Source organism: Somniosus microcephalus, chromosome 9 (genome assembly GCF_052327205.1).
Source record: "Somniosus microcephalus isolate GS21.2 chromosome 9, FLI_Smic_1.0, whole genome shotgun sequence".
In the NCBI taxonomy this organism is placed as follows: domain Eukaryota; kingdom Metazoa; phylum Chordata; class Chondrichthyes; order Squaliformes; family Somniosidae; genus Somniosus; species Somniosus microcephalus.
The window spans coordinates 214,915,104-214,987,192 of NC_140995.1; positions in this window are offsets into that span (position 1 = coordinate 214,915,104).

Consider the following 72,089-nt stretch of genomic DNA (forward strand, 5'->3'; position numbering starts at 1 on the left):
TTGTAGCCCCGTGAGTCTCGGGGCTCACTCTTTGGGAGGCATACTTGTGTGCAGACACAAAGGGTTTCTCAGAGTGAAGTCCAGGTACCTTAATAAAACTTTACTTATTTTACAGTTTCTGACTTTGTGTATTACAGCGAACCCTGACCCCCCAAGTTAGGGGTAGATCCTCCTCACAGAAGCGAGGGGGTAACAAGACCAAGGTGTGATTTGGTGATGAGAGCCACACCGACACCACAGCGGTCTGGGCGGGGCAAGCGGTGGAAGGTATAGCCAGGTGGGGTGGCTTCATTTAAGGGTAAGGCATCATCACCCCTCAACCAAGTTTCTGTCAGGGCCATGATGTTGATGCAGTCATCCACGATAAGCTCATGGATGGCAAGGGTCTTGTTCACAAGTGAACGGACATTCTGGAGGGAGATGCGGAGAGGGTCGGTGAAGGCTGACCCACTGCCAGTGTCCACAGGGTCAGTGCTGGGAGGGGTGTGTTGGATGGGCAAGATTAGCCCCCAGTGGGCGCGCTGGGCGGTAAGGTCGGCGAGAGAGTAGGATGGGACAGTTGGGGTTGCAACTCATAAGGAGGCAGCGACGAGTGCTTCAATGGGCCCTTCGTAGGATGTCAAGATAGGCACAGAGGGAAGCTGTAGGCTTATCTAAGAGGGAGTCAATCCTGGGACAGCGGCAGAAGAGTAGGAAGGTTGAAGAGTAATGAAGGGTTGGGGTAGGGATTTGGGAGGGCAGTGTATCTGAGAGGAGAGATGAAAGGAGGCATGACAACAGAAGAGCGCGGTCAGGGAGGGATAGAGAGAAAAGGAAAAGAGGGAGAAAAAGTGGAAAAAGAAATGAACGGCTCGGGTCTGGAGTGACAGCGAAAGTGCGCACGCGAATGGACGCAGAAAAGCTCAGGTTACACAGTCCTGGTTATGTAGTAATTAATGGGATACATATTTCCTGGTAGTAGGGAGTAGTTTGGAGACAATAGTAGGGAGACCAGGGTCAAAGTCAGAGGTCCCACGGAGGGGCAAAGCCGACGTAGGCAGGATGGGGCCGACACGGAGCATTGACAAACCACTGTCCAAAGCAGGCGAGTGAAGTCCAGAAGCTCTTTGAAGGGTCGAGAATTTGAATTCGAAGCAGTTCAGAAAATACCCAATCTATTTAATAGTCTGAGAAATTTGCATTCCCAGCTAGCAGACATTTTCCCAATGTCTTGTGGCTCCAAAGTGACCTTGAGACCAGTCTGAAGTTGCACCCTCCACTTGTTTACTATGGAATGAAGCAAGGATTCTCTTCATCAGTGACATCGCAGGAGCCTCCTGGCAATGAGAGGGACCTGGCATGAGCACCTTCATGATGGTGTTAAAATTGACCCGTTTATTAAATGTCAAGTAGAGTTAACCATTATTTTTCTATATGGAATGAAGGAGTACTATAAACAAAAGTACTGCTGTGGACTGTCTTCCCCTTATAAGCTTTCCTACTTGTTGGTTCATATTTCTGATTGACCCAAAGCACATATCTTTGTTCATTTTCAACTCTTCGGATGAGACGTTTAACCGAGGCCCCGTCTGCTCTCTCAGCTGTATGTAAAAGATCCCATGGCACTATTTTGAAGAAGAGCGGGGGAGTTCTCCCTGGTGTCCTGGCCAATATTTAAACCTCAATCAATATCACTGAAAGAACAAGATTATCTGGTCATTATCACATTGCTGCTTGTGGGAACTTGCTGTGCTCAAATCAGCTGCCGGGTTGACTACACTTCAAAAGCACTTCATTGGCTGTAAACCGCTTTGGGATGTCTTGAGGTCGTATAAATACAAATCTTTCTTTTCTTTGCCTCTGTGTCTTTACCCTTCAAATGTTGTAGTTGAATTTTATTGGTTGATATATTAGTATGATGTGTCATGAGAGAGTGCAGGCTCGTGCTTTCAGTTCTACCTATGATAAGCTCCCAGTATCGCCAAGAACATGGGCGAAGTTGCAGGGCAGCAGTTAGGCTCCAACCACAGCAAATTTGGAGAAAATTGGCAGGTGTGTTTTCCAGAACCACTTTTGTGTACCCAGAGCACAATTGATAAATATTTGGGAACAGAAGTCCTGACTGCTGCCTTTTCGGGGAGAAGGGGGGAATATATGCTGGGGTAGGGGGGATATGTACTGGGGTAGGGGGAATATGTGCTGGGGTAGGGGGAATATATGCTGGGGTAGGGGGAATATGTGCTGGGGTAGGGGGGAGTATGTGCTGGGGTAGGGGGGAGTATGTGCTGGGGTAGGGGTGAATATGTGCTGGGGTAGTGGGGAATATGTGCTGGGGTAGGGGGAATATGTGCTGGGGTAGTGGGGAATATGTGCTGGGGTAGTGGGAATATGTGCTGGGGTAGGGGGAATATGTGCTGGGGTAGGGGGGAATATGTGCTGGGGTAGGGGGGATATGTGCTGGGGTAGGGGGGATATGTGCTGGGGTAGGGGGAATATGTGCTGGGGTAGGGGCTGAATATGTGCTGGGGTAGGGGGAATATGCGCTGGGGTAGGGGGAACATGTGCTGGGGTAGGGGGAATATGTGCTGGGGTAGGGGGAATATGTGCTGGGGTAGGGGGAACATGTGCTGGGGTAGGGGGAACATGTGCTGGGGTAGGGGGGATGTGTGCTGGGGTAGGGGGAATATGTGCTGGGGTAGGGTGGATATGTGCTGGGATAGGGGGAATATGTGCTGGGATAGGGGGAATATGTGCTGGGGTAGGAGGGATATGTGCTGGGGTAGGGGGGATATGTGCTGGGGTAGGAGGGATATGTGCTGGGATAGGGGTACTATGTGCTGGGGTAGGAGGGATATGTGCTGGGGTAGGAGGGATATGTGCTGGGGTAGGGTGGATATGTGCTGGGATAGGGGGAATATGTGCTGGGGTAGGGGGAATATGTGCTGGGGTAGGGGGGAGAATGTGCTGGGGTAGGGGGAATATGTGCTGGGGTAGTGGGAATATGTGCTGGGGTAGCGGGAATATGTGCTGGGGTAGTGGGGAATATGTACTGGGGTAGGGGGAATATGTGCTGGGGTAGGGGGAATATATGCTGGGGTAGGGGGAATATGTGCTGGGGTAGGGGGAATATGTGCTGGGGTAGGGGGAGTATGTGCTGGGGTAGGGGGACTATGTGTAGGGGTAGGGGGGAGTATGTGCTGGGGTAGGGGTGAATATGTGCTGGGGTAGTGGGGAATATGTGCTGGGGTAGGGGGAATATGTGCTGGGTTTGGGGGAATATGTGCTGGGGTAGGGGGGAATATGTGCTGGGGTAGGGGGTAATAGAAACATAGAAACATAGGAGATAGGAGCAGGAGTAGGCCATTCGGCCCCTCGAGCCTGCTCCGCCATTCAATGAGATCATGGCTGATCATCCAAATTCAGTACCCTGTCCCTGCTTTCTCCCCATATCCCTTGATCTCTTTAGCCTTAAGAAATATATCCAACTCCTTCTTGAATATCTTTAATGAATTGGCCTCTACTGCCTTCTGTGGTAGAGAATTCCACAGTTTCACCACTCTCTGGGTGAAGAAATTCCTCCTCATCTCTGTCCTAGATGGCCTACCCTTATCCTTAGACTGTGAACCCTGGTCCTGGACTCCCCGACCATCGGGAACATCCTTCCTGCATCTAGTCCGTCCAGTCCTGTCAGAATTTTATAAGTTTCAATGAGATCCCCTCTCATTCTTCTAAACTCCAACGAGTATAAGCTCAATCGACCCAATCTCTCCTCATGCGTCATTCCTGCCATCCCAGGTATCAGTCTGGTGAATCTTCGCTGCACTCCTTCCATGGCAAGAACATCCTTCCTCAGATAAGGCGACCAAAACTGCACACAATACTCAAGATGTGGTCTCACCAAGGCCCTGTGCAACTGCAGAAAGACATCCTTGTTCCTGTACTCAAACCTCTCGCTACGAAGGCCAACATACCATTTGCCTTCTTAACCGCCTGCTGCACCTGCATGCTTACCTTCAGCGACTGGTGCACAAGGACACCCAGGTCTCGTTGCACATCCCCTTCACCCAATCTATTGCCATTCAGATAATAATCTACCTTCCTGTTTTTGACACCAAAGTGGATAACCTCGCATTTATCCACGTTATATTGCATCTGCCATGCTTCTGCCCAATCACCCAACCTGTCCAATCATACTGGAGTTTCTCGGCATCCTCCTCACAGCACACACACCCACCCAGCTTTGTGTCGTTTGCAAACTTGGAGATATTACATCTAGTTCCCTCGTCTAGATCATTAATATATATTGTGAATAGCTGGGGCCCAAGGACCGATCCCTGCGGTACCCCACTAGTCACTGCCTGCCACTCGGAAAAAGACCCGTTTATTCCAACTCTTTGCTTTCTGTCTGCCAACCAGTTCTCTATCCAAGTCAATACTTTGCCCCCAATCCCATGTGCCTTAACTTTACACGCTAATCTCTTATGCGGGACCTTATCGAAAGCCTTCTGAAAGTCCAAATACACCACATCCACTGGTTCTCCCTTATCTATTTTACCAGTTACATCCTCAAAAAATTCCAGTAGACTAGTCAAGCATGATTTACCTTTTGTAAATCCATGTTGACTTTTTCCGATCCTGTCACTGTTTTCCAAGTGCTCTGCTATTACATCTTTTATAATGGACTGTAGCATTTTCCCCACTACCGATGTCAGGCTTACCGGTCTGTAATTCCCCGTTTTCTCTCCACCACCTTTTTTGAATAGTGGGGTAACATTAGCTACCCTCCAATCCATGGGTACTGTTCCAGATTCCATCGAATGTTGGAAGATGATCAGCAATGCATCTACTATTTCTAGGGCCACTTCCTTAAGTACCCTAGGATGTAGATTATCAGGCCCTGGGGATTTATCGGCCTTCCATCCCGTCAATTTCCCTAACACCATTTCCCTACAAATACTGATTTCTTTCAGTTCCTCCCTTTCATCAGACCCTATGTTCCCCGACATCTCTGGGAGGTTATTTGTGCCGTCCTTTGTGAAGACAGAACCAAAATATGTATTTAATTGGTCTGCCATTTCTTTGTTCCCCATTATAAATTCCCCTGATTCTGACTGCAAGGGACCTACGCTTGACTTCGCCAATCTTTTTCTCTTCACATATCTATAAAAGCTTTTACAGTCAGTTTTTATGTTCCCTGCAAGCTTACTCTCATACTCTATTTTCCCCTTCTTAATTAATCCCTTTGTCCTCCTTTGTTGAATCCTAAACTGCTCCCAATCCTCAGGTTTACTGCTTTTTATGGCCAATTTATATGTCCTCTCCTTGGATCTTATGCTATCCCTAATTTCCCTTGTTAGCCACAGTTGAGTCACCTTTTTTGTTTTATTTTTTTGCCAAACTGGGATGAACAAATTCTGTAGTTCATCCATGCAGTCTTTGAATGTTTGCCATTGCCTATCCACCGTCAACCCTTTGAGTGACATTCCCCAATCAATCCTACCCAACTCGCGCCTCATATCATCGTAGTTTCCTTTATTTATATTCCGGATCCTAGTCTCTGAGTCAACTACTTCACTCTCCATCTTAATGAAGAATTCTATCATATTATGATCGCTCCGACCCAAGGGACCTTGTACAACAAGATTGCTAATTAATCCTTTCTCATTACATAATACCGAGTCTAAGATGGCTTGATCTCTAGTTGGTTCCTCGACATATTGGTCCAGGAAACCATCCTGTATACACTCCAGGAATTCCTCCTCCACAGTATTGTTACTAATTTGGTTAGCCCAATCTATATGTAGATTAAAGTCACCCATGATAACTGCTGTGCCCTTATTGCACACCTCTCTAATTTCCCGTGTAATGCCATCCCCAACCTCCGCATTACTGTTTGGAGGTCTATATACCACTCCCACTAACGTTTTCTGCCCCTTGGTATTTCTCAGTTCTACCTATACAGATTCCACATCATCAGAGCTAATAGCCTTCCTTAATATTGTGTTAATCTCCTCTTTAACCAGCAATGCTACCCCACCTCCTTTTCATTTTTGCCTATCTTTCCTGAATATCGAATACCCCTGGATGTTGAGTTCCCAGCCTTGGCCACCCTGGAGCCATGTTTCCGTAATCCCAATCAAATCATATTCGTTTACCTCTATTTGCGCAGCTAATTCATCCACCTTATTACAAATGCTGCTCGCATTAAGACACAAAGCCTTGAGGCTTGTTTATTTAACGCTCTTAGAATATGTGCTGGGGTAGGGGGGGATATGTGCTGGGGTAGGGGGAATATGTGCTGGGGCAGGGGGAATATGTGCTGGGGTAGGGGGAATATGTGCTGGGGTAGGGGGAATATGTGCTGGGGTAGGGGAGAATATGTGCTGGGGTAGGGGGAATATGTGCTGGGGTAGGGGGAATATGTGCTGGGGTAGGGGGAATATGTGCTGGGGTAGGGGGCTTATGTGCTGGGGTAGTGGGAATATGTGCTGGGGTACGAGGAATATATGCTGGGGTAGGGGGAATATGTGCTGGGGTAGTGGGAATATGTGATGGGGTAGGGGGAATATGTGCTGGGGTAGGGGGGAATATGTGCTGGGGTAGGGGGAATATATGCTGGGGTAGGGGGGAATATGTGCTGGGATAGGGGGAATATGTGCTGGGGTAGGGGAATATGTGCTGGGGTAGGGGGAATATGTGCTGGGGTATGGGGGAATATGTGCTGGGGTATGGGGGAATATGTGCTGGTGTAGGGGGAATATGTGCTGGGGTAGTGGGAATATGTGCTGGGGTAGGGGGAATATGTGCTGGGGTAGGGGGAATATGTGCTGGGGTAGGGGGAATATGTGCTGGGGTAGGGGAATATGTGCTGGGGTAGGGGGAATATGTGCTGGGGTAGGGGGGAATATGTGCTGGGGCAGGGGAATATGTGCTGGGGTAGGGGGAGTATGTGCTGGGGTAGGGGAATATGTGCTGGGGTAGGGGAATATGTGCTGGGGTAGTGGGAATATGTGCTGGGGTAGGGGGGAATATGTGCTGGGGTAGGGGGGAATATGTGCTGGGGTAGGGGAATATGTGCTGGGGTAGGGGGAATATGTGCTGGGGTAGTGCGGAATATGTGCTGGGGTAGGGGAATATGTGCTGGGGTAGGGGAATATGTGCTGGGGTAGGGGAATATGTGCTGGGGTAGGGAAATATGCTGGGGTAGGGGAATATGTGCTGGGTAGGGGGAATATGTGCTGGGTAGGGGGAATATGTGCTGGGGTAGGGGAGAATATGTGCTGGGGTAGGGGGAATATGTGCTGGGGTAGGGGGAATATGTGCTGGGGTAGGGGGAATATGTGCTGGGGTAGGGGGAATATGTGCTGGGGTAGTGGGAATATGTGCTGGGGTAGGGGGATTATGTGCTGGGGTAGTGGGAATATGTGCTGGGGTACGAGGAATATGTGCTGGGGTAGGGGGAATATGTGCTGGTGTAGTGGGAATATGTGCTGGGGTAGGGGGAATATATGCTGGGGTAGGGGGGAATATGTGCTGGGGTAGGGGGAATATATGCTGGGGTAGGGGGGAATATGTGCTGGGATAGGGGGAATATGTGCTGGGGTAGTGGGAATATGTGCTGGGGTAGGGGGGAATATGTGCTGGGGTAGGGGAATATGTGCTGGGGTAGGGCGAATATGTGCTGGGGTAGGGCGAATATGTGCTGGGGTAGGGGGGAATATGTGCTGGGGTAGGGGAATATGTGCTGGGGTAGGGGGAATATGTGCTGGGGTAGGGGAATATGTGCTGGGGTAGGGGAATATGTGCTGGGGTAGGGGAATATGTGCTGGGGTAGTGGGAATATGTGCTGGGGTAGGGGGGAATATGTGCTGGGGTAGGGGGGAATATGTGCTGGGGTAGGGGAATATGTGCTGGGGTAGGGGGAATATGTGCTGGGGTAGTGGGGAATATGTGCTGGGGTAGGGGAATATGTGCTGAGGTAGGGGAATATGTGCTGGGGTAGGGGAATATGTGCTGGGGTAGGGGGGAATATGTGCTGGGGTAGGGGAATATGTGCTGGGGTAGGGGGGAATATGTGCTGGGGTAGGGGAATATGTGCTGGGGTAGGGGGATTTCTGCTGGGGTGGTTGGAATATGTGCTGGGATAGGGGGAATATGTGCTGGGGTAGGGTTAATATGTGCTGGGGTAGGGGAATATGTGCTGGGGTAGGGGGAATATGTGCTGGGGTAGAGGGGAATATGTGCTGGGGTAGGGGGAATATGTGCTGGGGTAGGGGGAAATGATCCACAACAACAACAACTTTTATTTATATATAGCGCCGTTAATGAAGAAAAATTTCCCAAGGCATTTCACAGAGGCATAATCAAAAACAAATGGTCACCAAGCTAAAGAAAGCGATGTTAAGCGGAACGACCTAAAGCTTGGAGAAGGAGAAGTGAAGGAGAAGTAGAAGTGAAGAAGTAGAAGTGAAAGAGAAGTAAGGAGGGTCTTAAAAGAGGGAAGGGAGGTGGTGAGGCACAGAGGTTTAGGGAATGCCTTCCTGAGCGTGAGGCCTTGCCCTTACCCTCTGGAATGCAGAGATACCTGTTGTTGTGTATGTACCTTTAAGAGAGAACTGCTTTTATGCTGTAGTACTGGCAGTGACCACACCTGTATATAAAGCAGTAGCAGGCTTCTGTACTTTCAGTTCAGCATACTCTCTGTGCAGTAAACATCTATTATTATCGTTCTCCTGCAGTCCGTGTGTTATTAAGGCGCAGACACTACAGTGGCGATGAGCAGGTTCGAACTCACCTGCAGTACTGCATCATCTCACGGGGATCCATCCGTGGGAAGAAGCTTCTTGGAGGTCAAAGCCAGAGCAATGGGCGTCGACCGGGGGCAACCGCCCAGTGATCCATCGGAGCCCAGAGAGTTGCAGGGGAAGCTGTGGAGAGCTGGGCCTGGTTCTCCAATCAAGGTGTCCCAGCAAATCGGGCTGGTAGCAGGTAGTGCGCTGACCCTCCCCGGACTGCGGCGGGCTAGAGCTCGGGCGAGCGGCTCTGTAAGGGGGCTGAGCAGCATCGTCGGGAAGACAGAGAGAGAGAGGGTGGAGCGCACAGGGCGCAGCCGGTGCTCAAGAGTCGGGCAGCGTTGGAAAAGAGACGTGCGGAAAGCCTCGGGGCGCCGCCATTACCTGTTAGAACACGAGGAGCAGCATTGGCAGCGAGGGGAAGAAGGAAAAGCGCGGGAGGCGCCATTTTAATCCGTTGGGGAAGAAGGAAAAGCGCGGGAGGCGCCATTTTAAACCACCCAAGATGCCGAAGAGTGGCAGCATCACTGTTTTCGATAACGAAATAGAAGACTGGACCACGTATGTGGAAAGAGTTGAAGTGTACTGCAGGGCAAATGAGGTGGCCGCTGAAAAGAAGGCGTCGATATTATTAAATTTGATGGGCGCAAGAACGTACGGCCTATTGCGAAATTTAATTACCCCAGCTAAACCAATGGAGAAAAATTTTGAAGAGATTGTCAATATCTTACAGGAACATCTAAACCCTACACCGCTGCTGATAGCAGAAAGATTCAAGTTCCATAAACGAAACCAGCACAAAGACGAGAGTAATGCTGACTATCTTATGGAACTACGCAAGTTATCGACACACTGCCAGTTCGGAACAGGACTGGCAGATACCTTAAGGGATAAGTTTGTCTGCGGGCTCCAGAGTGAAGGAACCCAGAAACGACTGCTTTCGGAAAAGGACCTTACGCTAGAAAAGGCTTTCAGCGTTGCAGTATCCTACGAAGCAGCAGCACGGGGAGCTGTGGAAATACAACAGAAACCGCAAGAATATAGCACTAATGAAATGGCATATGGAGCAGAAAAGTGCTATCGCTGCGGCAGAACAACCCATGACCAGAAGGATTGCCGGGCTAAGGACAAAGTATGCAAGCAATGTGGAAAAATGGGACACATAGCACGAGTCTGCAGGTCGGGAAAGAAAACCAACACTAAAAGAACTACTAAGGAAAAGTACAAGAAAGTACAAAAGATGACGGACAGTAGTTGAGAAGGCCAGAGTAGTGACAATGACTCCGGGAGCAGGGGACTAAGTTGTCTAAAGCTACACAACGTGATCGCAAAGGAGGATCACCGAACCATTTGAGTCACCCTCGTGATAGCAGGGTCCCAAGTAAAGATGGAATTGGACACAGGATCAGCCCTAACAGTCATGAGTTGACAAGACTACGAGCGGCTATTCTCACACATTCCTTTGAAGGATACGTCCATTATCTTGAAGACATATACGGGGCAAAAAGTCTACCCCAGAGGAAAAATAAGGGTGCCCGTTAAATACAACGGCAAGGATACACAGGAACTGTATCTATATATACTGCAAGATGGAGGACCACCATTATTGGGACGTGAATGGATCTGAAAAATACAATTGGATTGGCATTCCATTCAGGCACTAACTGTGGCTGACAAAAAAGTTGATGACGCCACACCTGGACGACTGTCAAAAATTCTAACTGACGCGAAAGAGGTGTTCCAGCAAGGACTTGGGACTCTAAAAGGCGTAACAGCAATGATAAAAATTGAAGATAATGCAAACCCAAATTTTTTTAAGGCCAGACCGGTACCGTATGCGATCCGCCCAGCTGTTGAAGCAGAGCTGGAGAGTCTGGAGCATTCGGGTGTGCTGTCCAAGGTGGACTGGAGCGAGTGGGCCACGCCCATCGTCCCTGTAATGAAGAAATCATTGAGCAGCACGCCTGGGGAACTGAAGAAGGTTCGCATCTGTGGAGACTTTAAGGTTACTGTGAACCCAGTCCTTCACATGGTACAATATCCACTTCCGCGGATAGAGGATATTTTCGCCTCACTATCTGGGGGGAAACGCTTAACGAAGATTGATCTGGCCCAAGCGTATCTACAAATGGAGGTAGATGAATCATCTAGAAAATACCTCACGATAAACACTCACAAAGGTCTTTACCAGTACAATCGACTGGTATTCGGGGTAGCATCAGCTCCGGCTATTTGGCAGAGGGTGATGAAACAAGTCCTGCAAGGGATCTCGGGGACCCAGTGTTATTTGGACGACATCCTGGTTACGGGCGGAAATGACAGTGAACACCTTGCCAACCTGGAGCAGCTGCTCACTAGATTACAAGAATATGGACTACGAGCCAACCGCCCCAAATGCGAGTTTTTCAGGAAACAAATCTCGTATTGTGGCCACGTGATTGATGAAGAGGGGTTGCATAAGTCCCCAGACAAGGTTGAGGCAGTAGTCAAGGCTCCAGCACCGGAAAATGTGTCACAACTGAGGTCGTTCCTCGGGTTGGTGAACTACTACCATAAGTTCTTGCCAAATTTGTCTACAATTCTGCACCCGCTGAATGCCCTGCTGCAAACTGGAGTAGCATGGAAGTGGAGTGATGAGTGTAAGTGTGCCTTTCAGAAATGTAAATGCCTAATTACTTCAAAAGAAGTATTGGCTCACTACAATCCATCACTACCGATTTGGTTGGCATGTGATGCATCTCCCTACGGCATTGGAGCGGTGCTGTCGCACAAATTCCTTGACGGTTCAGAGAGGCCAATAGCCTTTGCGTCACGCTCGTTAACATCAGCCGAGCGTAACTACGCCCAGATTGACAGGGAGACCCTCAGCCTGGTGTGGGGGGTGAAGAAGTTCCATCACTACCTGCACGGGCAGAAATTCACCTTACTGACTGATCACCAGCCTCTTGTCTCCATTTTTAACCCAAAGAAGGGCGTTCCAGTGATGACGGCGCAACGGCTGCAAAGATGGTCCCTTTTTCTAGGAGCACATCAATACGACATAGAGTATAAGGGCACGAAACAGCATGGAAATGCTGATGGGCTGTCGCGCCTGCCGCTGCCTACGGTGGAGGAAGCACCTGCAGTGGACCCTGTTGAGATATTCCATTCGACCATAGTCGAATGTCTACCTGTTACAAACTCAAGTATAGAGAAGGAAACCTGAAATGACCCGACACTCTCTCGGGTCTATGATTTGACGGTGAAGGGATGGCCAGCACATGGCGACTCACTGTTGCCAGCATTCTCGCCAAGGAGAGAACAGCTGTCAGTGTGCTGTGGGACCTTGATGTGCGGATCCCGAGTGGTAATTCCACCCAAGTTGAGAGATAGAGTGCTCAATGAGCTTCATGAGGGTCATCTGGGAGGGGTAAAAATGAAGAGCCTAGCCAGGGCGTTTGTGTGGTGGCCGGGAATCGATAAAGAAATCGAAGAAATGACCAAGAGATGCACAGGATGCCAGAAAGTCCAAAACGCTCCACCACAGGCCCCGCTACACCCATGGGAGTGGTCCTCATCTCCATGGCAACGGGTACACATTGATTTTGCTGGTCCATTTATGGACTCAATGTTTTTAATCGCCGTGGATGCACATTCGAAATGGCCAGAGGTCATCAAAATGTCCTCCACCACCACGGAGAAAACTATTGCAGTCCTACGGACCATAATCGCCAGGAATGGCTTGCCAGAACAGATTTGCTCCGACAATGGACCACAGTTTGTGTCCGAGGATTTCCAGAGGTTTTTGAGGAATAATGGGGTAAAGCATTACACATCCGCCCCATATCATCCAGCCACAAATGGATTGGCCGAGAGGTTTGTTCAAACCTTTAAAAAAGCAATAAAGGCGATGTATAACGACAACATACCACTGCAACACAAGATGGATAATTTCTTGTTTGCTTACCGAAATGCGACACATGCAGTCACCAACCAATCTCCAGCCATGATGTTCTTTAACCGCGGGTTACGATGTCGCCTGGACTTGCTCAAACAAAACATAAGACGAGATGTTGAGAATAAGCAATTCCAGCACATCAATGAAAACCAGGAGCTTCAAGATAGGGCAACCAGTCTTGGCCCGTGACTACCGAACAGAAAAATGGCAGCCAGGAACGATATGCACACGGCAGGGACCACTAATGTACACAGTGGACGTTGGAGAGAGCATCGTGAGACGCCATGCTGACCAGATTCTAGAGTCACAGGAACAAGTCAAACCCATACCACGAGCATGCGCACCTGGTGATGAACCCGAAGCACAGATTGCGTCTACCTCAGAATCAGTGGCATTGGAAGCTGACGAACCAACCAATGACAATGAGCCAGAATCGACTCCGCTGCAAGAACAGTATACTCGAGAAAGGCGCTATCCAGACAGGATCAGGAAGCCTCCTCAAAGACTGAATTTATAAATGTTTACTTTCAGCTGATGTATATAGTACAAAGAAAATTGTAATTGTAATTAGTTATTATTCAATTGTTAAATGAATGTTATGTACTGGTTATCTAAAAGGGGAGGAATTGTTGTGTATGTACCTTTAAGAGAGAACTGCTTTTATGTTGTAGTACCGGCAGTGACCACACCTGTATATAAAGCAGTAGCAGGCTACTGTACTTTCAGTTCAGCATACTCTCTGTGCAGTAAACATCTATTATTATCGTTCTCCTGCAGTCCGTGTGTTATTAAGGCGCGGACACTACACCTGTGAGACCTGCCTGTCAGCGGCTGGTAAGGGAAAAAAATTAAAATGGGAGGGGCTGGAATAATGAGGGGTAAAGGCCGATGTAAAGTGATTATAATGCAGTGTGTTTTTGTTTTGTTTTCATCGCATAGTTTCATTTCCGATAAAGTTATATTGGACAATTAAGTATATATCCGCTTTAAAAATATTTCCAACTATACAAACAGAAGTAGTGAGCAACATGAATTCCTTAACATAGTATTGCCTTACATTGTGCCTCTACTATAGTACAACTTAGTAAAATTAGGTCATTTTTAAATGATTTTTTCTCCCCACTGTAAATTCAGACATCAGTGGGCATAATTATTCAGAGGGGTCCATGAGACAAGCCTTTTAAAGGAGATAGGATTGAGCCCATGGGAAAACAGCATTTCCGGTAATTCTTCCAAGTCTTTAATGGATGGTTGACATCTGAATTAGATGTCTTTTACGAGTTGTTCAAATTGAACTGATATGATTAAAAATGAACGCAGGGGCAGTATTTATGTTATGCCACTAGATGTCAGTACATTTAGTTCCATTTTGGAGTAAGATTCATTTTACAGTCCCAAAGTATCCCATAATTTTAGAAACTTACTCCAGATATTAGGGATAAATATCAGAGGGTCGAGTTGCTTTTGTGTTGAGCTAGTGCAGCCAGGTCTCAGAGTTGTGGCAACACAAAAGATAAAACTTTCCAGATTCACTAAGACTGGCGACTGAGAAGATCCGTTTTTTTTCTGGCCTTAGCAAATTTGGAAAATGTATCTTTAGTGTGAGATCCATGCATCAGGGCCATGGTGCTAGCACAATACAAAAGCAGCTTCAATCACATATAGCAGCACATAGACTATGTAAAATAAGATGTGATGGTCCACACCTTGAACACAACACGCCAGATTTTTTTTAAACATGTATTTATTCTCGGGATGGGCGTTGCTGGCAAAGCTAGAATTTATTGTTCATCTCCTGGTTGCCCTACTGAGTGACTTGCTAGGCCACTTCTGGGCAGTAAGAGTCACCGTGCTGATGTGGGAGTGGAGTCACGTAAATACCAGACTGGGTAAGGATGGCAGGTTTCCTTCCCTAAAGGACATTAGTGAACCATAGGATTACACAGGATATACGGCACAGCAACAGGCCATTCGGCCCAACCAGCCCATGCTGGCGTTTAGGCTCCACCCGAGCCTCCTCCCGTCTTTCCTCATTTTAATCGACCAGCTACAGTTTAAATTTAAAATGGAGCTTACATCTGAGATCACTATAATATTTAAATGGGCGACCTGCCTCCAGGGAGCGGGCTGGCTGCCCGCTCCCCGTCCCCCCTCCACTAAAACCAGAGGTGGACGGATTGGGGTCGGGTTTCAGACTTTTAACACTTTAACTTCCCACCTGACCCCAACCCACCCATTTTTTTTGGGGGGGGGGGGTTAAAATTCCCCCCTACATGACTGAAGGTGTTTTATTTGTGTTTATCCAGATTGTTGTGTGACTAAAATTCAATCATCTTCCTACATTATTGATGGTTTGATGTTCTTTTTTAAAAAAAAAACAAGCCCTTGTACGTAATTGTAGATAAATGATCTTACAAGTTGAGTGTGAGAATTTTTAACTTCTCACTTAATTTTTTTTGGTAAAGCGAATGGCTTACATGAACAGCAACTAACCTTTCTTTTAAAAGGAGAAATGATATTCCTAACCCAGTTACGGGGAGCAAGTTGGTTGAGTGCTGTAATCAGCAGGGAAACAAGCTACAGCAAGAATAGTTATAAAATTCTGATGAAGCCATCTGGCCCAGGTGTTTTATCTAGTTGCATACTTGTACTACGTTTCCTCTATTAGATACCTTGTTCCACAGCTATTTTGTCTACGTTGGAAATGTGGGCAATTAAATGTTTGCCAAAAAACACTCCTTATCCTGGGCTCAATTCCAGGACTCCAAGGTATAAAATTCACTGTATACTCAGACACCTTGTATTCCGAATGATTCAAGGTCACAATACAGAAAGAGCAGAGGAGAACTGAAAATAGAAATAAAGAGGGGCAAAGAAAGTGTATGAGGAAACATAAAAGGGAACGTTAAATTATTTTATATACATGTAAATAGTAAAACGTTAGACAAAGGAAGGGTGGGCCCGGTTAGGACCCTAAAAGGAGATCTTCTTGTGGAGGCAGAGGGCATGGCTGAGGTACTAAATGAGTACTTTACATCTGTTTTATCAAAACCAAGAGGATACTGCCAATCTCACAGTAAAAGAGGAGGTAGTAGAGAAATTGGATGGGATAGAAATTAGGTAAAGAGGTACTTAAAAGGCTGGCAGCGCTCAAAGTAGAAAAGTCACTTGATGGGATGCACCCTGGGTTCTAGGCAAAGTAAGGGTGGAAATAGCGGAGGCTGTAGCCACATCTTTCAATCCTCCTTGGATATAGGGGTGGTGTCAGAGGATACACTCCTGGTCAAAAAAAGGGGTGAGGGATAAACCCGGTAACTACAGGCCAGTCAGCCCAACGTCGGTGTTGGGGAAACCTTTACAGACAATAATCCGGGACAAAATTAATTGTCACTTGGAAAAACATGGGTTAATTAATGACAGCTAGCATGGATTTGTTAAAGGCAAATTGTGTCTGACAAACTTGATTGAGTTCTTTGATGAAGTAATGGAGAGGATTGATGAGGGTAGTGTGGTTGATGTGTATATGGACTTTCAAAAGGCGTTTGGTAATGTACCACATGCAGTAATAGACTTATTTGCAAATTGAAGCCCATGGGATGAAACGGGCAGTGGCAGCATGGATACAAATTAGCTAAGGGACAGAAAGCAGAGAGCAGTAGCGAACACTTGTTTTTCAGACTGGGGGGAAGTATACAGTGGTGTCTCCAGAGTTCGGTATTAGGACCGCTGCTCTTTTTGATATATATTAATGACCTAGACTTGGGTATGCATGGGAATCATTTCAAAGTTTGCAGATGACCCAAAACTCAGAAATGTAGCAAACAGTGAAGACGATAGCTGCACACTTTAGGAGGACATAGACAGAATGGTGAAATGTGCAGACACATGGCAGATGACATTTAACGCAGAGAAGTATGAAGTGATGCATTGTGGAAGGAAGAATGAGGAGAGGTAATATAAACTAAATGGTACAATTTTAAAGGGGGTGCAGGAACAGAGAGACCTGGGGGTTTACTTTCACAAATATTTGAAGGTGGCAGGACAATTTGATAAGGCTGTTTAAAAAAGCACGTGATCCTTGTTTTTATATATTGAGACATGGGGTAGATTTTGCCGAACCTGTCGGGAAGAAGGCGGGACTTCCCCTTTCGGATTTCTGACCCGCCTACTTCGACGTCCGGCCAATCCGCGCGATTTTCCCTTGATTGATCTTGTTGAGCCCGCCCAGCGGGCTCAGCAGGCCAATTAAGGGCCACCCGGCAACAGGTGACGTCACAGACTGAAATTTCATCTGTCAAGAGTTCTTTGACAGATGAAATATCAGTGTCTCACAGCTGTTTGAAGCTGTGAGACACTGACACTCTGAGTTCTAAGCTGAGTCATTCTGCACAGACTCAGTTAGAACTGTCATCGGTACTCAAAGCTGAAGGCTGTCACTTTTGACAGATCGCAGCCGTTCAGCTTTCAGTTCCGGCTGAGTGATGCGCTCCCAACGGCTACAGGAAGAAAGGCTGTTAAGGTAAGTACAGGTAAGTAAAAGTTCTTTACACACTTTAGACACACCAAACACACTTACCTTTGCACTCATGCACCCATCACTCACCTGAGCGCCGACATCGCGACCCCTCCAACTCCTTCAACCCGACGGCCCGCCTGCTCTACCTAGCGTGGTTTGGAGCCGTCGGGAAACCCACACGAAACCCCTCAAAATAGGGATTAGGCTAAAAACTGCCTGTTAACTACCTGTTAACAGGCAGTTAATTGGCACTAATCCCTTCCCGCCTGGTTTCGGTGGGTCCCAGTGCGGGGCGGGTACCCGCCGCCCCTGAAACTTACATGGGGCGGGGTTTTGGGCGGGGTGGTGGCGGGACCCCCAAATTAGGGATTCCCCCCCCCCCCACATGCCTGAAACCCTGCCTGACGGCTCCCCGAAAATCTAGCCCATAGAGTACAAAAGCAATGAAGTTATGCTAAACCTTTATAAATCACTGGTTAGCCCTCAGCTGGAATATTGAGTCAAATTCTGGGCACCGCACTTTAGGAAGGATGTCAAGGCCTTGGAGAGAGTGCAGCTGAGATTTACTAGAATGGTACCAGGAATTAGGGACTTCAATTATGTGGAGAGACTAGAGAAGCTGGGATTGTTCTCTTTAGAGCAGAGATGGTTAATGGGAGATTTAATAAAGGTGTTTAAAATGTTGAAAAGTTTGATAGAGCATTTGGGGAGAAACTGTTTCCACTGGCAGAAGGGTTGGTAACCAGTGGACTCCAATTTAAGATAATTGGCAAAAGGGCCAGAGGGGAGATGAGGAGAATTTTTTTTATAGGGAGTTGTTATAATCTGGAATGCACTGCCTGAAAGAATGGTGGAAGCAGATTCAGTAGTAACTTTCAAAAGGGAATTGGATAAATACTTGAAAAGCAAACAATTGCAGGGCTTCTGTGCTCTATGATTCTAAGTTGTTAGTATGCATTATTTGGGTGATTACTCTGCTTTATTGCTGTTGCCTCAATATGTGGGCTGACAGTGCACTCTCATTACTGTGCACTCTCATTACTGTGCTAGTAAAGGAGAATTGTAGTAGGTTAATCTCTATATTTTAGAAACTAGCAGGTTAGTAATCTATAGATGATTCATGGACCATCACTCACTTAGGCTGCGGTTATACTAGAAATACCAGCCTCCGATTGCTATCTGTACAGTGTGAATCCCAGCTGGCAGATCCAAGCTATACTGCCAGCTGTGTTTTGCATTGAGCTCAGCAATGCTCTATGCATGCATGCTTGGATATGTGCACGTCTGTGCTCCCATCTGCCTAATTTAATGTCATGAGAGTGGGCAGGAGCAGTACTTGGCTTATAATATTAAAAACAGTTAAAGATACATATAAACTTCCAAGGAAGTTGCATAGACACCAGGGCAATATAAAAATGTGGCTTCACCCCTGGATGGAAGTCATACTTCACCTGGTCCAAAGTCAGATGATGTAGGACTACCTATTGGAGATGGGTTCACAGCTGTTGCTTTAGTGAGCTTGGGAGTCAACTTGACTCTTGTATTATACAGCTACTTTTCTTTCAATGCGCACCAGCTCACAGCAAGATGGAAATGATGTCTTATAGTAGGATCCCAACCACAACAGAAGCAAGAACAAAACCGAGAAGTCAAACTTGAACAAATTACAAGAATATAGAAAGAACAGTTATCAATGTAACATTTTGGAGAACCTACAGAGGAAAAACCTGATCAAAGTGACTTCAGCACACTTCAGCATAGAAAAACTCCCAAATGCTGATGAAGACAAAAATTCAGTATTTTTGTCAATATTTCAATTTAAAAAGTCTAAAAAATTCTAATTTCAATTATCCCCCTTTTGTTAAATTGAATTATTTAAAATGCTGGTACGGGTTGAACTAGGGTGAGTGCTGAAGGCTTGGCTTATCAGTCTCCGTAATCTAATGGGGACGATAACACCTCCTATGTGAACAGTGATACACTACATTGTGTGACACTCTTGAGAGCCTCATTACGCTGCTAGCTTTGTAGAATTACTCCAAAAAATGTAGTAAAGCTGTCCTGAGCCAATGCAGTAGAGTGTCATTTTGGTTCAGTTGGTAGCACTCTCCTCTGAGCCATAGGCCTAAAAATTCAGTGGTGCCCTGTTTGGGGCGCCAGCTTCGCCAGGGCGCCGGAAGTACCGCCCCGGAAGTAGTCGCGGCCGCCCGCCACAAATTCACTTTCAGCGCCCCAGAGGGAAGCGCGGCGCTACTCGAGGTGCCCCGCATCCCTCTTGGGGCACTGCAACTGAAGTTCGCAGTGCAATGTGCCGCAGCGCCACACGCTGCGGCACGGCGCACTGTGGTACTGCAGGCCTTCCTCCCCTTCTTAAAGGGGAGGGGCCTCCTGCAGCGTGCTCAAGGAGCATGAGTGCCGGCAAAAGAGCCCGGCACCGAGGAGAAGTGCCGGGCTCTTGGGACACAGCCGGCACTCCGCGGGGGGGGGTGCTCAGGAGGCCGGGGACGGCGGCACAGAGAGGTGCTGGCAGGTGGCCAGCAAAAAAAAATGGCCGCCCCGCACCTCAGCGCCTCTACCGCCGCGGGTAGGCCCCCCTGAACCGGTCGCAAATTGCGACCGGCGTAAAAGCAGGGGGCGCTAATAAATTTCGTGATCTGGGCGGTAGAGGGGCACTGCGCACACCGATGACGTCATCGGTAGCGGCACAGCGCTAACGGCTAGCGCTGCCATTAGCGTCCTGCTAAATTTAGCGGGAGGCATGGCCAGTGGCTTCCCACCCACTTAGCGCCCTCGCTAACGGGTGGCGCAGCCCACTGAATTTCTAGGCCATAAGGTTTTGAGTTCAATCCTCACTCCAAGGCTTGTGCACATAATCTAGAGTGACATTCCAGTGCAGTAGTGAGGGTGTGCCGCATTTTCACGCTCACATGCTGGAATTATAGATACAATTTCCACCCAAGGGGAAATGCAAAGATTATTCTTATTTAGAAAATTCCATTTTTAATAGCAACCACAGGACGCAATCTAGTTATCTTTGTATTTTCAACCAGGCTATCTGACAGAAGGAGTGAAACAAACAGCTGTGAAAGAATCACATTTTGCACTGTTTAAATATATGTGTCTGTGGAACATTATTAATGGCATCAGAATAGTATAAAGGCAAATGAAATGTAAAATGATTGTGAGGTGATACACAGTTAGTCCGAGTTTACATATTTTGGTGTGTGCCAGTCCCAAAGCGTTTTACAGTCAATTAAGTACTTTTTGAAGTGTTGTCATGTCGGAAATGCAGCAGCCACTTTGCGCACAGCAAGCTCCCACATCAAGGTATATAAAATGGTACAGAGGGTGTGTAGAGAGGGCATTAAATTAGCGAAAAGCAAATTTAAAACAGATATTTGGAAGCACTTCTTTACTGAGAATGATAAATATCTACTAATCTGCGAGGGTAGAAAATAGAAATAAATGCATTAAGGATGTACAAAAAGTATTTGGATGCTAAGATGGGAAAGTTTTAGTGGGCTGTGGCTTTTTCTACTCGGTTATTCTTTTCATTGAATAGCCCTTAGATTTAATAGTAAATTATTCTTAAAGCAGATTGATTGTATTTAGCAAAGTACCTCAGATACTGACAGAACATGGCATGTTAGTATTCAGAAGAGTACAGTGGGATAAAGATAGGATCTAGCAATGTGAGATTATTATATTCTTGAGAAGCATCTAGATGAATGTTTGGACCAAATTCAATTTATTGAAATATCTTTTATAGTGCAATCCACTGCGATTTAATTTTAAATGATTTGATATGTAATCTCTTAACGCACCTTGGCACTGTCCTTGCAGGTTCTGAGGTGTAAAAAAAACTGCTCTTGAAATTTGAAACATTTTTCTTAAAAATAATTGCATAAATATTTGCTAGCATGACTTTGCTTAGTGAGTCAGAGGAAATGGTAGAAGTTTCTGAGAGATATGGTGAGAATTGGTGAAGTAAGTGGATAGTGGTGAACTTTGGCAGTGAGTGACTGATCCTTCCCTCACCTGGGGCTTGATTTTCATTGAGGCGGCGGGTAGGAGGCGGGACTACAACTTTTGGGGTTGTAGTCCCGCCTCCATCGAGTTCTAGCCAACCCACGCGATTTAGATTTGATTGATCTTGTTGAGCCCGCCCAGTGGGCTCAGCAGGTCAATTAAGGGCCACCCGGCAACAGGGGACGTCACAGATTGAAATTTCATCTGTCAAGACCTGTTTGAAGCTGTTAAACACTGACAATCTGTACTCCAGGTTAATTCCTTCCTCTCAGGATGATTTAGAGATCTCCCCGGAACAGAAAGCAGAGGCTGCAGATTTTGACAGCTGGCGGCCATTCTGCTTTCTGTGCCGGTGAGATGAGGGACTCCCGAGACCTGAAGCCCTTCATCCCGATGGCCCACCTCGCTATCTTGGCGTGGTTTGGAGCCATTGGGAATCCTACATTTCAACAATGAAATGAGGGATTAGGCTAAAAATTGCCTGTTAACTACCTGTTAACAGGCAGTTAATTGGCACTAATCCCCTTCCCGCCTCGGGGAGGCGGGTCCCAGTGAGGGGCATATACCCGCCTCCTTTGAAACTGGCATGAAGGTGGGTTGGGGGCGGGATGGGGTCAGGACCCCCGATTTGGGGATTTTAAACCCCCACACGCCTCCAATCCCGACTCCACGGCCCAATGAAAATCCTGCCCCTGATGTCTACACACCTGCACGTCCAGCAGAGGTTGTTGGAAATGATCAGGAGTAGACTGCCACAGCCAGTCTCCTTTCCTTAGCTCGTGAGTGCTGAAGCCAATTGTGACAACCTACCACCGCCACCTCAGCTGAAATGAACTAAGTCAGCACTGACTGGGGACCAGACCCAGGAACCTCCTGGTCTTTATGGCTCAGCTACCAACTGGATAAACACACTGAGCCAATGGGGAGCCCTTTATTTTGGAGTTAACAGCGTCCCTGTTGGTGGTCGTGCTAATGTTGAGCACAATACTTTGTAATTAACTTTATTTAGATTTATAACATCTCTTCAGTGACCAACATTGTGGACTTAACATTCCTGTTGAACTATAAGAAATATTGCTCGGGGCAAAGTAGCCAAGTTGGCTTATAACAGCTAGAATGACTTTTAAACGGATGCTGTTTGCCTTGGTCAGTGAGATTGCAGAAACCGTGTCCAAAGCTGACATGAATTCAATAGCATGACAGAGGTGTTTTTCTTTTCCTATGTTTGCATTTTTTAATTTAATCTCCTTGGATGGCATCATTTGTCAGCTTGTGTTCAACAGTACTGATAGGGCTTACAACTGCTGCATATAATGTGCAGTAGACGAGTTCAGATTTGTCTGACAAGAACCATTCAGACCAGCTGTCAGAAAACAGTTATCAACAGCAAATAGGGAACAGTCAGTATAACAGCATGTTCTATCAGTTGCTATTTGATACAAGAGGTTAGGTACGGGCAGGGAAGTGGAGTTGAGGCCAAGATCAGATCAGCCATGATCTTATTGAATGGTGGAGCAGGCTCGAGGGGCCAAGTGACCTACTCCTGCTCCTACGTCTTATGTTCTTATGTACTTCTCTGAAGTAATAGGGGAAAAATTGAGAGGCCAAGTCAGCTTGCTCAACTCTTGCACAACTGCTGGTGTCTAGTTCAGTGGCTATTCTGAACAAGACATTTAATTTTCTCTTTTCTTAACTCTTTGCTGGAGCACATTTTCCACAGACATCAACCACCTTGCAGTATATTGCCATGTGGTTGTTATCCATGTGGGAGCTTTGACACAGAGTCCTGGACTATTCCACTGTGCAGTGCATCACAGCAAAACCCACCTTGCACTCATATGATAACCGCACACTGCAGATGTCATGGACAGTGATCAGGAGTGGGAATTGTGGTAGATTACTTTTTCCTCGCTAAAGCAGAGTGCTAAGTCCAACATTAACATTACAAGCTGAGATCAGCTAACTTGGCCTAAACTGATCTTGAACCGGGACCTTCTTGGGCTATATGGCTCAGCTGCTCACTGATGAACTGGCCTTGCTACCAGGGAGCCTGCACAAGGCATTCTGGTCGGATTTGTATAGTGGAACTGTAGCTACTAAAAATTGAGCTCTGTTTTCTCCGATACATTTGGCTTTGGTACCGAGAGCAGCCAGGGAGCAAGAAGAGCTGCATTACACCAGTCTGTAATAAAGACTGGTGTGGGAGAAATGGGTTTTGCTTCCTGGGACACTGGCACCAGTACTGGGGCAGGAGGGAGCTGTTCCGTTGGGACGGGCTTCACTTGGCCAGTGCTGGGACTAGAGTCCTGGCGGATCATATAACTAGGGCTGTAGAGAGGGCTTTAAACTAACTAGTGGGGGGGAGGTTCCTAGAGAGCAAATAATAAAAATGACAACAGAGAAGGTCATAGACTTAGGTAGCAGTGGGGAAATTAAAAACCAGAGCGTGTCAGGAAGGGGCAGAAGGTATGGAGCAAAAGTTAAAGTAATAAAAAGGGCAAAAGCAGGAACTAAGTGTCACAAAACATATTTGAAAGTTCTCTATCTGAATGCACGTAGCATTCGTAACAAAATAGACGAGTTAATGGCACAAATAACTACATATGGGTATGATCTTGTGGCCATTACAGAAATATGGCTGCAGGGTGACAATGCCTGGGAATTAAACATACCAGGTTATTTAATGATCAGGAAGGACAGGCAGGAAGGAAGGGGAGGTGGGGTGGCTATGTTAATAAAGGAAGGAATCACTGTAATACAGAGAAATGATATTGGGTCAAAAGATCAGGATAATGAAACAGTTTGGGTGGAGGTAAGGAATAATAAGGGGAAAAAAAACACTAGTGGGCGTAGTCTATAGGCCTCCGAACAGTTGCAACTCTGTTGGACGGAGTATCAATCAGGAAATAGTTGAGGCTTGTAATAAGGGAGCATCTATAATTATGGGGGATTTTAAGAGTCATAGAGTCATAGTCATAGAGTTTTACAGCACAGAAAGAGGCCCTTCGGCCCATCGTGTCTGCGCCGCCCATCCATCCCTGTCCAATCTAATCCCATTTTCCAGCATTTGGTCCATAGCCTTGTATGCAATGGCATTTCAAGTGCTCATCCAAATGCTTCTTGAATGTTGTGAGGGTTCCTGCCTCTACCACCCTTTTAGGCATTGAGTTCCACATTCCAACCACCCTCTGGGTGAAAAAGTTCCTCCTCAAATCCCCTCTAAATCTCCTGCCCCTTACCCTGAATCTATGCCCCCTTGTTATTGACCCCCCTACTAAGGGGAAAAGTTCCTCTTTGTCTACCCTATCTATGCCCCTCATCATTTTGTACACCTCAATCAGGTCCCCCCTCAGCCTTCTTTGCTCCAAGGAAAACAACCCCAGCCTGTTTAGTCTTTCTTCATAGCTGAGGCGCTCCATCCCAGGTAACATCCTGGTGAATCTTCTCTGCACCCTCTCCAAAGCAATCACATCCTTCCTATAGTGAGGTGACCAGAACTGCACACAGTACTCCAGCTGTGGCCTCACCAGCGTTTTGTACAGCTCCATCATAACCTCCCTGCTCTTATATTCTGTGCCTCGGCTAATGAAGGCAAGTATCCCATATGCCTTTTTAACCACCTTATCTACCTGTTCCGCTGCCTTCAGGGATCTATGTACATGTACACCAAGGTCCCTCTGACCCTCTGTACTTCCTAGGGTCCTACCACTCATTGTGTATTCCCTTGCCTTATTTGTCCGTCCAAAATGCATCACCTCGCACTTTTCAGGGTTAAATTCCATTTGCCACTTTTCCGCCCATCTGACCAACCCGTTTATATCGTCCTGTAGCCTGAGGCTTTCCTCCTCGCAATTTACCACCCCACCAATTTTCGTGTCATCTGCGAACTTACTGATCATACCTTTTACATTCTCATCCAAATCATTTATGTAGATCACAAACAACAAGGGACCCAGCACCGATCCCTGAGGTACCCCACTGGACACAGGCTTCCAGTCACAAAAGCAACCTTCGACCATCACCCTCTGCCTCCTGCCACTCAGCCAGTTTAGGATCCAACGCGCCAAGGCACCCTGGATCCCATGGGCTCTTACCTTCTTGACCAGTCTCCTATGCGGGACTTTGTCAAAAGCTTTACTAAAGTCCATGTAAACCACATCCACAGCATTTCCCTCATCCACCCCCCTAGAAAAATTCAATCAGATTTGTCAGACATGATTTACCCTTGACAAAGCCATGCTGACTATCCCCGATTAATCCTTGCCTCTCCAAGTGGAGACTAATTTTGTCCCTCAGAATTTTTTCCAATAATTTCCCTACCACAGATGTTAGGCTCACTGGCCTGTAATTCCCTGGTTTATCCCTGCTACCCTTCTTGTATAATGGTACTACATTAGCTGTTCTCCAGTCCTCTGGTACATCCCCTGTGGCCAGAGAGGTTCTGAAAATTTGTGTCAGAGCCCCTGCAATCTCCTCCTTTGCCTCCCACAGCAGCCTGGGATACATCTCGTCCGGGCCTGGGGATTTATCCACTTTTTGGCCTGCTAAAACCGCTAGCACCTCCTCCCTCTCGATGCTAATATGTTCAAGTATGTCACAGTCCCCTTGCCCGATTTCTATGTCCGCATTGTCTTTCTCCATAGTGAACACAGATGCAAAAAATTCATTTAAAACCCCGCCTACATCATCTGGCTCTACACACAGATTGCCACTTTGGTCCCTAATGGGCCCTACCCTTTCCCTGGTTATCCTCTTGCCCTTAATATACTTATAAAACATCTTAGGATTTTCCTTTATTTTGCTCGCCAGTGTTATTTCATGGCCCCTCCTCGCCCTCCTAATTTCTTTTTTAAGTATGCCCCTGCACTTTTTATACTCCTCTAGGGCTTCTTCCGTCTTTAGTCTTTTGTAACTGCCAAAAGCCCCCCTTTTATTTCTAATGCATTTTTGTATATCCCTTGTCATCCAAGGTTCCCTTTGCTTGTTGGTCCCACCCTTGACCTTTACAGGAACATGTTGGCGTTGTACTCTCTCTATTTCCCTTCTGAAAGTCTCCCACTGTTTTGATGTGGATTTTCCTATAAGTAGCTGCTCCCAGTCCACTTTGGCCAGATCCTGCCTTATCATATTAAAATCGGCCTTCCCCCAATTTAGAACCCTTATTTCCGGGCCGTCTTTGTCTTTTTCCATGACCACCTTAAATCTCACCGAATTATGGTCACTGTCGCCAAAATGCTCTCCTACTGATACTTCCACCACTTGCCCGGCTACATTCCCCAGAATTAGGTCCAGTACCGCCCCCTCTCTTGTAGGACTTTCTACATGTTGGCTCAAAAAGCTCTCCTGGATGCACTTTAAGAATTCTGCACCCTCTAAGCCTTTCACGCTCTGACTATCCCAATTTATATTGGGGAAGTTGAAATCCCCCACTATTATTACCCTATTATTTTCACACTTCTCTGAGATTTGCCTACATATCTGTTCCTCTATCTCCCCCTGACTGTTTGGGGGCCTATAGTACACTCCCAGCAAAGTGCTTGCCCCCTTTTTGTTTTTAAGTTCTACCCATAAAGCCTCATTAGAGGAACCCGCTAATATATCATCCCTCCTTACAGCAGTAATTGACTCCTTAATTAATATTGCAACACCCCCTCCCCTTTTACACCCCCCTCTATCTCGCCTGAAGATTCTATACCCCGGAATATTGAGCTGCCAGTCCTGACCCTCCCTCAACCATGTCTCCGTGATAGCAACAATATCGTACTCCCATGTGCTCAACAACAACTTCAGTTCATCCACCTTATTTGCAAGACTCCTTGCATTAAAATAAATGCCTTCCAGCCCTGCCATATTCCCTTTTGCCTTCACATATTTGCTCTGCCTTCCCAGCTGACTTGTTTTTTCCTCTGTATTTGGCTGTAAATCACCCCCTATTATAGCTCCACTCTGTACCCCATCCCCCTGCCAAGTTAGTTTAACTATCATATTAATTGGACAAATCAAATTGGGCAGGACTGCCTTGAGGATGAGTTCATTGAGTGTATTAGGGATGGGTTTCTTGAGCAGTATGTAACTGAACCGACCAGGGGGCAAGCAACCTTAGATCTGGTCCTGTGTAATGAGACAGGATTAATTAAAAATGTCCTAGTAAAGGATCCCCTTGGAATGAGTGACCATAACATGGTTGAATTCCATATTCAATTAGAGGGTGAGAAGGTTGGATCTCAAACAAGCATGCTAAGCTTGAATAAAGGAGACTATGAAGGTATGAGAGCGGAATTGAGTAGAGTGGATTGGGAAAATAGATTAAAGGGTAAGACAATACATGATCAGTGGTGTACACTTAAGGAGTTATTTTACAACTTCCAAAAAAAATATATTCCACTGAGAAGAAAAGGGTGTAAAAGAAAAGACAGCCATCCGTGGCTAAGTAAAGAAATTAAGGATAGTATTCGACTAAAAACAAGGGCATATAAGGTAGCCAAATCTAGTGGGAGGATAGAGGATTGGGAAAACTTTAAAAGACAGCAAAAAATAACAAAAAGATTGATTAAGAAAGGGAAGATAGATTATGAAAGTAAATTAGCAAAATATATAAAAACAGATAGTAAGAGTTTTTATAGTTATACAAAAAGAAAAAGGGTGGCTAAAGTAAATGTTGGTCCCTTAGAGGATGAGACCGGAAATTAATGGTGGGAAATATGGAGATGGCAAAAACACTGAATGAATATTTTGTATCAGTCTTTACAGTAGAAGACACTAAGAATATCCCAACACTGGACAAACAGGGGGCTATAGGGGGGGGGGGAGGAGCTAAACACGATCAAAATCACTAAGGAAGTGGTACTCGGTAAAATAATGGGACTCAAGGCGGATAAATCACCTGGACCTGATGGCTTACATCCTAGGGTCTTGAGGGAAGTGGCGGTAGGGATTGTGGATACATTGGTAATAATTTTCCAAAACTCCCTGGACTCAGCAAAGGTCCCGGCAGACTGGAAAACTACTAATGTAATGCTCTTATTTAAAAAGGGCAGTAGACAGAAGGCTGGAAAATATAGACCGGTTAGCCTAACATCTGTGGTAGGTAAAATATTGGAGTCCATTATTAAGGAGACAGTAACAGGACATTTGGATAATCATAATTTAATAGGACAAAGTCAGCATGGTTTTATGAAGGGGAAGTCATGTTTGACAAATTTGCTGGAGTTCTTTGAGGAAGTAACATATAGGGTGGATAAAGGGGAACCAGTGGACGTAGTGTATTTAGACTTCCAAAAGGCATTTGACAAGGTGCCACACAAAAGATTATTGCTTAAGATAAAAAATCACGGGATTGGGGGTAATATTCTGGCATGGATAGAGGATTGGCTATCTAACAGAAGGCAGAGAGTTGGGATAAATGGTTCATTCTCGGACTGGCAATCAGTAACTAGTGGTGTTCCATAGGGGTCAGTGCTGGGTCCGCAACTCTTTACAATCTATATTAACGATTTGGAGGAGGGGACCGAGTGTAACATATCAAAGTTTGCAGATGATACTAAGATGGGAGGGAAAGTAGTGAGTGAGGAGGGCATAAAAAACCTGCAAGGGGACATAGACAGGCTAAGTAAGTGGGCAGAGATTTGGCAGATGGAATACAATACTGGAAAGTGTGAGGTTATGCACTTTGGCAGGAAAAATCGTAGAGCAAGTTATTATCTTAATGGCAAGAAATTGGAAAGTACTGAAGTACAAAGGGATCTGGGGGTCCTGGTGCACGAAACTCAAAAGGTTAGTATACAGGTGCAGCAAGTAATTAAGAAGGCCAATGGGATGTTGGCTTTCATTGCTAGGGGGATAGAATATAAAAATAGGGAGGTATTGCTTCAGTTGTACAAGGTATTGGTGAGACCGCACCTGGAATACTGCATACAGTTTTGGTGTCCATACTTAAAAAAAGACATACTTGCTCTCGAGTCAGTACAAAGAAGGTTCACTCGGTTAATCCCGGGGATGAGGGGATGGACATATGAGGAGAGGTTGAGTAGATTGGGACTCTACTCATTGGAGTTCAGAAGAATGAGAGGCGATCTTATTGAAACATATAAGATTGTGAAGGGGTTGGATCGGGTGGATGCGGGGAGGATATTCCCGATGATGGGTGAAACTAGAACTAGGGGGCATAGTCTTAGAATAAGGGGCTGCTCTTTCAAAACTGAGATGAGGAGGAACTACTTCACTCAGAGGGTGGTAGGTCCATGGAATATGCTGCCCCAAAATTCTGTAGAAGCTACATCATTACATAAATTTAAAACAGAAATAGACAGTTTCCTAGAAGTAAAGGGAATAAAGGGTTATGGGGAGCGGGCAGGAATTTGGGCATGAGTCTAGGTTCGGATCGGTCATGGCCCTGTGGGTAGCGGAGCGGGCCCAGGGGCTGTGTAGCCTGATCCTGCTCCTATTTCGTGTGTCTAATTCTGTTAGATTCAGGAGATGGTTCTGTGATAGTAGATTGGCGGTTAGGATCAGATCAGCCATGATCTTATTGAATGGCGGAGCAGGCTCGAGGGGCCGATTGGCCTACTCCTGCTCCTATTTCTTATGTTCTAACAACAGAAAATGTTGGAAACACTCAGCAGGTCAGGCAGCAACGTGGAGAAAGAAATAGGCCTAGAAATTCGGTGGCGTCCCATTTGGGGCGCCAAGCTCGCCTAGGCGACGGAATTACCGCTCCGGGTGGAGCCGCTTGCGCCAGCCCGATATTCAGTTTCAGCGCCCCAAACGGAAGCGGGGCACTGCTCGAGGCACCCTGCATCCCTCTTGGGGCACTGCAACTGAATATCGCAGCGCAACGTGCCGCAGTGCCACACGCTGCAGCACGGCGAACTGCAGGCCTTCCTCCCCTTCTTAAAGGGGAGGGGCCTGCACTAGCGCGATCGGTGATCGCGAGTGCCAGCAAAAGAGCCCGGCACCGAGGAGAAGTGCCGGGCTCCAGCAAAAAAAAATGGCCGCCCCGCGCCTCCTCTTTAATTAGCGCCACTACCACCGCAGGTAGGCCCCCCTGAACCGGTCTTTTACAGTGGGGGGTGCGACCAAATATCGCGATCGGGGCGGTAGCGGGGCGCTGCGCACACCAATGACATTGGTGGCGGCGCAGCGCTACAGACTAACGCCGCCATTAGCGCCCCACAAAATATCGCGGGAGGTGTGGCCAGTGGCGCTAAACCCACTAAGTGCCCTCTTTGTGCGCTAACTGGTGGCGCAGCCCACCGAATTTCTAGGCGATAGAGTTAACGTTTCAAGTCGATGACCCTTTGTCAGAACACAGTCTGTGTTAGTTTGAACCTGGGTCCCAGTGGTATTTAAATCCACTTCATCTTTTAGTAGCCTTCTTTTAGAATTTTTACAAGAAGGTTTAATACATTTCCAGTTGACTCACTTTGTTTTAATATTTTAATTAACATGATCCCCTTACATCATGAAGGGCTTTGATAGAGTAAATAAAGAGACTCTTCCCAGTGGCAGGAGTGTCAGTAATCAATGGACACAGATTTACATGCGATGAGGAGAATTTTTTGCAGGCAGCGAGTTGTTATGATCTGGAATGCACTGCCTGAAAGGGTGGTGGAAGCAGATTCAATACTTACATAGAATATACAGCACAGAAATAAGCTATTCGGCCCAACCAGTCTATGCCGGTGTTTATGCTTCACTCGAGCCTCCTCCTGTCTTTCCTCATTTAAATCTATCAACCATAACCCTCTATTCCCTTCTCCCTCATATGCTCATCTGGCCTCCCCTTAAATGCATCTATTCTATTCGCCTCAACCACTCCCTGTGGTAGCGAGTTCCACATTCTCACCACTCTCTGGGTAAAGAAATTTCTTCTAGATTCCCTATTTGATTTCTTGGTGACTATCTTCTATTGATGGCCTCTAGTTTTGCTCTTCCCCACAAGTGGAAACACTCTCTGTGTCATAGAATATACAGCACAGAAACAGGCCATTCAACCCAACCCAACCAGTCCATGCTGGCATCATTTTAAAGACCTCTATTAGGTCATTTGAAGAGAAAAGAAACCCAGCCTGTTCATCCTTTCCTGATAGATATAACCTTGCATTTTTGGAACCATCCTTGTAAATCTTTTGTGCACCCTCTCCAGTGCCTTTATATTCAATGTTGACCAGAAGTGTACACAGTACTCCAAGTGTGGTCTAACCAAGGTTCAATACAAGTTTAGCATAACTTCTCTACTTTTCAATTCTACCCCTCTAGAAATAAACCCTACTGTTTGGTTTGCCATTTTTGTGGCCGTATTAACCTGTGTTGCTACTTTTAATGATTTGTATATTTGTACTCTGAGATCCCGTTGCTCTTCTACCCCATTTAGATTCTTATTTTCCAAGTAATAAGTGACCTCCCTATTTTTCTTACCAAACTGTAATACCTCACATTTAACTGTGTTGAAATTCATTTGCCAATTATATTCTCATTCTGCAAGTTTATTAATGTCGTCTTGTATTTTGTTGCGGTCCTCCTCGGTATTGACTATCCTCCCCACAATTTGGTGTCATCTTTAAATTTCGAAATTGTGTTTTTGTTTCAAAATTCTAAATTGTTAATATAAATTGTGAACAACAGTGGTCCCAGCACTGATCCTTGTGGGACCCCACTTTCCACCTTCTGCCACTCTGAATAGCTACTCTTTACCCCTACTCTCTGCTTTCTCCTTGAAGCCATCTGACTTCAAGACGGAAAGCAGAGAGTAAGGGTAAAGGGTAGTTAATAATAACTTTCAAAAGGGAATTGGATAAATACTTGAAATGGAAAAGTTTGCGGGGCTACGGCGAAAGGGCAGGGTGTGGAACTAATTGGATAGCTCTACCAAAGAGCCGGCACAGGCACAATGGGCCGAATGGCCTCCTTCTGTGCTGTATCATTCTATGATTCTATATTAAGAATGTGCAAATGGAATTTCATAGTACTATTAATGGACTTTGCAGAAAATGTTTTTTTTCCTCCTCCCTCCTTTGGTGGTCCTGTGTTGAGCATTATTCTGTGGCTGACATGGCAAGTCTTCCAACCTTCTACTGTTTTCAGGCATGCAAGACTGCTACAGGTTAGCTTGCTTTCTGTTTGACTATGTCTGCTGGCTGTACATCAGAATATTCAGAACTGGAAAAGACCATTGCAGTCTGGTCCCAGTGTCTAGTACTATCGTATCCTACAACAACTGTCATACCCCTCTATCAGTTTTTCTCCATATTCAACTTTCCCTTGAATTTGTTAATGCAATCAACCGCCACTGCGTCCCCTGGAAGCTAATTCCGTACATTCATCACTGTCTGCATAAAATAGTTAAATCGGAATTGTCATTTCACCCTCCTTCGAAGTTTAAGGCCCAACCCTCTTCTGGACTTTGTGACTACATTGACATTGATCTGGGGCATTTCTGGGCAGGCTTGACAGTCTTTCCCTGCCCATTGGGCCTGAATTTGCGGTCAGCGGCAAAGCTAAGGAGTACGCCGCCAACATTGCAAGTAAATCCGCACCTACCTCGTACGCTTCCCCCCGCCCCCCCTGCGAGAACTTCCTTTTAAAATGCTGCAGAGTTCCACGCAGCGTACTCCCCCGCGGAGCCCAGGAGCGCACCGTCGTGCGTATGCAAACCTGGGATCACGTGGGGCGGTGGTTCTTTTACTTCCTGATTCTTTAGCCTATAAGCTATTCATTCGGGCCTTGCCTGCTTTAATGCCACCTGCAGCTGGTGTGTCTGTGCTTAGCTTCAGCTAGTAGCTGACTCTGCTGGCAGAAATAAACCAGCACCATCTCATTCATTTGATCTACACCGCTAGGCAAAGTGGCTGGAATAATCATTGCCAGAACCTGTCTCAACACTGTGGCGCGCTGGTGTTTCATACAGCAACTGCATTCTGCAACAAAGATTTGTACACGCACCGAACAAACAGCTTTATCTTGAACAGCATTAATCATCATGCTTCATTCTTGAACTGGGATAGGAAACAAATTCATGTTCTGGCTGGGAGACTGACTTGAGCTCATTCTGTGATGTGGTAATGTTACTGTAGGTAGCGAGTCAGTGTCCTCGGTGGTGTATATTCTACAAAATATCTGGGCCAATTTCCTCAGTAATTACAACACTCAACATACCATCTGGTGACACATGTTCGGGACATCTAAAAATAAAAATGTTTCCGTTCTCATCATTTAAATTAAAACAAAAACGGCAATCTACAATGATTATTCTAACTTTGCATTTGCAAAATTTGTAAACAATTTTCTTGCAGGATATACGGCCTAACGGGCTATGTACAATGTACAATCGATGGTACCTATTAATTGTGTTGTGAACTTAAATCCCCCCCAAACCTTTCTTCCGGGCCCCTTACGCTGTGCAACAGGCTTCCTTCGCCTGCTTGCACAAGACTTAAAAATTGAAAGTTGATTTCTATCGGGAGGTGAAAGGTGCAGCGAAGCCTCTGTGTATTTGTAACTTGACAGATCGCAAATTCGTCTTTTAGCGCATACGGAAATCCCGAACTTGCGGTCAGTTTAAAAGGTGGTATGACGCGAACGCTGACGCGTCATGCCGACTGCAAATTCAGGGCCCATATGTTCATGTGTTCGTATATCGTCTGTGCCCTTTAGGATCATGAATAAGATCACCCTGGCACCTTCTCGTCTCCATTGTAAACATTTCCAGCTCCTGCAGCCTCTCCTCAAAACTCAGCTTATCAGTTTATTTGTTCGTTGCTGCACCCTCGCCAATGTGTGGAGGTCTTATAATATGGTGACCAGAATTGTAGACGGTATTCCAGATGTGGCCAGGCTAATGTTCCATGCGAATTCAGCATCACTTCTTGAGATTTGCATTCTATTCCTCTGACGATACACCTCAAGATCCGATTTGCTTTCCTCCCCCGTTGCTGCAAATTTTGCGAATGGCTTCTGCGATCTTTCCACCAGTACTCCAAATTCCTCGCCTGTGTTGTGTCCTGCAAAATACTATCATTTAGCTTGCATTGCAACTGTTTATTATCCTTTCCCAATCTCACGTCTTTGCATTTATCCACATTAATTTTCCTCCATATGTACAGGTTGGCTTGGCCCCTATTTGACTATGGCTGCTGGCTGTAAATTAGCGTGAGCAGTATCACGTAGCACCCACCAGGCATGTGATGTAAATGCTTTGTTAAGGCAGTAATACCAGTTTTGTGAGCTCAGATGTACGTCCATATGCTTATCAGTAAATTCTTCAATTTTTTTTATCAATTGCTATTGATTCTTTCATCGTAACCTGTGTGCAAATGCATACTTTAAAATGAATGCCAATAAAAACCTGTGCATTTGTGCTAAGGACACTAGGGGTCCTCGCTGAGCTAGGAATGCTAAGAGGTCGCTTGAAAGAACACTAATTTCCGGGCAGCTTGCAGTAAAATAACTTTTGGGATACTTGGGTTAGATTCAGTCAGCTGTATGAAATCCTGTCAAAGGAGCGTGCAAACTTACCATATAAAATTAAAAAAATTAAAAAATGGGTTGTTTTACAATTCATCATATCAATTGATCCTAATGACAGAGTACAGATTGGGAGATTTTTTAGGAAGTTTTGATTAAGACAGAAAACCAGCAACAGACTTAGAGACAATGCAATTACAATTACAGAAGCAACATCAGAGGGCCATATCTCACTAGATTACCAGATTTGCCACAGCCATTTACAGGTGATGAGTATATTCCAACATGTCTGAAAGAAATAGAAAATTGCCTGTCAGCAGGGAAATTTTGTACTCCCCATCAGTATAATAGAAGTGTTTAAAATTATGAAAGGATGGGAAAGGGTAGATTCAAGTAGACTGTTTCCAGTAGTTGAGGGATCAAGAACGTGGGGGCCATAAGATACAAGATTAAACATAAGAGATTTCGAACCGAGAACAGAGAATAGTGCGGCTGTGGAATTGACTTCCAGGGATAGTCATTGAGCCAGAAACGATGTCAACATTCAAGATTAGAATTGACAGGTAGATGAAGGAAAGGTGGATAAAGGGATATGAGAAGAGAATGGGTAAATGTGGTTAGGACTAATTGCTTGCGTGGAAGCTAAACACCGACACAGACTGATAGGGCCGAATGGCCTATTTCTGTGTTGTGACTTCTATGTATTTCTAAGTGTCTAGGCTTCATCCTCATGTGAAGAGTCAGCCTTTTATTCCAGCTACTATTGTCTACTGTCTGTTGTCAGCTGTGGCTTAGAGGGCAGCACTCGCGCCTCTAAGTCATGAAGGTTATGGGTTCAAATCCCACCCCATGAGACTCGAGCACCAAAAATCTAGGCTGACACCCCAGAGCAGTGCTGAGGGAGTGCTGCGCTATTGGAGGTGCCGTCTTTCGGACGAGACGTTAAACTGAGGCCCTGTCTGCCCTCTCAGGTGGACGTGAAAGGTCCCATGGCACTATTCGAAGAAGATCAGGGGAGGTATCCCTGGTGTCCTGGCCAATATTTAACCCTTAATCAACATAACAAAAACAGATTATCTGGTCATTATCACGTTGCTGTTTGTGGGAGCTTGCTGTGCACAAATTGGCTGCTGCGTTTCCTACATGACAACAGTGACTACACTTCAAAGTACTTCATTGGCTGTAAAGCGCTTTGGGACACCCTAAGGCTGTGAAAGGCGCTGTATAAATTCAAGTCTTACTTGAATTCAATTCAACCCCAGCCCGGCATGAGGTTGGAAAGGCCATCCGACAACTGAAGAACAACAAGGCCTCAGGAGCAGATGGAATCCCCGCCGAGGCACTAAAGCATGGTGGAGAAGCACTACTGGTGCGAATTCATGAACTAATTTCTCTTATCTGGAAGGAGGAGAGCATGCCAGGGGATCTCAGAGATGCCGTAATTGTGACCATCTTCAAGAAAGGTGACAAGTCCGATTGCGGTAATTACAGAGGAATTTCCCTGGTGTCTGCTACAGGGAAAGTCATCGCAAGAATCCTCCTCAATCGCATTCTCCCAGTGGCCGAAGAGCTCCTCCCAGAGTCGCAATGCGGATTCCGCCCACTAAGGGGCACAATGGACATGATCTCCACTGCACACCAATTACAAGAGAAATGCAGGGAACAGCATCAACCACTGTACATGGCCTTCTTTGATCTCACAAAGGCCTTCGACACTGTCAACCGTGAGGGACTATGGAGTGTCCTCCTCAAATTCGGCTGCCCTCAAAAGTTTATAACTATCCTCTGCCTGCTTCACGACGACATGCAAGCCGTGATCCTGACCAACGGTTCCACCACAGACCCAATTCATGTACGAACTGGGGTCAAGCAAGGCTGTGTCATCGCACCAACGCTCTTCTCGATTTTTCTTGCTGCAATGCTCCATCTCACCCTCAGTAAGCTCCCCACTGGAGTGGAGCTAATTTACAGAACAAATGGGAAACTGTTCAACCTCCGTCACCTCCAGTCCAGATCCAAGGTCGTCCCATCCTCTGTCGTCGAATTATAGTATGCAGACGATGCTTGTATCTGCGCTCACTCGGAGGCCGAACTCCAAACCATCGTCAACACCTTCACCGAAGCGTACGAGAGCATAGGCCTTACACTAAACATCCGTAAGACAAAGGTTCTCTACCAACCTGTCCCTGACAAAGCCTTGGACAACGTGGACCACTTTCCATACCTCGGGAGCCTACTATCAACAAGGGCAGACGTCGACGATGAAGTCCAACACCACCTTCAGTGTGCCAGTGCAGCCATCGGTCACCTGAGGAAGAGAGTGTTTGAAGACCAGGACCTCAAACCCGGCACTAAGCTCCTGGTCTACAGAGCAGCAGTGATATCTTCCCTGCTGTATGCCTCAGAGACATGGACCATGAACAGCAGGCACCTCAAAGCACTGGAGAGGTACCACCAATGCTGCCTCCGCAAGATCCTGCAAATCCATTGGCAGGATAGGCGCACCAACGTCAGTGTTCTCGATCAGGCCAACATCCTCAGCATCGAAGCTTTGACCACGCTCGATCAGCTCCGATGGATGGGTCACATTGTCCGTATGCCCGATACGAGACTCCCAAAACAAGCGCTCTACTCGGAGCTCTGGCACGGCAAGGGAGCCCCAGGTGGGCAGAGGAAACGCTTCAAGGACACCCTCAAAGCCTCCTTGAAAAAGTGTAACATCCTCACCGACACCTGTGAATCCCTGGCCCAAGACCGCACAAAGTGGAGGAGAAGCATCCGGGAAGGTGCCGAACACCTTGCATCTCTTCGCTGGGAGCAAGCGGAAGCCAAGCGCAGGCAGCACAAGGAACGCACGTCAACCCAAGCACCTCACCCACCCGCCCCTTCAACCACCGTCTGCCCCACCTGTGACAGAGACTGTAGGTCCCGCATTGGACTCATCAGTCACCTGAGAACTCATTTTTAATGTGGAAGCAAGTCATCCTCGGTTCCGAGGGACTGCCTAAGAAGAGAAGAAGATAAATTCAAGTCTTACTTTCTTTCTTAAAGGTGGAACAGTAGTGGCAATAATGTATCTCGTGCACCTGGACAAATGGAATGGGTCAAATACAGAGTGAGCTACGAACAATGGGATGGAATAAACCATTGGCATCAATTAGATGATCTCTACCTTTCCAAATGTCATTTCGCTGCACTCCCTCCATGGCAAGAACATACTTCCTCAGATAAGAGGACCAAAACTGCACACAATACTCAAGGTGTGGTCTCACCAAGGCCCTGCACAACTGCAGCAAGACATCCTTGCTCCTGTACTCGAATCCTCTCACTATGAAGGCCAACATACTATTTGCCTTCTTAACCGCCTGCTGCACCTGCATGCTTACCTTCAGCGACTGGTGCACAAGGACACCCAGGCATCATTGCACTTCCCCTTTTCCCAATCTATTGCCGTCCAGATAATAATCTGTCTTCCTGTTTTTGCCACCCAAATGGATAACCTCGCATTTATCCACATTATACTGCATCTGCCATGCATCTGCCCAATCACCCAACCTGTCCAAATCATACTGTAGTTTCCCTGCATCCTCCTCACAGCACACGTGCCCACCCAGCTTTGTGTCATCTGCAAACCTGGAGATATTACATCTAGTTCCCTCGTCTAGATCATTAATATATATTGTGAATAGCTGGGGTCCTAGCACTGATCCCTGCGGTACCCCACTAGTCACTGCCTTCCACTCGGAAAAAGACCTGTTTATTCCAACTCTTTGCTTCCTGTCTGCCAACCAGTTCTCTATCCAAGTCAGTACCTTACACGCAATCCCATGTGCTTTAACTTTGCACACTAATCTCTTATGTGGGACCTTATCGAAAGCCTTCTGAAAGTCCAAATACACGACATCCAATGGTTCTCCCTTATCTATTCTACTAGTTACATCCTCAAAAAATTCCAGTAGATTAGTCAAGCATGATTTACCTTTTGTAAATCCATGTTGACTTTGTCCGATCCTGTCACTGCTTTCCAAGTGCTCTGCTATTACATCTTTCATAATGGACTCTAGCATTTTCCCCACTACCGATGTCAGGCTTACCGGTCTATAATTCCCTGTTTTCTCTCTTCCACCTTTTTTAAATAGTGGGGTTACATTAGCTATCCTCCAATCCATGGGAACTGTTCCAGAGTCTATAGAATTTTGGAAGATGACCAGCAATGCATCTACTATTTCTAGGGCCACTTCCTTAAGTACCTTAGGATGTAGATTATCAGGCCCTGGGGATTTATCGGCCTTCAATCCCATCAATTTACCTAACACCATTTCCCTACAAATACTGATTTCACTCAGTCCCTCCCTCTCATTAGACCCTATGTTCCTCGACATCTCTGGGAGGTTATTTGTGTCCTCCTTTGTGAAGACAGAACCAAAGTACTGTATGTATTTAATTGGCCTTCCATTTCTTTGTTCCCCATTATAAATTCCCCTGACTCTGACTGCAAGGGACCTACGCTTGACTTCACCAATCTTTTTCTCTTCATATATCTATAGAAACTTTTACAGTCAGTTTTTATGTTCCCTGCAAGCTTACTCTCATACTCTATTTCCCCCCTCTTAATTAATCCCTTTGTCCTCCTTTGCTGAATCCTAAACTACTCCCAATCCTCAGGTTTGCTGCTTTTTCTGGCCAAATTATATGTCCTCTCCTTGCATCTTATGCTATCCCTCATTTCCCTTGTTAGCCACGGTTGAGTCACTTTTTTTGTTTTATTTTTATGCCAAACAGGGATGAACAAATTCTGTAGTTCATCCATGCGATCTTTAAATGTTTGACATTGCCTATCCACCGTCAACCCTTTAAGTAATATTCCCCAGTCCATCCTAGCCAACTAGGTTAGAAGAATGAGAGGGGATTGAAACTTATAAAATTCTAACAGGACTAGACAGACTAGATGCAGGAAGGATTTTCCCGATGGCGGGGGAGTCCAGAACCAGAGGTTACAGTCTAAGGATAAGGGGTAAGCCATTTAGGACAGAGATGAGGAGGAATTTCTTCACCCAGAGAGTGGTGAACCTATGGAATTATCTACCACACAAGGCAGTTGAGGCCAATTCATTAAATTTATTCAAGAAGGAGTTAGATATATTTCTTAAGGCTAAGGGGATCAAGGGATATGGGGAAAAAACAGGGACAGGGTGCTGAATTTGGATGATCAGCCATGATCTCATTAAATGGCAGAACAAGCTCGAGGGGCTGAATGGCCTACTCCTGCTCCTATCTTCTATGTTTCTATGTTTCCTCATCATAAGCGATCATAACTCTAGATAAATGTAAGAAGTCACACAACACCAGGTTATAGTCCAACAGCTTTATTTGAAATCACAAGCTTTCGGAGCGCTGCTCCTTCTTCAGGTGAAGTGGAGAAATGCATAAAGACACAGCTTATATAGTCAGAGAATCATGTCAGATGTTTACAGGTAACCTTTCCAACTGCCATTTATCACACCTCGGCAGAGAGATAATCACAGCAGTCAAAGGTGTGAATGGTGTCCAAACAATCAGTCAGGGAAACATTACATCAAAGAACAATGAGGTGGGGTCACAAGGGGTCAAATATTGCAGATGCTGGGGTCTGTATGAAAAACAAAAAAACAGACAAAAACCATTTTTTTTGGCTGGAAATCACAGCAGGTCCGGCCACATCTGTGTAGAGAGAACAAGCCAGTGTCGACTCGAGTCTGGATGACCCTGCGTCAGGTGGGGTTACATGTAGCGTGACATGAACCCAAGATCTCTGTGTTGTGTGACTTCTTACATTTGTCCACCCCAGTCCAACTCCGGCATCTCCACACCATGATAACTCTAGATAGCCTAACTCTCATTATGTATCTCCAAAAGAAGAGCTATCTGCCACCAGTCCATCTTTAATAAATTCCACTTGGTTCATATACAAGGCAGAAGGTGAAATCTTGTTCAAACTACCAGTTAGAATACTAGTCAGCATCTTTTCATCTGTATACAGGGAATTGGATCCATATCTTGACCACTCCCAGAAAACACCAATGGGTGGTATGCATGTTTCATTTTTGTTATTTTCCTGAGTTCTCGGTCTCAGCTATTCTACTGTAGCGAGGATCTGAGTGGAGGTTGGTTGTATCCCCATGGGGACAGGGATGAGGAAAAGTCAGAGATAGAGTTGGCTACAGCCTTATCCTATTAGATTACATCACAGAACGGCATACTTGGAAGAGAACTGAACAAACCAGGAGGGAGACATAGGAAACAAAATGCAAAAATATAAGAAGTAGGTAACAAGCTTTTGTGTCCAAATAATGCCCTTGCTCCCCTGGCTCTGCCCTTGCTCCCCTGGCTTTGCCCTTGCTGCCCTGGCTCTGCCCTTGCTGCCCTGGCTCTGCCCTTGCTCCCTGGCTCTGCCTTTGCTCCCTGGCTCTGCCCTTGCTCCCCTGGCTCTGCCCTTGCTCCCCTGGCTCTGCCCTTGCTCCCCTGGCTCTGCCCTTTCTCCCCTGGCTCTGCCCTTTCTCCCCTGGCTCTGCCCTTTCTCCCCTGGCTCTGCCCTTTCTCCCCTGGCTCTGCCCTTGCTCCCCTGGCTCTGCCGTTGCTCCCCTGGCTCTGCCCTTGCTGCCCTGGCTCTGCCCTTGCTCCCTGGCTCTGCCCTTGCTCCCCTGGCTCTGCCCTTGCTCCCCTGGCTCTGCCCTTGCTCCCCTGGCTCTGCCCTTTCTCCCCTGGCTCTGCCCTTTCTCCCCTGGCTCTGCCCTTGCTCCCTGGCTCTGCCCTTGCTGCCCTGGCTCTGTCCTTGCTCCCCCTGGCTCTGCCCTTTCTCCCCTGGCTCTGCCCTTGCTGCCCTGGCTCTGCCCTTTCTCCCCTGGCTTTGCCCTTGCTCCCCCTGGCTCTGCCCTTTCTCCCCTGGCTCTGCCCTTTCTCCCCTGGCTCTGCCCTTGCTGCCCTGGCTCTGCCCTTTCTCCCCTGGCTCTGCCCTTTCTCCCCTGACTCTGCCCTTTCTCCCCTGACTCTCTGCCCTTGCTGCCCTGATTCTGCCCTTGCTCCCTGGCTCTGCCCTTGCTCCCCTGACTCTCTGCCCTTGCTCCCCTGGCTCTGCCCTTGCTCCCCTGGCTCTGCCCTTTCTCCCCTGGCTCTGCCCTTGCTCCCCTGGCTCTGCCCTTTCTCCCCTGGCTCTGCCCTTTCTCCCCTGGCTCTGCCCTTGCTGCCCTGGCTCTGCCCTTTCTCCCCTGGCTCTGCCCTTTCTCCCCTGACTCTCTGCCCTTGCTGCCCTGATTCTGCCCTTGCTCCCTGGCTCTGCCCTTGCTCCCCTGACTCTCTGCCCTTGCTCCCCTGGCTCTGCCCTTTCTCCCCTGGCTCTGCCCTTGCTCCCCTGGCTCTGCCCTTTCTCCCCTGGCTCTGCCCTTGCTGCCCTGGCTCTGCCCTTGCTCCCCTGGCTCTGCCCTTGCCCCCCTGGCTCTGCCCTTGCCCCCCTGGCTCTGCCCTTGCTCCCCTGGCTCTGCCCTTTCTCCCCTGGCTCTGCCCTTGCTCCCCTGGCTCTGCCCTTTCTCCCCTGGCTCTGCCCTTGCTCCGCTGGCTCTGCCCTTGCCCCCCCGGCTCTGCCCTTGCTCCCCTGGCTCTGCCCTTGCTCCCCTGGCTCTGCCCTTGCTCCCCTGGCTCTGCCCTTTCTCCCCTGGCTCTGCCCTTTCTCCCCTGGCTCTGCCCTTGCTGCCCTGGCTCTGCCCTTTCTCCCCTGGCTCTGCCCTTGCTGCCCTGGCTCTGCCCTTGCTCCCCTGGCTCTGCCCTTGCCCCCCTGGCTCTGCCCTTGCCCCCCTGGCTCTGCCCTTGCTCCCCTGGCTCTGCCCTTTCTCCCCTGGCTCTGCCCTTGCTCCCCTGGCTCTGCCCTTTCTCCCCTGGCTCTGCCCTTGCTCCCCTGGCTCTGCCCTTTCTCCCCTGGCTCTGCCCTTGCTCCCCTGGCTCTGCCCTTTCTCCCCTGGCTCTGCCCTTGCTCCCCTGGCTCTGCCCTTTCTCCCCTGGCTCTGCCCTTGCTCCCCTGGCTCTGCCCTTGCTCCCCTGGCTCTGCCCTTTCTCCCCTGGCTCTGCCCTTGCTGCCCTGGCTCTGCCCTTGCTCCCCTGGCTCTGCCCTTGCTCCCCTGGCTCTGCCCTTGCTGCCCTGGCTCTGCCCTTGCTGCCCTGGCTCTGCCCTTGCTCCCCTGGCTCTGCCCTTTCTCCCCTGGCTCTGCCCTTGCTCCCCTGACTCTGCCCTTGCTCCCCTGGCTCTGCCCTTTCTCCCCTGACTCTGCCCTTTCTCCCCTGGCTCTGCCCTTTCTCCCCTGGCTCTGCCCTTTGCTCCCCTGACTCTCTGCCCTTGCTCCCCTGGCTCTCTGCCCTTGCTCCCCTGACTCTGCCCTTTCTCCCCTGGCTCTGCCCTTTCTCCCCTGGCTCTGCCCTTGCTCCCCTGGCTCTGCCCTTTCTCCCCTGGCTCTGCCCTTGCTCCCCTGACTCTGCCCTTGCTCCCCTGGCTCTGCCCTTGCTCCCCTGGCTCTGCCCTTGCTCCCCTGGCTCTGCCCTTGCTCCCCTGGCTCTGCCCTTGCTCCCCTGGCTCTGCCCTTGTTCCCCTGACTCTCTGCCCTTTCTCCCCTGGCTCTGCCATTTGCTCCCTTGACTCTCTGCCCTTGCTCCCCTGGCTCTGCCCTTTCTCCCCTGGCTCTGCCCTTTCTCCCCTGGCTCTGCCCTTTCTCCCCTGGCTCTGCCCTTGCTCCCCTGGCTCTGCCCTTGCTCCCCTGACTCTCTGCCCTTGCTGCCCTGGCTCTGCCCTTGCTCCCCTGGCTCTGCCCTTGCTCCCCTGGCTCTGCCCTTGCTGCCCTGGCTCTGCCCTTTCTCCCCTGACTCTGCCCTTGCTCCCCTGGCTCTGCCCTTGTTCCCCTGACTCTGCCCTTGCTCCCCTGGCTCTGCCCTTGCTCCCCTGGCTCTGCCCTTGCTCCCCTGGCTCTGCCCTTGCTCCCCTGACTCTCTGCCCTTGCTCCCCTGGCTCTGCCCTTGCTCCCCTGGCTCTGCCCTTGTTCCCCTGGCTCTGCCCTTGTTCCCTTGACTCTGACTTGCTCTCGTGGCCCTCCTTTGCTCTCATGGCACTGACTTCCTCTCTGTGGGGGAAATGTCTGTTCTCCATTCAGCACGTCCCCTCTCTTTCCATCACCCCCCCTCAGCAACTTCTCAGAGATCAAGAACCGGGGTGTGTGATACTAGCATAGGGCCGGTACAGAATTCCTATTATAACAGAGGAGTTCAAACTTCTATTTAAAAAAAAAACAAAAGCAAATGTTGCCAAAAAATTATTTCAGGCACTGATGTGAATGAAGTTCTAGACTGTTTTAAGTGGCCTGGATTTGGCAATCCAGTGTTCAGGTAATCCCTTGCACTGACAGGAACAGCATTCAGCATCAACAGAATAATCCTGTCTTTGTACTGACATTGTGATAGGGAGGAACAAGCAACATGGTGACCTCAAGGTGCGAGCTCTGCAGGGAGACTATTACTGCTGACTCTGACTGCAGTTATTCACAATGAAGAAAGATCACGTGAGTTTTACACAGCTAATATGTATTGGGGCTCAACTTTTGAATAACAGCACAGGAAAGTCAAATTGAACTGTTGAGGTTAGATAAGGGTGTTTTATTGAATTAAACAAAATAAGATTTCTTCCCCTTGTAGATTGCTTTTCCAGGTTTTAACAGCATATTTATTTTATTCTAAATTGATGAAATTTCAGATTTAGGCCTAGAAATTCGGTGGGCTGCGCCACCAGTTAGTGCCCAAAGAGGGCACTTAGTGGGTTCAGCGCCACTGGCCACGCCTCCCGCAAAATTTAGAGGGGCACTAATGGCGGCGTTAGCCTGTAGTGCTGCGCTGCCATCGATGACGTCATCGGTGTGCGCAGCGCCCCGCTACCGCCCCGATCGCGATATTTGGTAGCGCCCCCACTGTAACGCCGGTCGCAATTCGCGACCGGTTCAGGGGGGCCTACCTGCAGCGGTAGAGGCGCAAATTAAAGGAGAGGTGCGGGGCGGCCATCTTTGTTGTTGGCCGCCTGCCAGCACCTCTCTGTGCTCCCGTCCCCGGCCTCCTAACCCCCCCCCCCCGCGTTGTGCCAGCTGTGTCGCAAGAGCCCGACACTTCTCCTCGGTGCCGGGCTCTTTTGCCGGCACTCGCGATCTCCGATTGCGCTGCAGCAGGCACCTCCCCTTTAAGAAGGGGAGGAAGGCCTGCAGTACCGCAGTGCGCCGTGCCGCAGCGTGTGGCGCTGCAGCACGTTGCGCTGCGATTTTCAGTTGCAGCACCCCAAGACGGATGCGGGGCGCCGAGTAGCGGCGCGCTTCCGTTTGGGGCGCTCAAACTGAATATCGGGCTGGCGCTCGCGGCTCCTTCCGGGGCGGTACTTCCGGCGCCCAGGCGAGACGATTGGGGCGCCACCGAATTTCTAGGCCTTAGTCTCAAGTATTTTTGGCAATCAGGTTGCATGTGAGACCAGTTGGTAGGTTTTTCTCCTGCATAAATAATTTTTTTAATTCATTCTTTCCCCCTGGTAAAATGTTTTCCTTTTCACGTTCTTCCCTCCAGAATTCTGCCTTTGCCTGCCTCCAGCTGGCTTTCAGAAGAATTGACCTACCCCTCTTCACTGACCTGAAATATTCCCTGGAATAGTTTCCAAGATCAGTAATTTGCTGCACAGGGAATGGCAGGCATCTCTCTGGTGTAACTTGTTATATAGCTAGTGTACTGTTTGACTGCTGCTGTGTCCACCATGAGTCATTTCCCCCCTTTAATTACAATAACTTACATTTATTAAAATGACCATTGAGTAGACTAGGCCTATATTCTCTCGAGTTTAGAAGAATGAGAGGTGATCTCATTGAAACATACACAATTCTTACAGGGCTTGACAGGGTAGATGCAGGGAGGATGTCTACCCTGGCTGGGGAGGTTAGAACCAGGGGTTACAGTCTCAGAATGAGGGGTCGGCCATTTAGTACTGAGATGAGGAGAAATTTCTTCGTTCAGAGGGTGGTGAATCTTTGGAATTCTCTACCCCAGAGGGCTGTGGAGGCTCAGTCGTTGAGTATATTCAAGACAGAGAGCGATAGATTTTTGAACATTAAGGGATATGGGGATAGTGCAGGAAAGTGGAGATGAGGTAGAAGATCAGCCATGTTATTGAATGGCGGAGCAGGCTCGAAGGGCCAAAATGGCCTACTCCTGCTCCTATTTCTTATGTTCTTATGACCAGTTTACTGTATTTCTCAGACCTGAAGTATTGCGTGATACTCTGAGCTTTCCTTTCTAGAATTCTGGTGTGCATTGTTGCTGTTTTACATTAATGGTTCATTGTAAAAGTGTTTTTCTTGGTATTTAAGAGCAACCATGTCATGCTATTTGGCCCATCCTAGCTCTTCTATCCAGAAGGAACCTTACCAGTGGCTAACAAATTGGGTTTGTAAATTGCACTTTCACCTTTTGAGCTCAAATCCAGCTGATGAGATGAAACCTCTTTCTCTGATGGTTGTAAGGGTTCAACGTGAAATGAGGTTTGGCAGTCAGTCTTGGTTCCTAGCCAATGTGAGCCCACCAGACAAAAAATAAACCAGTGCTGCTTGACAAGAATGAATAAAGAGTTCAATTACATTCTTCTGTCTGTACACAGATGTGGGACGTCACCCAGGCTTGTCTGTTAATGTCAGCAAGGTCACGTCCTGGCCATGTTGTCTGTCACTGGGAGACTGAGATTTATTTCTGTCTGTCTTCAATATACGTTTCCACTCTTGACTCCCGTGGTATAGGACAGCTTCGCATCAGCATGAGCAGTGTTAAGAACCAGAGATTCTGCTTCACTTGGCTGGCTGTCGGAAACCTGTAAAAGGAATTTCGCTTTCGGATGGCTGCGTTGAGACAAGAACAACGAACAGCGATCATGCCGATTTTGCACTCTCACATGCCCGAGCTGACCGGCTACGTGTTTCCGACCTCACAATCCGCTCCATTACAGAGACCGCCTACTTCCACCTCCTCATATCGTCTATCTCTGCCCGCCAGAGGAAATAATTGCTCTCCATCTACCCTATTGAATCCTTTTAACATTTTAAACACCTCAATTAGATCACTCCTCAATCTTCTATACTCAAGCGAATACAAGCCAGGTTTATGCAGCCTGTCCTTGTAATTTAACCATCTAAGTCCATAATGAGCGATTGAGGGAGATGAATGGTCATAAAATTGTGGGCAGTAAGTGCCCAAAACTCCGATGTGTGCTCCCTGTGGGCAGGGCTCCCCCATCAGGAGCACAGACTTGGAAAATTACACCCCTAGAAAGAGAGAGAGAGAGATTGAGGCAAAGGAAACACATAATGGGGAGCAATTTTAATCCACCCCACCTGGCTGGAACGGGGCAGGCATACAGTTAAAATTGCTGAGCAAAGACTTACCGCCCTGTTCCTGCTCAATTCCCACCTGCTGCTATCTTAATTGGGTCCTTCTTTATGTAGGCGGCTGAGGTGCCTGCCTTGGAAAAGGTCCAGAAGTGAGCTACAAGAATGATAATAAGAACATAAGAAATAGGAGCAGGAGTAGGCCTTTTGGCCCCTTGAGCCTGCTCCGCCATTCAATAAGATTGACATGAATCAGTCATTCATGAAAGAAAGACTTATGAAATAAAACTGAGCGGCCTGCAGGTGGCGCTGTCCAGGGAGTGTATAAATACTCGGGCACGGTCCCAGCTTGCGCAGGACATTCTTAACAGGAACTAGTGAAGGACACAATTAGACCTCCATATTGTAAAACAGTTGATTAAAGCTTTGTTTAACGCTTAGACCAAGTGCCTAGTAGTTTTCTTGCGTCAAAGATCATGGCTGATCTAGGGCTCAAAGCCACTTCCTGATTCCAACTTAGAGAACCTCAGCTACTCACAGGCTCAAGGACCTTGGTCTATTTACTTTAGATCAGTGTAGGCTTGGAGGTGACGTGATAGAGGCCTATAAAATAATTAAAGGGCTGGATAGCATCTCTACTGATAGATTATTCCAGTTTAACAGACTGGGTAGGACCAGGGGACGTGTTTAGTCATGATGCTCCGGCCATCATGTGTGGGGCAGGCTTGATGGACCAGCTAGTCTTTTTCTGCCCGTCAATTTTGTATGTTCATATAAGGATGGCTAATGTGAGCAATGGAAGAAATCATACTGCTTTTTTTGCATTCCATTGAGATTGGGATTAAGATGCATCAGAAGAAGAACTCTATGGCCTAGAAATTCGGTGGGCTGCGCCACCAGTTAGCGCCCAAAGAGGGCACTTAGTGGGTTTAGTGCCACTGGCCACGCCTCCCGCGAAATTTAGCGAGTCGCGAATGGCGGCGTTAGCCTGTAGCGCTGCGCCGCCACCGATGACATCATCAGTGTGCGCAGTGCCCCGCTACCACCCCGATCACGATATTTGGTCGCGCCCCCTGCTGTAACGCCGGTTGCAATTTGCGACCGGTTCAGGGGGGCCTACCTGCGGCGGTAGTGGCGCTAATTAAAGGGGAGGTGCGGGGCGGCCATTTTTATTGCTGACCGCCTGCCAGCACCTCCTTGCGCCGCCGTCCCCGGCCTCCTGAGCGCCCCCCCCCCCCCCCCGGCCAGTGCCGGCTGTGTCCCAAGAGCCCAGCACTTCTCCTCGGTGCTGGGCTCTTTTGCCGGCACTCGCGATCCTCGGGGGCCCAGCTGGGCCCCAGATCGTGCTGCACAAGGCCCCTCCCCTTTAAGAAGGGGAGGAAGGCCTACAGTACCGCAGCGCGCCGTGCCGCAGCGTGTGGCGCTGCGGCACGTTGCGCTGCGATATTCAGTTGCAGCGCCCCAAGAGGGACGCGGGGCGCCTCGAGCAGCGCCCTGCTTCCGTTTGGGGTGCTGAAACTGAATATCGGGCTGCCGCAAGCGGCTCCGCCCGGAGCGGTAATTCCGGCGCCCAGGTAAGCTTGGCGCCCCAAATGGGGCGCCACCGAATTTCTAGGCCTATGTGTAGTAATACAGGAAACTCTTTGGTATCTGGCACCGACGGGACCAGCATGTTGCCGGTTGATTAAAAATTCCGGATGATGGAGAGGGTTATCTACCGAGGCTATTTTTAACAGACAAAAATAAAAAAATCAAGAAATGTGCAGTATACAGTAATTGGGTACTCACCTACAGAATGTTGTGTTAAATGAATGGTGGAAGATGCTTGATTAAGTACAATACTGCCAGTTGAGGGTAATCCATAATTCTTTAATTATTTAACAGTAAAACAAAACTTATACAGTAAACGACTGTATACAGTACTGTAGTTGACTGTACACTTATTCCAAGTCAACTGGTTCATCAGGAATATCCATGCCAGCTGGGTCATCAGGATCATGCACTTCAACAGATTCTTCAGGCACTTCCACTGCTTCAACTTCCTGTTATTGAGGTGTTCGGACTTCCGACAGAGCCAAGAAGCCAAGTAGTGGCAGTTTGGAGAACTACCCCCACCGACTAACTCGGCCACCGCGGGAGACTCGGACTCGGACTCGGCAACATTTCCGGTTACTGAGGTGTTGTTTTCGGAGTATGAATTTTGCCGGTTAATAGAGAATTCCAGATATTTAGGTGCTGTTTAAACAAGAGTTTCCTGTATCATAAATGGATCAAAAAAAACATATTTGCAATGATACTACACATAGCAACTAGAGTAATCCTTCCTCCATTGTTTAGTCAGAGTAAGAATCATCATTACATAGCTGGCTGTTCTATACCTGAACTGGGAGTGCTTAATGCTGACACTGGATGAATGAATTGGTGGAAAGAAATGTATTCCAAAATTTTACTGTAGAATTTTAAAACCTGTATGAAGAGCAACAGCTGCTTTAGTCAGCTTTTGGGACTGAGTTAAATTTAGAGGGGGAGGGAGGCAACTCCAACGGGTGAGGGGATTGAGTGGCCAGCCGTGGGTGGGAGGATTTCTGTGGGGTAGGAGGAGCCCCACAAAAATCAGAGGCACCGAGCTTTTTTGCCCCGTTTCCAGGATGGCCTGCAGCGGTCCCTTTAAGGACTGCTGGTTCTGCCGCTTTTCGTCTGGTACCACCGGGTGGAGTGTGCGCCAGCCGGCGTAGACCCCGATTTAAAATCTAAATAAAGCTCCCGCCTGTTTCAGGCCGCCTGTTTCAAGGTCTGCTCAAAGGTTGAGGCTGGGCAGGTCTTGGGCAATTAAAGGGTGGTAGGATTTTAAGAGAATTTCACCTGCCTATCGCCCGGTTTTTCATCATGAACAACAACAGCTTGCATTTATATAGCGCCTTTAATGTAGTAAAACATTCCATGGCGCTTCACAGGAGTGATTAACAAACAAAATTTGACACCAAGCCACATAAGGAGATATTAGGACAGGCGACCAAAAGTTTGGTCAAAGAGGTAAGTTTTAAAGAGAGTTTTAAAGGAGGAGAGAGAGAGGCAGAGAGGTTTCGGGTGGGAATTCCAGAGTTTAGGGCCTCGGCAGCTGAAGGCACGGCCACCAATGGCGGAGCGCTGAAAATCGGGGAAGTGCCAGAGGCCAAAATTGGAGGCGCGTAGAGATCTCGGAGGGTTGTAGGGCTGGAGGAGGTTACAGAGATAGGGAGGGGCGAGGCAATGGAGGGATTTGAAAACAAGAGTAGAAAACAGAGTGGTAGGTAGAGGAAAATGGCCCCGGTTAAGTACCGTTGGTTTTCCTGTACATACGTTATGAATGTGTGACTCCCTGTAAGGCTCTTTTACCTACCCAGTGCCACAGAGAACTGAAAATGCCAAATGATCTGGGTGCAAATGACAGGAAAAGATGTACCAATGGGCACTCTCAATGGTTACAAATTCCATTTTAATGATTTCCTAGCATGAGCTTTCAGCGGGTCAAATTGTTTTCATTTTCTAATCTTATAATTGGCTATGTCCCTGATGAATACTCTTTATAGCTCAGAGATTGTTACTGCCTCATTTTTTGAAGTTTTCAGGGGGACGATCAGTTCCTGCCTACTCTGAAATCTCAGCTGCTGCACCACAACTTTGCACTGCAAAGCTGCTCAATTTGGTGCAAGATGAAGATTCTCAATAAAAGCGGAAATATGTTATTGGCATGACAATGTCTCTTTTTGCTTGCAGTGCACCGTTCATGCTGTTCATAAGGAGCTCTGAGGTACTGTAGGGCTGTAGCCGTCATTGATGTGAATGAGGCAGCCACCTCGGTTGCTTGTGTGAGCTGTAAGGGGGGGGAGGGAACCCGGAGGCTGTTGGTGCAAAGGTTGAACGCAAAATGTTTGTTACAAATGTATAATAAAGATAAGAATAATAAAAGCAACTTGCTAAAAGATTGATGATTGCAGTATAATGGTATAATGACATTGACTGTAGGTGGCCATCTTTGCTGTGGTAATGTTGTTTGTTGTTGAGGGTATTGATTAATTACCGGCATGTGCCTCCACAAATGCCAGTAGCCTTGAGTATCTTTCCCAAGTGATCATCCTATATATGTGAGCCCAGACAGTGAGTGTCAACAGGCTGTCCACCCACATGTTCCAGTATGCGTCACTGGATACTGATCAGAAGCGGAAGCTTGAGCTAATATTTAACCCTCCTCCAGCCCGTATTAAAACACATTGGAAACCTCCCCGAATAATAAAAATCAAACCAAGACTGTAAAGTGCTTCTTTTTATGTTAGAAGCTACAGATTACTTATTTTGCAATGTTCTCGCCTTTCTGGGTTTGACTACAGCGAGTTTCTTAATCCACCTTAAGAACAAAGAATGATATTAAAAAGAAATTAGACGTCCTGTGATTGGGATGTGTGATGGCTGCCCAGCCTGAGGGTTTTTGGGAGAGTATGAAAGAAAAATATGGCATGGAAGCAGTATGAGAGCATCTGAAAATCAGAATACAAACTGTGTGTCTGCTGTTCTCTAACTTTTTTTATTTTTAACAACCCCAGAACTAGTGGAACAACACAGAATGTAAAACAATTAGCAAACCAGAGCATTTCATTTCTTAGGTTCTCTGGTCCTCATCTCTAGCTGCAGCTCCAGTTAAAAGGCCACGTTTTCTGACGGGGCATGGTGAGACTGAAGGGGAAAGCAGGAAAAGAAAAGGATGGATTTAAAAAAATCAATTATTTTATGTATTTCAACAGAACGTGAAGAAAATGGCTGTCAGGTCTAACTAGGAGTTTAAAATGCTGCTAATCTCTGGGGAAAAGAGATTTTCTCTTTGGTAATGTCTGATTCACCTCCCCCCACCGGAGTCGAAATTCAAAAATGGCTGATGTGGCACAGCGCATCCACGACAACGTCCTCTCGTGCCACGTTGCCATTCATGCCACACTCCAAATGGCAACACGATCGCGATCAGGAATGTAAAAGTTTAGTGAGTAAAAAGTGATTGGGTGGGGGTCACGACCCCCACGGCTCTGCCACTGTTTATGCGAGCACATGCAATCTTTCTAAGGACCACATCTTTTCAAGAACAGAATGTTATGAATCTTATGATCCATGAAGAAAGACTCATGAAATAACACTGGACAGCCAGCTGGTGGCGCTGTCCAAGGAGTATAAATACTCGGGCGTGGGCCCAGCTTTCCCAGGACATTTTGTAAATAGGAACTAGGGAAAGATAACTAGACCTCCATGTTTTGAAACAAGTTGATTAAAGCCTTGCTTTATACTCAAACCAAGTGCGTAGTGAGTTTTATTACGTCACAGTGTACGCACAACTATTAATGTGAAACTATATTGTGTATTTGTCTTGTGTTTGCTTCCACCGTACTTCCCCTTGGTGACATTGCATGAAATACGTACTTTTAAATCTAGCCTTGTGCTTCTTTTGGGTACTATCACTGTGCCAGGAGGGCATGAGATTTGGATACACGTGCTGCTGCTGCACCTTTTCAGCTGCTGAATGGACGGCCTAGTCCTGTGTCCTTTCTGCCACCTGTGTAGGCATCAGAGAGAGCTAGTGGCAGAGCATAGATATCCTGAGAGACAACATGATCGTCTTTGCCCATTCCTCCTATACCACTTGTGCTGCATATTGGATCAGCATAGTTACTGATCTGCAGGAAGCATTTGTGAAGCTCTGCCTTATGGTTGCCTGTAACTAGTTGCCAAACCTTTTGAAGGTGGAAGACAAGGGCCACAAAATTCAGGGGTTGTAGCGACAGCTGTTAAGGCTGGTTTTGCTGAAAAAAATGGCGGCCGCCTCACTTCTGGCGCAGAATACAGTGGCCGCCATTTTGGAGAGGTCGTTGGCGCTGCCATTGCCTGCGCTCGCCTCTCATGTAAATATGCAGATTGTGACGTCAATTGGTGTGCAACGCCTGAATTGGCACACGACTATGATTTTGGACATCGCTGCTCTGCATACCACCCTCTCCAAGCCACGCACGGAAGAACGTGCGTGCAGCAGTACTACAGAGACGCTGCCAGCAATTCGTAAAGGGACTTATACATCTTTCAGGTGAGTTTTGATTTTAGCTTTTGGACTTTTTTTTACATTTTGTTGCAGTAGTGGCTTGGTGGAATACATTTAAAAAGTTGTTAAAGAGTGCAGGGACTGCTGCTGGATGCTTGCAAGGCCTTGGATGTTAAAGGAAGGCCTCTGAGAAGACCACTTGCTCACAGTCCTGGGGGCTCTAGTTGCAGTCCCCCTTGGGCTGCAACATCACATGGAGATGAAACAGAAGCAGCAAAGGGGACAAGCTGCTCGCAGAGGGAGGAGGAGGAAGCAGAAGAGGAAGAAGTAGAAGAGCAAAAGCAGAAGAGGAGGAAGTGGAAGGAAGGAGGCAACCCAGACAGCCCCTTTCTGGCCGGGATATCCTGGATTGAATCATCCGCCTGTGATACCAATGAACACAACCCCAATTCCTCTTTCAACATTTGTCCCACATCTTACCTTCCCTCTGTTACTGACCATCACAGCCTCCTCTTGGCCACTATTATGAAATAAAAGCCAATACAAAGCAAACTTTCCAATCCAACTTTATCCATACATGCATCCAATATTACATCAAAACATCAACAAACCACCCTTGTGCATTCCCTTAGTTGAGAGTCTTGCATGTGCCTTTGCCTGCCCTAGTGATGTTACAAGGAAGGCACAAGGGTAGGGTTGTGTTGAAGGGAGTGGGGTAAAGCAAGAGGTGCATCCTTACACCATGTGCAGCTTGTAAATCAGAAGATATTGCGGGATGAGGGGGAAGTGGGATGTGAGAAGGAGGATAACATATGAGGATACTCTCACATATGAGGTATTCTCTCAGCCATGCTCCTGCCAAGAATGGCCAGCACCGTCTCCTCCAAGGGGGTGAGGTGAAGCTAGGAATGTGAGGTGTGCCTCATGTTTCGTAGAGATTGCTGGTAGGTGAGTGATTGGGGGGGTGGGTGGGTGTCGTGCATTAAGCAGTGTGTGAGGCTAGTGGTGTAGTTGGTAGGAGACGGCTTTTAAAGATGCATTCTCTGACCTTGACCACTCTTCTTACATTATGAAACTTAATTGAGCAGTGGAGCCAGGTCCTGGGGGCAACACTGCTGGCAGTGACTGCCTCGGTGATCTGGTCCCACATCCTTCTTTCTGGAGGGCCTCCTGGACACCTGTGGGTAGAGGACCCCTTGTCCAGTGTTGACCCCCTGCAAAAAGCTTGGGCGCTGCATCCAAGACCCTGGGTGCCTTTTCCCTGGCATGTTGAGCCATTTGTGTTAGTGCTGAAGCACTTTTACCATTTTTTATGTGCAGAAGGCAGTTCAGCTTTAAGAGCTGCAGACTGCCTAGTTTGTAATACGAACATACGAATTAGGAGCAGGAGTAGGCCCTTTGAGCCTGCTCCGCCATTCAATAAGATCATGGCTGATCCGATTACTCCACATTCCCGCCTACCCCCGATAACTTTTCACCCCCTTGCTTACCAAGAATCTATCTACCTCTGCCTTAAAAATATTCAAAGATTCTGCTTCCACTGCCCTCTGAGGAAGAGAGTTCCAAAGACTCACGACCCTCTGTGAGAAAAAAAATTCTCATCTCTGTCTTAAATGGGCGACCCCTTATTTTTAAACAGTGACCCCTAGTTCTAGATTCTCCCACAAGAAGAAACATCCTCTCCACATCCACCCTGTCCAGACCCCTCAGGATCTTATATGTTTCAATCAAGTCACCTCTTATTCTTCTAAACTCCAGCGGATACAAACCTAGCCTGTCCAACCTTTCCTCATAAGACAACCCGCCCATTCAAGGTATTAGTCTAGTAAACCTTCTCTGAACTGCCTCCAACGCATTTACATTCTTCCTTAAATAAGGAGACCAATACTGTACACAGTACTCCAGATGTGGTCTCACCAATGCCCTGTATAACTGAAGCATAACCTCCCTACTTTTGTATTCAATTCCCCTCACAATAAACGCTAACATTTTATTAGCTTTCCTAATTACTTGCTGTACCTGCATAGTAACCTTTTGCGATTCATGCACTAGGACACCCAGATCCCTCTGTATCTCAGAGCTCTGCAATCTCTCACCATTTAGATAATATGCTTCTTTTTTATTCTTCCTGCCAAAATGGACAGCTTCACATTTTCCCACATTATACTCCATTTGCCAGATCTTTGCCCACTCACTTAACTTATCTATATCCCTTTGTAGCCTCCTTATGTCCTCTTCACAATTTACTTTCCTACCTATCTTTGTGTCATCAGCAAATTTAGCAACCATACCTTTGGTCCCTTCATCCAAGTCATTTATATAAATTGTAAAAGGTTGAGGCCCCAGTATTGATCCCTGTGGCACACCACTCATTACATCTTGCCAATCAGAAAATGACCCATTTATGCCGACTCTCTGTTTCCTGTTAGCGAGCCAATCTTCTATCCATGCCAATATGTTACCCCCTACACCATGAGCTTTTATTTTCTGCAATAACCTTTGATGTGGCACCTTATCAAATGCCTTCTGGAAATCTAAGTACAGTACATCCACCGGTTCCCCTTTATCCACAGCACATGTTACTTCCTCAAAGAACTCCAATAAATTTGTTAAACATGATTTCCCTTTCACAAAACCATGTTGACTCTACCTGATTACTTTGAACTTTTCTAAGTGCCCTGCTATAACATCTTTAATAACAGCTTCTAACATCTTCCCTAGGACAGATGTTAAGCTAACTGGCCTGTAGTTTCCTGCTTTCTGTCTCCCTCCCTTTTTGAATAAATGAGTTACATTCACTATTATCCAATCTAATGGAACCGTCCCCGAATCTAGGGAATTTTGGAAAATTAAAACCAACGCATCAACTATCTCACTAGCTACTTCTTTTAAGACCCTAGGATGAAGTCCATCAGGACCTGGGGACTTGTCAGCCCGCAGCTCCAACAATTTGCTTAGTACCACTTCCCTGGTGATTATAATTTTCTTGAGTTCCTCCCTCCCTTCCATTTCCTAATTTACAATTATTTCTGGGATGTTACTTGTATCCTCTATAGTGAAGATCGATGCAAAATACCTGTCCAATTCAACTGTCATCTCCTTATTTTCCATTATTAATTCCCCAGACTCACTTTTTATAGGACCAACGCTCACTTTGTTAACTCTTCTTTTTTAAATATCTATAGAAACTCTTACTATCTGTTTTTATATTTCTAGCTAGCTTTCTCTCGTACTCTAATTTTTCTCTCCTTATTAATCTTTTAGTCATTCTTTGCTGTTTTTTATATTCTGTCCAATCTTCTGACCTGCCACCCATCTTTTTGCAAATTATATGCTTTTTCTTTAAGTTTAATACTATCTTTAACCTTTTTAGTTAACCACGGATGGTGGGTCCTCCCCTTGGAATTTTTCTTTCTTGTTGGAATGTATATATTCTGTGTATTTTGAAATATCCCCTTAAGTGTCTGCCACTGCAACTCTATGATTTAATTTTTTTTTTGCAGAAGGCAGTTCAGCTTTAAGGGCTAGAGATTGCCTAGTTTTGAATGATTTTTTTTCAGAAGGCAGTTCACCTTTAAAGGCTAGAGACTGTCTTGAAATCTAACAGCCTAGCTTTAAGAAATTGCAGCGTCGCTCCAGCAACATGATCTTGGTCCCCTTGCTGAGTGCACAGCCTGTCAGCAGCGCACCAGTCACTGGGCTGTGTGCTAAATTCATTGAAATTAACAGGCAGCACCAAATTGATGTTGATGTGCTGCCTGTGCTTTTTAAACGAGCACAAGCAATCTCGCCTCGAGGTGCCCGTGCCCACTTTTGTGCCTTATCGAATTCCCAGGTCTTAACCTCTCCAACTTGGCACCCCAGGCCTCTATGGCAGTAGTCTAAGCATTCTTGGATGAAGCACAACAACAATAGCACCTTTAACATAGTAAAACGTACCAAGGTGCTTCACAAGAGCATTATAAGACAAAACTTGACACTGAGCCACAAAGCGATTAGCACAGCTGTCCAAAAGCTTGGTCAAAGAGGTAGGTTTTAAGGAGCATCTTAATGGAAGAGAGAGAGGTAGAGAGGCGGAGAGATTTAGGATGGGAATTCCAGAGCTTAGGGCCTAGACAATTGAAAGCGCAGCCGCCAATGGTGGAGCAATGGAAATTAGGGATGCACAAGAGACCAGAATTGGGGGTACCAGACTCTGATACAGTCCTCAGTGCCTGCACCAACACTTGGTGCTCTGCAGTCATTATTCTTTTAAACGCAGGTCTTGGGAGATCTAGATCTCTGGGCCCTTCAGCCTAAAGGTGATATAGCCTGACCCTCCTGCCAGCAGCCCTTCCTCCTCATGTGGCATCAGCTGCTGCTCCTGCTCACTCCTGCTTTATGTGCTAACCATACACTCTCCTGGCTTGCTAACTCCCTCTGGATATCTCTGAGCTGGTGCTGTGAGGTCTTGGCAGCACCAGATGCATTGGAGCCTGTGTCTTCTTACTCTGGTACATCTAGAGGAGTAAGAAAAGTTAGAATAGTTTCCTGAGGAGCAGAGTACATGTCATTTTCAGTAGGAGTAAAATGAGGGTTTTAAAAAATTTGTATATGGGATGTGGGCGTCGCTGGCAAGGCCAGCATTTATTGCCCATCCCTAATTGCCCTTGAGAAGGTGGTGGTGAGCCGCCTTCTTGAACCGCTGCAGTCCGTGTGGCAAAGGTACTCTCACAGTGCTGTTAGGGAGAGAGTTCCAAGATTTTGACCCAGCGACGATGAAGGATCGGCGATATACTTTTAAGTCAGGATGGTGTGTGACTTGGAGGGGCACTTGGAGGTGGTGGTATTCCCATGCGCCTGCTGCCCTTGTCCTTCTAGGTGGAAGAGGTCGCGGGTTTGGGAGGTGCTGCCGAAGAAGCCTTGGCGAGTTGCTGTGGTGCATCTTGTAGATGGTACACACTACAGCCACGGTACGCTGGTGGTGGAGGGAGTGAATGTTTAAGATGGTGGATGGGGTGCCAATCAAGCGGGCTGCTTTGTCCTGGATGGAGTTGAGCTTCTTGAGTGTTGTTGGAGCTGCACTCATCCAGGCAAGTGGAGGGTAGTCCATCACACTCCTGACTTGTGCCTTGTAAATGGTGGAAAGGCTTTGGGGAGTCAGGAGGTGAGACACTCGCCGCAGAATTCCTAGCCTCTGACCTGCTCTTGTTGCCACCGTATTTATGTGGCTGGTCAATGATGACCCCCCAGGATGTTGATGGTGGGGGATTTGGCGATGGTAATACCATTGAATGTCAAGGGGAGGTGGTTAGACTCTCGCTTGTTGGAGAGAGTCATTGCCTGGCACTTCTGTGGCGCGAATGTTACCTGCCACTTATCAGCCCAAGCCTGAACTTCGTCCAGGTCATGTTGCATGCGGGCATGGACTGCTTCATTATCTGAGGAGTTGTGAATGGCACTGAGCACTGTGCAGTCATCAGTGAACATCCCTATTTCTGACCTTATGTTGGAGGGAAGGTCATTGATGAAGCAGCTGAAGATGGTTGGGCCTAGGACACTGCCCTGAGGAACTCCTGCAGCGATGTCCTGGGGCTGTGATGATTGGCCTTCAACCACCACAACCATCTTCCTTTGTGCTAGGTATGACTCCAGCCAGTGGAGAGTTTTCCCCCCCGATTCCCATTGACTTCAGTTTTACTCGGGCTCCTTGAGGCCACACTCGGTCAAATGCTGCCTCGATGTCAAGGGCAGTCACTCTCACCTCACCTCTGGAATTCAGCTCCTTTGTCCATGTTTGGACCAAGGCTGTAATGAGGTCAGGAGCCGAGTGGTCTTGGCGGAACCCAAACTGGGCATCTGTGAGCAGGTTATTGGGGAGTAAATGCCATGTGATAGCACTGTCGATGACACCCTCCACTACTTTGCTGATGATTGAGAGTAGACTGATGGGGCGGTAATTGGCTGGATTGGATTTGTCCTGCTTTTTGTGGACAGGACATACCTGGGCAGTTTTCTACATTGTCGGATAGATGCCAGTGTTGTAGCTGTCCTGGAACAGCTTGGCTAGAGGCGCGGCAAGTTCTGGAGCACAAGTCTTCAGCACGACAGCCGGGATGTTGTCGGGGCCCATAGCCTTTGCTGTACCCAGTGTGCTCAGCCGTTTCTTGATATCACATGGAGTGAATCAAATTGGCTGAAGGCTGGCTTCTGTGATGGTGGGGACCTCAGGAGTAGGGCGATATGGATCAAGATGGTTGAAGATGGTTGTCAGTGCTTCAGCCTTGTCTTTTGCACTCACGTGCTGGGCTCCACCATCATTGAGGATGGGGATATTCATGGAGCCTCCTTCTCCTGTTAGTTGTTTAATTGTCCACCACCATTCATGATTGGATGTGGCAGGACTGTAGAGCTTTGATATGATCCGTTGGTTGTGGGATCACTTAACCCTGTCTATAGTATGCTGCTTCCGCTTTTTAGCATGCATGTAGTCCTGTGTTGCAGCTTCCTCAAGTTGGCACCTCATTTTTAGGTACGCTTGGTGCTGCTCCTGGCATGCTCTTCTACACTCCTTATTGAACCAGGGTTGGTCCCCTGGCTTGATGGTAATGGTAGAGTGAGGGATATGTCGGGCCTTCAGATTGCAGATTGTGGTAGAATACAATTCTGGTGCTGATGATGGTCCACAGTGCCTCATGGATACCCAGTTTTGATCTGCTAGATCTGTTCTGAATCCATCCCACTTAGCACAATGGTAGTGCCACACAACACGATGGAGGGTGTCCTCAGTGTGAAGACGGGAGGGAACTTGCCCCAGTAACATTTCTGCAGATGCATCAGTGAACCCCCCTCCTGGCTGACTTGACAGACATTATTTTTCAAATCAAGTTTCTTCAGCGTACCAAAAGCAGCAATGCTGATGCCTGTCCCTGCGGGCCATTAAATCCTGCAGCAGCATGTTATTTCCTGCCCGTAAGAGGTGGCTTCCTAATCAGACACGTGTGTGCTGCCTAGAGCTCACCCAAAATATTAAAGTGAGGCTGATCCCAGAATTACAGTGGGGTCAGCATTCATGACGATAGATGGGGAGGATTCGCATTCTGCCCTACTTCCAATCGGGACTGTGCCTCATAAGAAAATCTGGCCTTTTCACCATACGAGGTTCCTGAGGGGCAAACCATTCAATTCAAGTGCAAAGATCTTGTGCATTTTCTTTGCATATGTTTGATTTGTAACTCTTTTTTAAAGAGATACATATATAATTATGGGGGATTTTAACTATCATATTAATTGGACAAATCAAATTGGGCAGGGCTGCCTCGAGGATGAGTTCATTGAGTGTATTAGGGATGGGTTTCTTGAGCAGTATGTAACTGAACCGACCAGGGGGCAAGCAACCTTAGATCTGGTGTTCTTATGTTCTCACCACCGAGCTCCCAATGTGACTTCAATTTCCACAACCAGTCCGCTTCCTGACAGGTGCATGGTGCAGGCTGCCTCATTTCTCTCTTACCGCCTTTCTCCTGGCAGTCTCTGACCGCAAAGACTGCCAGAAGAAAGGTGGTACGTAGTCCCTGGGGTAGCAATGGTAAGTGACGTAAGAAAACTACTAGGCACTTGGATCTAAGCGTTAAGCAAAGCTTTAATTAACTGTTTTACAACATGGAGGTCTAGTTGTGTCCTTCACTAGTTCCTGTTAAGAATGTCCTGCGCAAGCTGGGCCTGTGCCCGAGTATTTATACTCTCCCTGGACAGCGCCACCCGCAAGCCGCTCAGTATTATTTCATAAGTCTTTCTTTCATGAATGACTGATTCATGTCGGTAAGCCCCCTAAGTTGCTTGTTTCTTTCTGCTGGCCTGGAGCAGTTATTCTGATTGGTCAAGCTTGCCACAATGATAGTGCCCCTCCCCATACAGTGTTGCTGGTGTTTCCGTGGTGCTGAAGTCTGACATTTTCACTTGTGTTATACACCATTTTGGCAGATAATCAATAAACAGAAACCAAGGAAGTAAAGCACGCACAACGATCAAAAAATCCACCCGCACTCTCTGCTTTCCATCTTACCATTTTACCAACAAAAGAACATAAGAAATAAGAGCAGGAATAGGCAACTTGGCCCCTCGAGCCTGCTCTGCCATTCAGTAAGATCATGGCTGATCTTGGGCTCAAAGCCACGTATGAAGAGAGATTGGGTCGATTAGGCTTATATTTGCTAGAGTTTAGAAGAATGAGAGGGGATCTCATTGAAACTTATAAAATTCCAACAGGACTAGACAGACTAGATGTAGGAAGGATGTTCCCGATGGTCAGGGAGTCCAGAACCAGGGGTCACAGTCTAAGGATAAGGGGTAAGCCATTTAGGACTGAGATGAGGAGGAATTTCTTCACCCAGAGAGTGGTGAACCTGTGGAATTCTCTACCACAGAAGGCAGTAGAGGCCAATTCATTAAATATATTCAAGAAGGAGTTAGATATATTTCTTAAGGCTAAAGGGATCAAGGGATATGGGGAGAAGGCAGGGACAGGGTACTGAATTTGGATGATGAGCCATGATCTCATTAAATGGCGGAGCAGGCTCGAGGGGTCGAATGGCCTACTCCTGCTCCTATCTTCTATGTTTCTATGTTTCTATGTAAGCCACTTTCCTGCCCGCTCCCCATAACCCTTCACTCCTTTATCGTGCAAAAATCTGTCTATCTCACTTTAAATGTATTTAATGACCCAGCCTCCACAGCTCTCTGGAGCACAGAATTCCACAGATTTACAACCCTCTGAGAGAAGAAATTCCTCCTCATCTCAGTTCTAAAAGGGCGACCCTTCATTCTGAAACTGTGCCCCCGAGTTCTAGATTTCCCCACAAGGGGAAAAATCCTCTCTGCATTTACCTGGTCGAGCCCCCTCAGTATCTTATGTTTCAATAAGATCACCTCTCATTCTTCTAAATTCCAATGAGTATAGGCCCAGACTGCTCAACCTTTCCTCATAAGCCAACCCTCTCATCTCTGGAATTAACCTAGTGAATCGTCTCTGAACTGCCTCCAATGCAAGTATATCCTTCCTTAAATAAGGAGACCAAAACTGTACACAGTACTCAAGGTGTGGTCTCACCAATACCCTGTACAGCTGTAGCAGGACTTCCCTGCTTTTATACTCCAACCCCCTTGAAATAAAGGCCAACATTCCATTTGCCTTTTTGATTACTTGCTGTACCTGCATGCTAACTTTTTGTGTTTCATGCACAAGGACCCCCAGGTCCCTCTGAACTGTAGCATTTTGTTATCTCTCTCCATTTAAATAATAGTTTGGAGAGAGGTTACAAAATTACACAGTTCAGAGGTTAAAGTTCACATGTGCACACTGAGCAAATGAATATTGAGATAACATACCCAATGACAGTGTCTATTACTCATTTTTGATTTACTAATCAAAAATGTAATTAGCCACATTTGAATTCCAAATAATTCACATGTGGCTAGTGGCTAACCCTGGTATTGGACAACACTGCTATAAAGGCCAGGCACTTCCTCACAGCGGGGTCAGAGAAAGCTGGATCAGGAGTTACTCTAAGCTGCTCGCATGCATCACCCAGCAGCTGGTCACAGAGTAGCATTGAGATAAGCCTGAGAGTTGGTTTCCTGCCTGCTGTCAGCACAGGAGTGGTGCATGGAGTGGAGGAGAGACTCTGAAAGAGAAGTAAATCACTTAAAAATAAAAAATAAGTGTAATAAAATCAACTTTTTAAATAAATGCATGGTAATAACAAACTGCAGTTTCTCTGATCATTAAGAAGCTGCATTCATGTCTTCATTATTGGTGAATCCTCTTTACTCAATGAATAATCCAGGTTATTACTACATATTTATTTTAAATTATTCAGATATAAAAATTGCAGAATTTTAAAGATTTTAGAGTACAACTGGTGTATTCATCAAAAATGATCTGTAAATAAATTCTATGTTACTGCTGAGGTGAAATGCTGCCTAGTGGACGTGCTACGGCATGAGCACCGTGTGCACCAATGAGTATCAAGAATGCATTGTGTATCATTTAGTAACATTCCTGCTATTGTATAATGTTGCCTAAACGATATTTTCAGAAAAGAGGAAGTGTGAAGTATTTAAATGCTAGGTGAGAATGTGACATGGTTTTCAACTCTGTATTCACTTCAACTTTCAGAAATATATTTAATTCCAGCATATGTCATACCAAGGCTGCCTTTCCCTAAATAGATGAACTGATACGATATCAGACAGCAGTTTAGGAGTTCAGAAAGATACAAAGGTTATTATCCTAGAATCATAGAATGGTTACAGCACGGAAGAAGGCCATTTGGCCCATTGAGCCCGTGTCGACTCGTAGCTAGTCCCACTCCCCTGCCCTTTCCCCGTAGCCCTGCAATTTATTTTCCTTCAGATACTTATCCAACTCCCTTTGAAAGATAAGACTGAGTCTGCCTCCACCACCCTTTCAGGCAGTGCATTCCAGATCTTAACCACTCGCTGCAAAAAAAAGTTTTTTCTTACGTCGCCTTTGGTTCTTTTGCCAATCACCTGCCACTGTCCCTTTTATTCAATGGGCTTCAACTTTGCTGACGAGCCTATTATGTAGCACTTTATTTCCCCTTTCTAATGTTACATCCTGGTGCCCATTCCCCTGCCAAATTAGTTTAAACCCTCCCCAACAGCACTAGCAAACCTCCCCGCGAGGATATTGGTTCCAGGCCTGTTAAGGGGCAACCGGTCCAGCCTGTATAGGTCCCACCTCCCCCAGAACCGGCCTCAATACCCCAGGAATCTAAAGCCCTCCCTCCTGCACCATCTCTCCGGCCACGCATTCATCTGCTCTATCCTCCTATTTCTATACTCATTTGCGCATGGCACCGGGAGTAATCTGGAGATTACTACCTTTGAGGTCCTGCTCTTTAATCTCTTTCCTAGCTCCCTAAAATCTGCCTGCAGGACCTCATCACTCTTTCTACCTATGTCGTTGGTATCAATATGGACCACGATCTCTGGAAGTTCACCCTCCCCCTATAGAATTGTTGACTCATATAGTCCCATTAAGGGAGGGATTAATCAGCTAATCAACTGGTGATGTATGAGCTGGATACACGATTGGGCTGAAATTGAACTGTGTGATAATTTGTAACACTGAAGTCAATGAGTATTACAGGAAAATTTTCCACTGGCTGGAGTCATATCTAGCACAAAGGAAGATGGTTTGCTGCTGTTGGAGACCAATTATTTCAACCCCAGGACATCGCAGCAGGAGTTCCTCAGGGCAGTGTCCTAGGCCCAACCATCTTCAGCTGCTTCATCACTGGCCTTCCATCCATCAAAAGGTCAGAAGTGGGGATGTTCGCTGATGATTGTGCAGTGCTCAGTCCATTCGCAACTCCTCAGATAATGAAACAGTCCATACACGCATGCAGCAAGACCTGGACAACATTCAGGCTTGCGCTGATAAGTGGCAAGTAACATTCATGCCACACAAGTGCCAGGCAATGACCATCTCCAACAAGAGAGAATCTAACCACCTCCCCTTGAGATTCAATGGCATTGCCATTGTCGACCCCCCCACCATTCTGTGGGTCACCATTGACCAGAAACTTAACTGGACCAGCCACATAAATACTGTAGCTACAAGCAATGTTCCCTCTAAGCTGCAAGGCCAGGCAGCTGTCTGCCAGTCCCGCACAGCCCGGGACTGGCTTTTCCAATGTGAGATTTTGCCCTACATGTAACTTTGAATGGATCATGCAGCCCGTTAAAGGGACCACGCACCTACATTTAAAATTAGAAACATAGAAACATAGAAGATAGGAGCAGGAGTAGGCCATTCGGCCCCTCGAGCCTGCTCCGCCATTCAATGTGATCATGGCTGATCATCCAAATTCAGTACCCGGTCCCTGCTTTCTCCCCATACCCCTTGATCCCTTTAGCCTTAAGAAATATATCCAACTCCTTCTTGAATATACTTAATGAATTGGCCTCTACTGCATTCTGTGGTAGAGAATTCCACAGGTTCACCACTCTCTGGGTGAAGAAATTCCTCCTCATTTCTGTCCTAAATGGCATACCCCTTATCCTTAGACTGTGACCCCTGGTTCTGGACTCCCCAACCATCGGGAACATCCTTCCTGCATCTAGTCTGCCCAGTCCTGTCAGAATTTTATAAGCTTCAATGAGATCCCCTCTCATTCTTCTAAACTCCAGCGAGTACAAGCCCAATCAACCCAATCTCTCCTCATACATCATTCCTGCCATCCCAGGTATCAGCCTGGTGAATCTTCGCTGAACTCCTTCCATGGCAAGAACATCCTTCCTCAGATAAGGCGACCAAAACTGCACACAATACTCAAGATGTGGTCTCACCAAGGCCCTGTACAACTGCAGCAAGACATCCTTGTTCCTGTACTCAAACCCTCTCGCTACGAAGGCCAACATACCATTTGCCTTCTTAACCGCCTGCTGCACCTGCATGCTTACCTTCAGCGACTGGTGCACAAGGGCACCCAGGTCTCGTTGCACTTCCCCTTCTCCCAATCTATTGCCATTCAGATAATAATCTGCCTTCCTGTTTTTGCCACCAAAGTGGATAACCTCACATTTATCCACATTATATTGCATCTGCCATGCTTCTGGCCAATCACCCAACCTGTCCAAATCGTCCTGGAGTTTCTCGGCATCCTCCTCACAGCACACACGCCCACCCAGCTTTGTGTCGTCTGCAAATTTGGAGATATTACATCTAGTTCCCTTGTCTAGATCATTAATATATATTGTGAATAGCTGGGGTCCAAGGACTGAGCCCTGCGGTACCCCACTAGTCACTGCCTGCCACTCAGAAAACGACCCGTTTATTCCAACTCTTTGCTTTCTGTCTGCCAACCAGTTTTCTATCCAAGTCAATACCTTGCCCCCAATCCCATGTGCCTTAACTTTACACGCTAATCTCTTATGCGGGACCTTATCGAAAGCCTTTAGGAAGAAGATTGGCTACAAGAGCAGGTCAGAGGCTGGGTATTCTGTGATGAGTTACTCACCTCATAACTCCCCAAAGCCTTTCCACCGCCTACAAGGCACAAGTCAGGAGTGCGATGGATCAAGTGAGTTCAGCTCCAACAACACTCAAGAAGCTCAACACCATCCAGGACAAAGCAGCCCGCTTGATCGGCACCCCATCCACCACCTTAAACATTTAGGGGGAGAAATTCGGTATCGCCCCGTTTGGGGCGCAATTATCGGCCGGGCGCAAAGTTTAGCGCCTGGCGCTAATTATCGCCTCCGACTGCAAACTTGGCTTCTATCGCCCCTGGAGGTGATTGGAGCGCTAAATCAGGCACTACACACCTCTCTTAAGGCACTAACGCCGAAGAGCGCGGCATTAGCTCAGAGCGCTGGTGAAGCTCATGTGATGTCCATTAGTAATGGAACACAGACACACTGGCGCCGGCCAGTTCTTAAAGGGGAGGGTCGATCTTGCTCTCCATCCACACCCTGCTTATTGCAGCCTTGAATCTCGGTCTGGAGAGACCTGTACATCAATTCTGCTGGAAAGAACAATGGAGAGACCCAGGGAAAGAGCTCAGAGAGCAGCCCCCAAAATCTCTTCTGAATCGATGCAAGGAAGGTCAAATCAAAATGAACCTGCAAAGTGCTGCTCAGTACCCAAAACTCCTTCACACAGCATTGAATCTCTCCAGAAGTCTCTCTCTCTCTTAGAATGCGTGGTGCAAAAATGTCGGCGACAAAAAAAGGCAGGAAGCGGCCGCCTTTAAATAGCGCTCCCCCAGTCCCTTCCCGACTGTAAAACGTTCCCCTCTACCTGTTGTTGCTAGCAGCAGGCGGAAAGGCAGGGGGCGCCACTCAATATCCGGTCCAGGGTGCTACTGGGGCGTTGCACGCTTGACTGACATCATGATCTGCGGGCGCAGGAGATCGTGGCTGTAGTGTTTAGTGCCGCCGCAAAATGTCTGGTCAATTTCCGAGTGGCGCAAACATCGCCGCGCCCGGGCGCTAGTTGCTTTGCACCCTCTTAGGGCGCTAACGGGAGGCACAAAGCAACCAAATTTTTCCCCCTTACTCTCTCCGCCACTGGCGCACTGTGGCTGCAGCGTGTATCATCTACAAGATGCACTGTAGCAACTCGCCAAGGCTTCTTTGACAGCCCCTCCCAAACCCGCGACCTCTACCACCTAGAAGGACAAGGGCAGCAGGCACATGGGAATACCACCACCTGCAAGTTCCCCTCCAAGTCACATTACATTCTGACTTGGAAATATATCGCCGTTCCTTCATCGTCGCTGGGTCAAAATCCTGGAACTCCCTACATAACAGCACTGTGGGAGTACCTTCACCACACGGACTGCAGCGGTTCAAGAAGGCAGCGCGCCACCACCTTCTCAAGAGCAATTAGGGATGGGCAATAAATGCTGGCCTTGCCAGTGGCGCCCACATCCAGTGAATGAATAAATAAAAAATGAACACCACTATGAAATTGCTTCATTCGCTATCTTAATGAAGGTGGCAAATAAATAGGTTAACTTTGTTAAAATAGCGGGGAAAGAAATTTCATACATATATGATTGATAGCAAATTTTGTACAGTATCATTTGAACCATGTTGCATTTTGAAAGCATCACTTCACCATAATATGATTTTATTTTGGTCAACTGGGCATCCGATATGTGCGGGAACCATGTTTAAGAACCCCAAAGGCAATCTACTGAGAAATCTGTACCTGTAAAATTTGAAAGAGTTAAAAGTACGGATGGTATGTTCAGCAAAAATGATCTGTAAATAAATGCTATGTTATCCCCAAGGTGAACTGTTGACTAATGGGCATGCTAAGGCATGAGTCATGCGCACCAATGAGCACCAAGAATGCGTTGTGTTTTCAGTATAATTTAGCAACATTCCTGCTATTGTATAATGTTGCCTAAAAGATATTTTCAGAAAAGAGGAAGTGTGAAGTATTTAAGTTTTAGGTGAGAACGTGACGAGGTTAAAATCGCGCTGTGTGATATTAGCAACAAATACATTAACAAATATTCCTTTCTCTTCCAATTTTAACAAAGTTACCCAGTTTATGTGACACTTTTTGAGGAGTTAACTAACTTGGTAGATAAAGGAGTGTCTATGGATGTTATTTATATGGACTTCCAGAAGGCATTTAACAAGGTTCCACATTAGAGACTGTTCACAAAAATGAGAGTGCATGGAACTGGAGCCAACCTAATGGCTTGGATACGGAATTGGTTAGGAGGTAGGAGACAAAGAGCAGGGAACATGGGTAAGTACTCAAATTGGCAGGATGTGACAAGTGGTGTCCCCCAGGGATCTGTTCTGGGGCCTCAGCTTTTCACTATATTTATAAATGACTTGCATGAAGGAATGGAGAGCCGTATATCTAAATTTGCGGACGACATAAGTTAGGTGGCACAGTAAATAGTGTAGATGGGAGTAGAAAGTTGTAAAGGGACATTGATAGATTAAGTGAGTGGGCAAAACTGTGGTCGATGGAGTTCAATGTGGGAAAGTGTGAGGTCATCCACTTTGGAACTAAGAAAGATTGATCAAAGTGTTTTCTAAATGGCGAGAAGCAGAGAGATTTAGGGGTCAAAAAATAATTTAAAAGGCTAATGGAATGTTGGCCTTTATCTCCAGAGGGCTGGAATACAAAGGGATGAAAGTAATGTTACAGCTGTACGGAGCTCTGGTTAGGCCCCATCTAGAGTACTGCATTCAATTCTGGGCACCGCACCTCAGCAATGATATATTCGCCTTGGAGGAGGTGCAGCGCTGATTCACCAAAATGATGCCTGGGGTAAATTCCAATTCATTAAATATATTCAAGAAGGAGTTAGTTATATTTCTTAAGGCTAAAGGGATCAAGGGATATGGAGAGAAGGCAGGGACAGGGTACTGAGTTTGGATGATCAGCCATGATCTCATTGAATGGCAGAGCAGGCTCGAGGGGCTGAATGGCCTCCTGCTCCTATCTTCTGTGTTTCTATGTTTCTATGTAAAAGGGTTAAATTGTGAGGGCAGGTTGCATGGATGAGGCTTATATTCCCTTGAATATAGAAGATTAAAGGGTGATCTAATTGAAGTGTTTAAATATAACAAAAGGAGTTATAGGGTAGATAAAAAAACGATTTCCTCTGATAGGGAAGTTTAGAACAAGGGGGCATAACTTTAAAATTAGAGCAAGGCTATTCAGGGATTTCTTCACACAAAGGGTAGTGGAAATTTGGAACTCTCCCCCAAAAATCTGTTGAGGCTGGGGGTCAATTGACAATTTCAAAACTGAGATTGATAGATTTTTGTTAGGCAAGGGTATTAAGGGTTACAGAACCAAGGCAGGTTGATGGAGTTAAGATACAGATCAGCCATGATCTAATTGAATGGTGGAACAGGCTTGAGGGGCTGAATGGCTTGTTCCTAGGTTCCTTTCATTAAGATAGCGAATGGAGTGATTTCATACAATGGCGTTAACTGATATCTTGCAGCTCTTAAATACTTTAAACTTCCTCATTTTTGAAATAGGTTGGTCTGAGACTGAATGGACACTATGGCTGCGATTTCCCCTACATCAGCGGGACCGGTGCGGCCGGGGTCGGTGGTGGGGTGCAACCCCGCTGCTGGCTCTAGCCCGCTGTTTAAAGTGATCTTACGCTGATTGGACTTGTTAAGCCCGCCCAGCGCGTTTCCCGGCCAATTGAAGGAAGCGGATTTGATGATGTCACTTGGGCCGCGATTTCGCCTACCGAGGTGGGTCTGCTGCGGCCAGTGTTGGTGACGGGATGCGACCCCGCTGTTGGCTCCAGCCCGCTCTGTAGATTAATCTTACATTGATTGTGCTTGCTTCCCGGCCAATTGAAGAAAGCAGTTCTGATGATGCCATTTGATGACACGTCATCAGCCGGTTTCTTTAAAGGGATCACGCGCAAATTGATTTTGACAGTTGTGCTGTCAGTGTTCTACAGCATTGAAGTGCTGCAAACACTGACAAGCACTGCACAGAGATGCACGGCTGTACCCAGGCTCTCCCATGACTACCTACATATGCTTATGGAGGGAGTCACAGCACACAGGGAGGATCTCTTCCCTTCCCATGGGCGAAAGAGACCTCCCCAGGAGATCAACGCAGTCTGGTTGCACATTGCACAGGAGGACACAAGCAGAGATGTCATTAGGAGGACCAGGCTGCAGTGGCGCAAACCTTTCAATGATCTCAGTAGATCACGAAACATTACTGCAAAGCCACACTCAACCTCACCCTGCTGTGCCACTCATCACATCCCCATCACTCTGCCTTCCCTGCCCTACTCCTGCACATCCTTACTCACACCAACTTACCTTGGACCTCCACCCATCTCTCTCTATCTACATTATCACTTCGCCATCTCACTAGGCACCCCTCACACTCGCCCTCATCCTCATCCTCAACTCTCCTCTAAACCTCCGACCAATTACTTTAAATCTATATCCCCTGGTTATTGACCCTTTTGCTAAGGGAAATAGGTCCTTCCTATCCATTCTAACCTTGGAAAGTGAACAGCTATGCAATGGGAGCTTTTATAGCACATTTGCAGCTGTCAAGTTAAGAAATCATCCCATGCTGACACAACTCCCGACTTGCTTACCTGATGTGATCCCCGAGAAGTGGGGAAGCCGTGGGCGAACTCTTAAAATCTAAAGGTGAGCTTAAAATAATTTTTAAGTACCTGTAAACAAGCTCTTAACCATCTAAATTGCCTCCCCTGCCGCTTGGTGTTGGGTCTGTTCAGAGCTGACAGACCCAACATCTGGGAAACTAGCGTGGCGGCGGGTTTCCTACTCACTGTCAAAATTTTTTTTTCCACCCGCCACGCCACCAAACATACCCGCTGACACCCCCTGAAAAATTCCCATGATCAGCGCCAACACCAGCATCACCAATAACCACACCAACCTTCTCCGCAATCACCTGATGCTGCACAGGGCACAGGGCATCAGCACCCAATCACATTGTTGCCCAGGAGGCCAGGGATGGCCTCACCATGACCACATTAACTTTACTTGACGCTGTACTCCCTGGCTGCCACATGATGCGCCAGGTTGACACCACCCCACACCAATACCATAAAGCATCCCTACACTGCCCAAGCCATTCCTTTCACACTCACCACCATTGTGGGGGGTACCGTTATGTCTCACCATTCACTGCAACTCACTAAGCCACTTCCAAAGGTGCACAGAAATCTGTCCAAGAATGCAAAGTGTGGGAAATAAACATAGAAACATAGAAGATAGGAGCAGGAGTAGGCCATTCTGCCCCTTGAGCCTGTTCTGCCATTTAATGAGATCATGGCTGATCATCCAAATTCAGTACCCTGTCCCTGCTTTCTCCCCATATCCCTTGATCCCTTTAGCCTTAAGAAATATATCTAACTCCTTCTTGAATATATTTAATAAGTTGGCCTCAACTGCCTTCTGTGGTAGAGAATTCCACAGGTTCACCACTCTCTGGGTGAAGAAATTCCTCCTCATCTCTGTCCTAAATGGCTTACCCCTTATCCTTAGACTGTAACCTCTGGTTCTGGACTCCCCCGCCATCGGGAAAATCCTTCCTGCATCTAGTCTGTCTAGTCCTGTTAGAATTTTATAAGTTTCAATGAGATCCCCTCTCATTCTTCTAAACTCTAGTGAATATAAGCCTAATCGACCCAATCTCTCTTCATACGTCATTCCTGCCATCCCAGGTATCAGTCTGGTGAATCTTCGCTGCACTCCCTCCATGGCAAGAACATCCTTCCTCAGATAAGGCGACCAAAACTGTACACAATACGCAAGGGGTGATCTCACCAAGGCCCTGTACAACTGCAGTATGCAGTAAGAGATCCTTGCTCCTGTACTCGAATCCTCTTGCTATGAAGGCCAA